Source organism: Aythya ferina, assembly GCF_964211825.1.
Source record: "Aythya ferina genome assembly, chromosome: 10".
NCBI lineage: Eukaryota > Metazoa > Chordata > Aves > Anseriformes > Anatidae > Aythya > Aythya ferina.
The window spans coordinates 18,752,015-18,824,103 of NC_140306.1; the positions used below are offsets into that span (position 1 = coordinate 18,752,015).

Sequence of the window (72,089 nt, forward strand, 5' to 3'; positions counted from 1 at the left end):
TTTTATTTTTTCCTCTGGACTTTTCTATTCTCAGTTTGCCCAGCAGGGCAACAAATTTAGTTTTGCAAGCCACAATAAAGAGCTGCTTCCAGCATCCTGGAGTCTGCCCAAGGAACACCCATTCCTTGCTTTCTCTGCCTCTCCCCCCCTCCCCCCCCCCCTTTTTTTTTTTTTTCTTTTTTTTTTTTTCTTTTAAGAATTCAGAGGGTTCAGCAATGGTGGCAAACAAGATGAAAACCGGTAACTCAAGTGGGTCGGTCCCACCCCATTTCAGGTTGGACTAATCAAGATCATTACATTACAATGCAGACAAAAAAAAAAAAAAAAATGTTCTGGTTCATGTTTGCTCTCTGTTGCATCATCTGGGTTTGTCAAAAAGCATTATTGAAAACCAAGGATACTAGAATACTTTAGATACCATATAATGTAGAATATAGTACCATAATTTAGTTTGTGGTTGCAGTAAGAAGGCAGCTCTTGGAGGCTTGAAAACAGAATGAATGATGTTCAGTCATGTATGATAAATGGAAGGCAAGGAATATACACTATCAAGATCAATCTGTTTTTGTCAGGCTTTCCAAGAGGAAATTTAGAGAATTTAAGCTACTTATTATGGGTAGAAAATACCTTTCCACAGAGACTGTGCTCTCCTTCAGGAAAGTTCTCAAAATTTACAAAACTTACAAACAAGTTTACAAAATTCAGCACACATTAAGAGGAGCAAAGAAAACTCTTCATACAGGTAAAAGAATAAGCATACAAGGAGTAAAATGATAATGGGTTATAAGAACTTGCATTGCAATGTATTTCTGTGACCTTTACAGATGGAAACAGTTAGTTATAATTACTGTTAATGACTTGGTCATTCACAGCAGGAATAACAGTGAAAGTTAGGTGCAACTATGGCAGCATTAAAGTATGTACACAGCCATGATGATTATGTGCATGCTTTACATTCAGATCCTGTTAATGAGGAGCTGTTGGAGGATGCTCCTAGGTAAGTGCTGTTGTGTTTAGAGCAGGTGGAGCTTTGCATGTATACAGCATTCAGCCAGTTATTCTGCTGAACTCATGGAGGCCAATACTATTTTTTTTATATACTTGAAAATGCTATTCAGCGCCTATAGACTCTCCTATTTTATTAACATACTCAAGGCCACCATTCTGTACTGCTGCGGTCGTATTGTAGGATCTCTGCTTATCAAGAAACCAAAAGAACACTCATCTCTGAAAGCAAATTCTCAGTACCCACATAAAAAACAGTTAATAGAAAGCCCACCATATGAAGTCATTTACTATTTGTGACATATGTTGGGTATACTGGGCAAATGTAAACATGTCTAATTTACAAATAGATCATATGTCCAAAGAATTTCTCTCATGCTGTTCAGATCTACTGATAAATGTGACCTCTGATCATAATTCATTTTGCAGGAGGACTTGTAACTGTTATTTAACTTACCTAAGTAATTTCTCGTTCTTCCTGAGGCACGTCGTCAGAAGACTTCCTCCTTAATTATAAATATAGGAAAGGGTGTGAAAAAGACTTGGATGTTGATATGTATGGGAATGTATGTTTCATTCAAGATCATTGTCTTTTGGACCATTAAAAATAAATTATAACTAGTTGTAAACAATTAATTCAATTTCCTTTATTACAGTGTAATTTAATTTCTAATTGCCATGCGTTTCCATTATATTTTTTTACTCTCTCTTCATAATATATTGTTTTTACTCCACCACCTCCTAAGATTCCCTTCTGTTTTCTCTCAATAGAAATAACAGTCTGCAGACCATCGCCTTGTAAACACTATTATCTGTTTATCACCAAAGCCTGCTTTACAGGTGGGGCTTGCCCATTGTAATGTTGTCCCAGTGGAAAAATAATGTTTCGTTTGCTCTAGTCTGTGCTATTTTCAGGTGTTCTTTCATGAAGCTTTTCTGTTCTACGACTCATTCAGCACATGATGTGTTTAATGTAAGCTGATAGGCAGTTAGGTAGTATAATCAAATCAGCATGCATTTCCATATTTATAACCCTGCTGAGGTAAACTCCAAATCTGGGGCACTACGGCGCTATGAGGGACAGGAAAAGGCAGGTTGTATTTGATTTCCCTGGCTAGCTGTCTTTCGCTAACCATGGAGATAAACAAGGACAAGTGCAAGGTCCTGCACCTGGTCTGGGGCAATCCCAAGCACAAATACAGTCTGGGTGGAGTATGGATTGAGAGCAGCCCTGAGGAGAAGGGCCTGGGGGTGCTGACTGATGGGAAAACTCAATGTGAGCTGGCAATGTCTGTTTGCAGCCCAGAAAGCCAACTGTATCCTGGGCTGCATCAAAAGAAGCATGGCCAGTAGGGCAAGTGAGGTGATTCTCCCCATCCACCCTGTCCTCATCAGACCCCACAAAGAGCACTGCATCCAGGTCTGGGGCCCCCAACATATGAAGGATGTGAGGCTATTGGAGTGGGCCAAGAGGAGGGCCACAAGAACCATCAGAGGGCTGGAGCACCTCTCTTATGAAGAGAGTCTTAGAGAGTTAGGGTTGTTCATTTTAGAGAGGAGAAGGCGCTGGGGAGACCTTATAGCAGCCCTCCAGTACCTAAGGGGGCCTAGAGGAAAGCTGGAGAGGGATGCTTCATCAGAGAATATAGTGATAAAACAAGGGGTAATGGCTTCAAACTAAAAGAAGGCAGATTTAGATTAGATATGAGGAAGAAATTCTTTACTCGGAGGGTGGTGAGGCACTGGAATAAGTTGCCCAGAGAAGCTGTGGATGCCCTATTGCTTGAGGTGTTTAAGGCCACGTTGGATGGGACTTTTAGTAAACTGTTCTAGTGGAAAGTGTCCCTGCCCATGGCAGGGGATTTGGAACTAAATGGGCTTTAGGGTCCATTCCCAACCAAAATCATTCTGCAATTCTTTGGTTTGCTAAATCCTTAGGGACCTGCTATGTTGTGAGTGCTTCCTTCCTTCCTCTGCCCAGGCTGGCCATCACCCTTGGACACAAGTTCACTTGGCAGTGGAAGCTGCTGTCAAACACTCCTGCTGTGAATTCTCCTCATCAGTTTTTCAGGGGCAGCCTGAAAAAGTACTAAATTACTTTTGTACTTGCAGAAGTACAAAAGGCAGATGGAAGGCTGGACCAAGTGGTGCCATTTGTGCTTTTCAGAAGCTCTTCTTAAAATGTCTTAGTAATAGTCTTCATCCTGCCTTTCTTGACCATGAACTCAGACCTCAGAGAGTTTCCCAAATGTTACCACTCAGGGTAAGTGTGGGCAAGAAGCCATACATCAAGTGCATTTATGTGAGAAATGCCATAAATTATCTACCTGTTTAAGCTATAGACTTTTCTGAGAAAAGTTAGTGTTCTGAGAAATGTCTTGGTTGCTGTGTGAGGAGGGAAAAGATTAAACCACTGGGTTCAGCTCTATCTTGAGGTGTAAATTTCTACCAGGTGAGGAAGCATCTATGTCTGTGTTAATCCAGCATAACTGAATGTGAGGTAAAGGAGACCTTTTCCAGCTGATCATCTGTGCTGTGCATGTTCCTCTGCAGTACTTTTGTCCAGAAGCTGTTTTTAAGGTTTCCTCTCTTGTTGATGCTTCTTGGGCAGTTATGACTTAAGCTCTCCATAGTGGACATGCTTAGTATCTTAATTGCAGACAAATTATAAGCTTCAATAGCTGCATATTTTAGCCTAGTTGCATCTCAAAACCATTGTAGTCTTTAATTCTCCATGCTCTGAGACTTCCTGTATTCTGTATTGTAGGGTATCCTGAAGAGTCTACTGAGTACAAGAAAAGATGTAAACACTTAGAAAGCAAATGGAAAATAGCAGTAGGAAACAATGGGAACCAAATGCTTCTAGGGAAGCTGGGTATATTGTTACTGGGATGTTGCCCAATCCTTTTACTTAACTCTTAGCCATTTTTAGGGCTTCAGAGACCTACCCATGGGCATGAATAATTGGTTCCTTAGCAGTGCTCTGCGTTACAGCATTAAACATGAGGGCAAAGATAGCACTCACGTGTGTCATAAGATCCAAGATATCAGGTAAGAGCACTTTTGCCCTTTTTGCTAAAGACTAATGTACACACTTTTTGTTGTTTAAAAAAAAATAAAAACAAACAGACAAAACAACAACAACAACAACTTTGCTTTTGAACAGGACTAAGACCACTGTGTGCTCCTGTGCATGGCTGTCCCTAGCTGAAAGAGCAACAAACCAACCCTGTCAGCTGATTGCAAAAGGACAGGAAGGGAGTTTTCTTGCACATGTGGAACTTTACTGCTGTAACACAGCTTTGCAGAAGCAAGGATAATTTTCTTTATTTTTAGCAACAATTATATTTCTCTAATTCATTGTTTCTGTATATATCCAGTCACAAACATATGTGAAATGCTGCTCAAATGAGTGATTACTTTTCATTTAAATATTTGCCTGCTTTGCCACCTTAGCAGGTATTCTTTAAGGTTGTGCTGCAGGAGGTCATGAGCCAGAATTTTGTCATCAGTCTGTGCACATGATATGCAGCAGCAGCTAGTCATCTGGCCTGTTGTGTGCGTCATGTAGTCCTCTCTTGAATACATAAGCTGGAGATGAAAAACATCACCTGTTACTCCTCAGTATCTTTGGAACTGTGATTTGTCTTTGCGATACATCGATTAAGACAAAGGGCTGCATTACAGTGCTCCAGGAAAAGAAATATTGACTAGAGTTGTGGATACATTATCTCACTTTATCAGGAATGCAGTTGGATGTGAGTATAAACTCAGCCAGAAATGATCTAATATCTGAAAGCATGACAGAGAGAGACCTTTAAATTCCCTATTTAAACAAACAAAACAAACCACCACCAACAAAAAATAAACCTGAACTATATTTTCTCCCCCAGGAATAGTTTCCCTTTAATTGTAACTGCATAGGAAAATATTGTATCTTTCAATTAGATAATTAGGAGAGTTGAATCCATTGACATTTGTTTACATCTAACATATAATCTCTCCTACACTCCCTTTTTCTGCTCAATATATTCCGCCCCAGGTGGATGTGTGTAGTGCAGGGAATGTTAACGATCACACTGAGGACTGTGTCCTAGCTTGCACTGCCAGAGCAAAGCTGTAGGAGCTGTTTTCTGCATACCCTTCACATGCTGCACATGGATGTATCAAGTGTGCTAGTACTTTCCAAATACAAAGTTTGCGAGAAGAGGCTGAAAATGCAGGAAGGAGTTGATTTATAGTTCTGAAGAGAGATTATGAGCCACCCATTACTCTTACCCAATCCTCTTCTGGTGCATATGAATATGATACCTCCTGGCATATATTAATGCCCCTCTACTAACCTATTTGATGTCATTTATTCTGCCTCTGTTGCAATCAGCAAGGCGATGGACCTTCCTCCTGCCAGAAGGAAAAAGCTAATCTCACTGCCTTCTCCTCCCAAGGCCACAGTCAATGTCTCTCAGTGAATCAGCTGCCAAAGGATGTTCCTGTGAAAGACTGTTCACGCCCTATAACTTTTTGTCTGTTAACTAAATATAACGTGGGACTAATTTTACTGGCACAAGGTAAAGGGGCATCATTTTTCTTTACAGAGTCTGTTTGGAGTGCTGTATTATATATGGCTTTAGAAAGAACACATTTTCCTAAGGTATATCTTGAGGTCATATTGCACTATGCTGTTATACATTGGTCAAATCAATACTGCAATGCAATACCTTTTTTTTTTTTCTTTTTTTTTCTTTTTTATTTTTATCAGTTCATCTATTTTGTTTTAAAAAAGATTTCTGTGTACCTACATCTGGTGCCATCTAGATCCACGTCACTCATTCCTATTTCATTGTAAACCTTACTGTATTCATGTCTTGAGAGGACTTAAACTTAGGGGGAAAGAATTACCTATATGGTAAAATGATTGTATATGTTTAATATAGAATTGATTGGATGATAGAAAAACATTTAATGAAGGGCTTTCAAGTATGGCTCTTCAGCAGCTTCATCTACACTGTGCATGCTAAATCACCTTTCTTTCTCTGAGCTTATAATGTAAGTTTCAATGTTCCTTGTCTTCATGCAACTCCAAACAGACATTAGATTTCTTAGTTCAACCAGTCAGAAAAATGTTCCTCCTTTCACCAGTGTACTATGCTGCAACAAGAAAGTTATTTTGGCTCAGGGTTGAAGGCAAGTCACATTCAGTCTTGAAGGTTAGTCTTGTGTAGCTGAAACTGAGTGATTTTGTGTTCTAAAAAAGCATCTTCAGATATGGTTTCAATGATTTTTGTGATCCATTTCTGTCCTAGAAAATGGCATTTATACTAAGTGATGTGATTATGATGATCAAGAAAATATCATCTCAAATGGACAATTTGTCTTACGTGGCACAGAAAGGATCAGGCTTCCAGCAGAAAACAAGAGTCACAGAAAAAAAATATTGCTTTGCAATCTGATATTCAAAGCTCTAAGGGATTAATTAGGAAGTAAGAGATACAGAATTCCCTTCTCTGGTTGCATTAACATCCTCAGTTCCCTCCTTGAAATAGAAAGCTTAAACTGGTAGACTAGCCTAGGCACAGGCAGGACCCCTCAGCTTCTGCTGAACTCTGTAGAAAATATTTCTTATTGGGCCAGATAGAGAGGAAGGAGTGAGCATGACTCTTAGGGAAGTCATTTAGGAGAAGAGATTTCAATTTCCTGCTCCCAGGACTAGTTGCGTACCTCATAGCACTAAGTTATCTATCAAATAAAGCATCAGTCTTAGAAGCAGTTCAGATCACAGGACTTTTCCCTTGCAGGTTAAGTGCTTTAATCTCAGCGCTGTGGACTCATCTTCCCTTGCTGTCTCAATAAAACCTTTTCTGAATTACACCATGGCTCCAGCAGATGGGAAGTGAATGTGACCACTCAAAATAAGCTGCCATGTGATGCTTACGACATGATGCTGTGAGGGAGAACAGCAGCAACATAACTGCTGCTGGGGTGAACGGTCTAACTACCTGCATTTCCACCTCCACTTTCAATGAAGTGTCCAGTTCAGGTTTTTGAGAATAAAGGTGTATGACAATTATTATTTTATTATTATTATTATTATTTAGAAAGTTCTGGATTGCACACCTAAGTAGACATCATTACTTTGGTGCAAAACTGATTTATGCATCGTGGGAGAACTGGGAACTATAAACCAAGCACAACTTTGGGTATCTTCCTGTTCAATTACTAGCTAATTTTGGGCACTGAATTTTTAAGCTCTTGCACCACATACAGAATCTATGTACCCAGCTCAGTGTTTTTGATTTCATTCTGTAGATCTATCTTCGTAGACAGGTGTGTCCTTTTTGCATCTAGTTGAATCCAGTGCTGCTGTTGGGCTGTGTGTTTACCCTGAAATAAACATGGGTACTGTTCTACACCCAGTTAAGTTGTTCCTAGCCTCAGAGAGACTCAGCTGTAATCTCTTGTTCTCAGTTATGGTTAGTAATAAACAATGGAAAACCTGAGTAGGCATTTAATTTTCGTAGTATACCTAGGACCCTGCAGACAGCTGCTTCCAGGTATTTTTCAGACAGACTGAAGGTCAGTTATCTTGGGTGTAAAGCTGTGTAGATACAGGACTTAACCAGCTCAGTCACCATGCCATGTTAGAATACTTACACATCTTTGAGGCTGAAGGACATTCAGTCAGCGCAGAGCATCAGAGTCTTTAAAGAATCTCTGTAATTCACATTCCTAACAGTCACTTTTAGAACAAAACCATATGTCTCTGAATCTTCTCATAATTATTCTATGCCCTCTCTCTTAAAGAAGAAGGTGTTCAGGGTTTTTTTCCCTGTCAGAGTACAAATGTAAACATCACAGAAAGGGAAAATTTCCTTAAGAAGGTGTTACTTAGTGTGTTATTAACTCTGGAGTGCTTGCCCTGGTGGAGGAATGAGGATTAATTGGCTGGTTGTGAACTGAGAATGCTGGCACTAGGAGATTCTTTGTCGTGTCAAAGGCGATAAGCTCTGATATATTACACACTGCTACAACAAAGGATTTTGGGTGAAGGAATGGTGGTTTGTCTGATAGTTTTAACATTTGATCTAGTGAAATGTTTTTTACACATGCATGCTGTTTTTTGGCTTGTTTGAATGTTTTCAGCACATACAAGAAAATACAAAGGTAAGGCTGTTCCTGCTGAAGCTTTAGGGTAACAGAAGAGTCCACATCCATACATGTCAAAGGGCTTATGTTAATTTGGCTTCTTACTGTTGAAAGATTGCATAGATCCTGCGCTTTCTGGATAAGCACTGTCTTGTTCAGGCAGGCTGCCCATCTCTGCTTACATAACCACGTCCGCAGAACCAGCTGTTGGTGGTGAACTAATGCAAAAGGAACACGAGGCCGCCTGATCCTGCTTCTATCTTCCAAAGTGTATCTGGTGATAGAAGTCCCTGTCCTGTACTGGGGTCATCATGGGGATGGAGCATGCTGTCCTCAGCTAAGGCAGGCCAGCAGAAAGAGTCTTCTGGCTGCTTTCCTATGATGTAGGAGCCTGCCCAAGATGAAAAGAAGCACTAGGGTAGCACTGAGTAGCCTAAGGGGAGGGAGGCAAACTATCCAGAGCAGTTGAGAAATGAGCCTGTAGTAGAACGGTTAACTGATCACAGAGAGGAGGCATGAGCACATTAAATCTTTATCCAGGCAGAGGCCCTGTGTGTGTACAGTCCCAGCAGGACCAGGGAGGTGATTGTCTTCTTGTATTCTGCTCTGGTGAGGTCACACTTTGCTGTGTTTGGGCCTCTCACTACAAGGACATTGAGGTCCTGGAGCATGCCCAGAGAAGAGCTACAAAGCTGGTGAGGGGCCTGGAACACAAGTCCTATGAGGGGCGGCTGAGGGAACTGGGATTGTTTAGTCTGGAGAAGAGGAGGCTCAGGGAGAGTTTATTGCTCTCTACAATTACCTGAAAGGAAGGTCTGGGGAGCTGGGGGTCGGCCTCTTCTTGCAGATAATTAACTAGGGATAGGAACAAAGGGAATGGCCTCAAGTTGTGCCAGGGAAGGCTTAGATTGGAAATGAGGAGACGTTTCTTCTTAGAAAGAGCAGTCAGGCACTGGGACGGGTTGCCCAGGGAGGTGGTGGAGTCACCGTCCCTGGGGGTGTTTAAGGAGAGGTTGGACCTGGTGCTTAGGGACATGGTTTAGTGGGTGACATTGGTAGCAGGGCAATGGTTGGATCAGAAGATCTTGGAGGTACTTTCCAACCTTAATGATTCTATGATTCTATGATTTGTGCATGCCTGAAAAATGTGAAACCATAACAGATGGAAATTGGTTTAGCTTTTTTTTTCAGTGGGCCATCATTACAAGAAGGAGAATTAATGTACTTGTGTTCCTTTTTGATAGTAAGTAACAGCCTTGAGACATCAAGAGGAAGCAAAAGTGCAGGAAAGTGCGATTCCTTCACTGCATAGTTTTAGATGATATAGATATAACTGTCAACACTGCAATCATGTTCTCAGAGTCAGTATTCATGGGAGACACAAAATTGACCTCTTTGGGATAACAACAAACTTGCCAACAAACCTAAACAAGTTATGACAATCCACTTCTGATTGACTGACATAAAATTTACCTCCTTCACTGTCCTTTCAGAAATGGGAGGGCTCTCAGCATGGTCTTTGGGCATGTTTTAATAGATTACCTCTAAGTGGAGAGGTTGGTTAACATCCCACGTTGTAGTGTTAGTACACGAGTTGGTAAAACATTCAGATATGCTAGACACTGTAATTACAGATAAAAATATTAATTTACAAACATGAAACAAACTTTTTGGTGAATGACATCAGCAAAAATTTGGAGATTTGAATGTTCTTTCAGGAAATGCACTGTATGTATGCTTTCAGTTTTTGTTTCTTACAAAATGATATAATAATAGCTTTGTCTCATGATACCATGGAAAACAGGCAAATGCATCTAAGGATATCACAATGGATCTGTATTTTAGTAGCATATTTATAAATAATTTTTGAAGTTTAAGTTAACCAAGGGTTGTTGATGAGAAATTCCCAAATTCTTAATCCATCAGATGGCATGCAGTCAGCTATATCTGCACAGAGGAGGGATGGGGGTGTTCACCTAAGGAAGGTGCAGTTCAAGAAAATTTTTCTAAATTCTCCTTTCTGCCCCTTGAGTTTTACACAGTATCTTGCACATTTCCTTTCTGGTAAGAAGTAGATATGATGGAGAATGCACTCTCACTCAATTAGTGTGGAGACGGTGAACATGGTGCTGCCCTTTCCTCTCTGCAGTCAGAAGCAAACTGAGAACACTTCCGTGTATTGATTTGCAGTGCTCTTTATGTTTAGGAGTAGCAAGATTTGACAAATTATTTGCTTCCCCAGCTGGCTTTATCAGTAAAACTGTCCTAGTTTGACTAAATGCCAGGCTGTTTTTTGTAATACCAAGTGATGGGAAATGAACCAGAGACATTCTGATTGAATGGTTGAGAAGATTCCCTAACGAACTAGAAAAGAATAATCAGTGGATTAGCTGGCATTTGCAGAATACTTATGGTTTGTGAAAATTTCATAGACTACAGTATTTTACCATTATATTTAAAAAATCAGTGCTGATTTCTGTAGGAACCAATATTGACATCAGCACAGACTGGTTTTTGGGAGTTTGTTGTAATAATTATTATAAAATTTATTACTTAAAAATTATGTAAAACTAGTAAAAAATATTCCCATCTTTTTCTCCTTGTCTACTTTCAGTATAACAAATGAAGGGAAAAATATTGCAGGAGTTTATAACTAATTTTAGTAACGTAATCATAAATTCTCTTTTTTCCTTCCCCTTTTCTGCACATCTGTGATTAAGCATTAAATAAAGAATGTTTAAACATTCTCTTTGGAAAAATGTGTGTCATGTGGTGGGACAGGAATGGGAACTGGTTCTCTGTTCTCCGTTTCTTATTGTATTTTGTATAATCTTGGTTCCGGACACAACAGAAGTTTACCCAAAACAACAATTGTGTCGGTACACAGGTACTGATGGCATTTCCTAACAGTTCACAAGGATCAATCAAAATGTTTTAACATTTTCAGCTAGAGCCAAATGCTACCCTCCCTTTATAGTTAGTTGTGTGAGATCAGAGAAACTCCCTTTACTATTTCAGTTGCTTTGGTGACACGAAGAGGAAAACTTAGCTCATGGATTTCACATCTTTGTGCTGTAGGCCTAACCAAGATTTCAGCTGGACTGGTTTGGTGTGCTCTCGTGGAGGAAATGTTGAATAATTTAATGCAGTTGGTTGAAAGTGAAGTATTCTGATAGAGCAGAAAGTGAAACAAGAATAAGTTTTGAGCCCTTATAAGATTTTTTGTACTGTCCATCACCGTAGCATTGGCAAGGCCTCCACATAATATCGAAAGTTATGCTCCGGAATGTATAAGTATATAGGGATCTAACTTAAGATACATGTCACCAGGCCGCTGTAGGGCTTTGAGGAAGTTTTTTTTTGTGCTTCCTTTTCATACCAGATCGATTATAATTGTCATTGTGGTCATGTCAGTCTTGCCCCAGGTATCTGCCTGTTCTCTGTGCAAAAATCCTCCTTTCACCTGTGCAGCTATGAACATGTATCATGAAGTCATGGCATCATGAGGGTAAGCAGGGGTGGCTAATGCTTGGCCATTCCATTTTGAATAGGATAGCTGTGTTACAAACTAGACGTATGTTTGAGATGATCTGGATTGTCTGTTGAAAGAATAGTTTAGATACAATTGTTTTCCATACATGAAGCAGAAGTGATTGCCTGTTTCATTAGAATAACCTCTGAGCACAATTTTTTTATGTGTTTTCTCAGAGTCTTACTCATAATTTCATCCCCAGTCTCCTCTAGCAGCATCTGAGCATCAAGTCTCTGTCTCAGCCTTGTTTTTTTGTAATCATTTCAGTCTTTATCAACTCACTTTTAAAATTTGAAATGTATAACAAACCTGGGAGCTGGGAGCAGAACTTAGGTTAACCACACTTCATCAGTGGCCCTAACCCCTCCAAAGTGAACATGCTAAAAAGAGTTTATCTTCTACTGAATAATGAATTATGTACTGCTTAGTGAATTTTCCACAGACAGGACAACAGCCAAACAGCCAGTTCTGTGGGACGGTGAGGGATAGCACCTTGTACCCCTCTGGGAGAAGACTGAGTTTACATCTCGCACTTCTCAAGTTCGTGTTAATATAAAAATAATATCCACTGCTGCTTATCAGAACTTAACAGAAATTGGTACTTATTTTGTAAGTTCAGCCTCATTTCTGTGTTATGCATTCCTTAATAATACCTGCTATCATAGGTCTCTTGCAGGACATGGGCTGAGCTTTAGAACCTGTTTAAGTGCAGGTCTTGATGCAGGGCTGACTCTGGTTTTATGCTAAAGCAGAAATATCAACATCTAAGGTTTTGTTCGTTCGTTCGTTTGTTTGTTTAAAAAAACAAACAAACAAACAAACAAAAAAACAGTAGCAATGGAATTGAGGCAGCTGATATGCAGGGAAGAGAATGATTCACTTTTTTAGTCTTAGAAACTAGAAATCCACAAAGATCTTTGCTTAGTCTATGAATGGCAATTGAGTCGCTGAAGATGGAAGGCCAGCATCCAAAAACAGGACGTGGAGTCTCCACACAAAGACAGTTTGTTTTGTGCATTAAGTTAAAATGTATGAATGTTGGGAGTGGCTAACACCCCCTGATCAGAAGAATAACAGTTTTTGTCCCCACCCTACATAAGTAGTTATATGGGCTGAACACTACAGTAGCATTTTTTTGTTCACTGTGCTAGATGGTATGAGTAGTATAGAACTTTGCCCATAAACTTCAAGTGAAAGGGAGTCTTCCACACCCATTATTCTGCAGAACCAAATTAGTATTCTCCGAGGACTTGTCAAAGTGGAACAAAGGTCCACTGGTATAGAAATGATTACCATTTGATTGGTACCATTTGATTGGAAATGATTACCAATGATTTGCTTGCTGGGGCTGAGGGAAAGATGTGTTTTTTTCTTTTTTAAGCTCCTTCTCAGCAGGTGAAGTAGCCATAATGACAAGGAACAAACATGGACTGCTGTCTTTGCATGTGTATTTTTAAAAAATCCTAAGTAACTGTGTATTTAAGAATTTGAGTTCTCATAGTATTATAAAGGCTTGAAAAAGTGACTTAGAAGTTGATAAAAAAAAAAAATAGTATTTCAACTCACCTTTCCTTATTATTTGTAAGCCAGTTCATATAATTATGAGCCAGGTTAATATGGGGGACAGGAAAAGTAGGTTTGGCTCATTAATTTTTAAGGTGGTGCTGTGGGGAAGAGCAGAGTCTCCATATCCTGGTAGGTTTCTGGACTCAAGGGGACCAAGAGTCCAAGAATTGTCATTTTAAAATCTCTCTGATTATTGACTATTGTTTGAACAAGAGGAGGAAGGGTCTGCAGCGCTGTTCCTCACCCTGGGCTTGTAAAAAGGATTTTCTACCACTCTGTAATTTGCTGTTGAGTTGTGATATTATAATGCCTCAGAAGCGGCTGCACTGTTGATTTTCCTCATTTTAGCTGTGACTGTAAATCCAGTTCAGTACACCAGTCTATGAAGGATCCAATTGGTGCTATGTTCCCAATACTTTCACATAGAAACAATTCTTCATCCAATAACCAAGAGTAAGAGGAGATGCCTAGTATGAGATCTAGCCTTCCACATGGTTAGGAAGGGAGAGGAAGGGCAGAGTGATGGAGAGAGAACAGGGAAAGTTATAACAAGGTGAACTTAGAAAGCACATTGTCAGAGGGGAAAAGTACATCAGAAGGTCAAACTACAGCTTGAAAAGCAGTATCTGGGAGGGACTGAAGAAATCCTGAATGAAACCCACCTCATGCATACATAGAATACACTACCATCATCACAGTTCTGTTGTCTATGGATAGTGATGCAATAGCAAAGAACACTGAGCCCATTCCCAAATACAGAGTACAAAATAAAGCCACTTTGGGAAAATGCACTATTACAATCACTTTGGAAGTGTTTAGATTAGAACAGAAGTTTCTTCCAAGAAGAGAGGTTGTTTTTCATAGGAATAAACCAAGAGCAAAGACTGTGGAGCCTTTGGCATCAGTAGTTAACTTAGTATATTGGTAGGTATGTACATCTCTGACATAATTCAGAAAGATTTGATTAAAATCTGTCTTCTCCTTGAGACTTTGAAAATTATATTTGCAAACTGATTTTTCTTCTGAATGAACATAAGCAGGGTTGAGAGGTAAAACAAAACAAAAAGAAAAGATTAAAAAAAAAAAACACTTTTCCCATTCTCTTAAAGCAGTTATTTTAGGAATTTTGTTTTATTAACTTTATTACCGTATGCCAGAGAGGAATTGATTTTTCTTCTTTTAAAAATATTACACTTTCAGTGTTTGACCACTTGTGTTTCTTGCATCTGCAATTACATTAGCCAGACAGAAATAGGCTTGTTTTGATCTGTCTTGGCCTGTCCCAATTTTAAACCACTGGAGGGCAGAATAGAGACAAAGGAAACCTGTTTTCAAAACAGGACTTTCTGTGTGTTGCAGAGATATATGCATGCATATAAATTATTTTCAGTATTCTGCAACTCTGTTTCTACTCGTGATTAAGGCTGTATACAGTGAAATCTTGGCACAAATAATTAGGGGAAAACTTCAGTTGTTTTGACAGTTCAAAATTTTGCCAATATTTAGTAAATTCTTTTGATTAATCTAATAGCATAAAACTCATTGAGCTCTCCAGTTATATTACAAAAACATGCTGCAGAAGAAACAATCTTGACAGTGGTATATGTGTAGACTTCATCTGAATGGTATCATCAGGCACAAATTTTGGTTGTCAAAAATAGGCATCTCTTTTTTGAAATTCAGTTTATTTTGGGAAAACACATACTGAACAAATTCCATGATTTTCTTTACTTGCATAAATAAATGTTTTTGTATATTACCTTTCTGTAACTTTAATACCATTGTTGCAGTGCAGCTTTAGAAACTCTGTTGTCTCAATGTATTTGGTAGCTTTTCTCTCTCATTGCTCCAGTTGTTTAAAAGTATCAAGACTTAGGTACTGTGGTGAAGTAGTCTTTGTGGCTTGTTTAGTTTTTGTTTGGTTGTATTTTTTTAAGGGAACTATATTCTGCTCAGTAGCAGTGACATGATTAACATTAGCAAAACCCCACTATCACTCTTGCAGTAGTCTAGGAACATAACTTGACACAAATTAGTGAATGTTTGTATCACTGCAATGAGGTAGTTCCTAGTATAAATGAATATGCCTAATGTATGCTATTGATTCCCCTACCACCACCCATGACTAATAGAAGCAATAACATTTGAAGTATATGTACTAAACGTAAAAGTTCTTGTGGTGGAACAGGCAGGAGCAGCAGAGGTGGAGTGGGACAGCATTCAGAGAGCATGATTTAGACTGGTGTAAGGCCACTAATTCAGTATGGGTTCTGCGTGTGTCACCCCTCAGGCAGGAAAGGCCAGTCCCCTGCATGTTGATTTGCACTCATCACAGGGACTTCCACTTTCCTTGTGGTGTGTTATAGCTGCTTTTTCTTGTTTGGTTTTAATGCCGCAAATGTAGTGTGTCCCATCATGATGCATAAAACAGTAGATGCCAGTGGACATGCGTCATAAACAGTGAGCAGAGATCTGTTGATATTAATACACAGTGCCTCCTCACTCAGCAGCAATAAAACACCTGGTGTCAGTGAGCACAGTGCTGTTTTACTCAAAAGTCAGCTCCTGTTCTTGCTCCCATATAATTTTGATTGAAAGAGAAACAAGCTCAGGCTCAGCTAGGAAGTAAAGCATTTGGATAAAAATAAGTGGAATATTTACCTACTTTAAAAAAAAAAAAAAAAAAAAAAAAAAAAAAAAAAGGTGGGGAAGACTTGTATAGACTGGGAAAATAAGTGGATTTAAACCAATATATTTAAACAGTGCATATACAAGAGACAAAGTTGTTCCTATTGTGTTCCTATTGGTGATTACTTCTATTGGTCCCAGTAAGTAGTATTTAAGTCTCACTGTTTCTTCTGACAGTTTTTTAAGACCTTGCCTAATTTATGTACTAAATGGTATTTAAAATATGTGAGTTAAGTTTTTGAACTGACCTATTTTAAAATCCCACCCACTGTTCAGCCAATTCTCCATCCTGAATAGTAACCCAGCAGCTTCCATGAAGTTGTTTCACTATTTTACTTTCCCACTCCTACTTTGATCAAGGGCTTAGTGCAGTTCAGGTGTCAAGTGGCTGGAAGACAGGTCATTCTCAGTGAAAATATATATCCTACACATATCCTATATTTTAGTTGTCTGGTTTTGTTTCCATACAAATAGAAGCATCCCTTTGTAGCAGAACAGCTTTTCTAAAGAGTCTTAAGCGATCTGATTCCATGCTGTAAAGCGAATTTGGAGAACATATGCCAGTCAAAAAGATAAGTTGATAACATGCTTGCTTGATAACCCAAATCAGCTGCAGAAGCAGCAATCCTGTTTGCACCTGGCTCCATGTTCCTATGTCTACCAGGTGGAGGCCTCAGGCCTGGACTAGCTCAGGGATCTCCCCAGGCACAGTGCAGCAATGGAGAAAAACATTCAGAAGAAGAAAGGTCACGTATTTTAGAAAGTGAGTCCTCATTTTACTGTTAGCTAGGCCAAAATTTTCATAGCTAGCCTTCTGCTAACAGTTAATATTTTTGTCTAATATTTCACATAAAAAAAATATTTTTATATAAAATATATATTTGAATATATAATTGAAAGCATATTTTTGTTAGCTAGCTAATTCTATGCTTCTGGATATCCTGCTTCCCTTATTAGAAAACTGACTGCTTTTTGTGACCTATGAATACCAATTGAGTATAACAATATATTTTTCTTGCAGTGAAGACAGCATTTAAAGTACAGAACAGCCATTAAAGACAGTAAAAAATGCAATTTTGATGCTTTTCAAATTTTTTTGATGGTAGACAGGTAGTTTCATGTTAGAGATAAGCCTATCTGTAAGTGAAATAATTACTCTTTAATTAAGATAATTATAAAAACAGGAATGTAAATACTCAAGGTATAGTACGCCTGAACGTTTTTTCTTTCACATTATCCACAAACTTATCTTGCATACCTAAACCCTGTTTTTACTTGATGATTACAACAGCGTATGCTCAGTTTTGAAAACAGAGTAAGCTAATAAATTCTATATAGACTGTTAAGTTAAATAGCTGAAAAAAGACTTGTCATTTTTCTAATTTCCTCGACATTTAACTTTTTAGCTCATTTTCTGAGGGTCTAGTGAGATTCCCCCTCTAGTCTCCAATACTAAACTTATTTCTAGCTACATTTGGCAATTGGCAATATTTTTCAAGGTCCTTCAGGAATGATGGAGCAATTTCTGTTCCATGAAAACAGATGGCTAAATGTTACAGAGACTTTACCAGTACAGGAAAAGGCAGCAGCAGAAGCTGAACACTTTTTGGAGAAACAGGTGAAAAATGTTGTGAATGCCCTAGCTACAGGAAAACAATTTTGTATTCTGAGACCAGGGAAAGTCCAATTGTAAACAAGAAATCAGGGGCTATTCAAACTTCATTAGGTCTGCTGCTCATGCATTTACTTCCATATTTCACCTATTCTGATAAATCAAAATCTATCAAAATACCATAAATCACATCTTGGCTGCACCCAGGCAATTGAATGAATTTCGTAGAATGACAATTTCAGTTTGACTTTTCCTTCTTCATATATGGGTCAGTATTTGGAAAGCTAGCTTGCACTGCTGAGTTATGAATCTATTTTCTACTTTTAGGGGAAATCTCCTGTGTGCCTTCTTCATGTATAAATATAGTGATTTCTATAAGCAAACACAATAATGTAAGCAAATTCATCAGTCCATTGCAATCAAGGCAAAATTAAGAGAATAACTGACTCTCTACAGGGCACAGAGTGCATTATTTTAGGCTATCTTCTGTATCAATAGTGCATCCTGTATCCTATACTGTAGTGAATGAGGGTTATAATAGACTGATGGCAATCTTGTGATGGTTTAATGAAAAAGGGAAATTTGTATGTAGAATTAGTGTACCAGGGGAATACTTCTTATACCCAACTATTATCTAGTAAATCTATGAGCATTTGTTTCACCTATTTCTTGTCTTTTTTAGGGAAAGATCTTCTCTAATTTGTCTGTGCAACACAGGGACACATAGTGTTCCTGTTTGAAATTTTTCTAACTGGGTCAACTGTTTGATTTTCTTTGTTTACCTTTATTTGGATTTATATGACACTGCAGAGTTTGATGTGGACAAACAGTCCCACAAGTCCAAAAAGCAACATCCTGGCTTGGTAGTTGAGTTGCTGTAGGAGAGTAGTTTCCAAATACTTGGAAGCTGTATTGCACATTCATAATGTTCTATTATCACATTTTGTTTTCTCTCTGATCTGCCTGTGCTTGTTTTAGACAAATATAGTAGTAGTGTGGGAGTTGCATGCCCTAGTGCTGGAATCTCTATTATGCACAATAGGTGTAGGAAATCCCTGTGTCTCCTGTGCAAATGTGGAACCGTAAATGAAAGGTCTCTGGCCCTAAGAAAAATGAAACAAGTTAAAGATGCACATGGAAGAAAAAGAGAAGGCAAAACAGTATCTGAATTACTTTTCAAAGAGTGTCAGTATCAATATGTATTGCTAAACAGCACCTATTACGGAACAGTCATAACTGTTTGCTGCCGTGCAGAACTTCATGGATCAGCACGATATCTTCTTGATTTTGAAAGACACCAAATGAATTAGGAAAGGTGTTGTGTACCCTCAGCTCCCATTGAAAAGGAAGGCTATATCAAATTAGGGAAACATAAGAGCACTCAGCACCTTAAAACTGCGGGTATCTGTGGCTAGCTCAAAATGGGAAACAAAGTTAAGCCATGCTCAAAGTTTAAACTCCATGAGCAGTATTAGCACCTATACAGAATTAACACCATTTACTCCTGAAACAGAGAATTGATAAGGCATTTATTGCACCTGACCAAGTGTAAAAAGTATATTCAATACTGATAGTTAAGTAATACAACCTCCCCATGTTTTTTCTAAGAGTTCAGTTTCACTGGGAAGAGCACTAAAGCCTTAGAAAATGGAGGTGTCAACTTCTAGTTCTACCTTTGCCTTTTGTAGAGCTTAGAGGATGACTAAAGTCTCCTGGACAATCACTTGACTTCTCTGTCTCCCTTTCAGCACAAATAGAACAGTACTTTGCTTGACACAGTTAGACTGGAGATTGTAGCCACTATTACCTGCAAACATTTCTAGTATCTCTAATATTTCAAGTATCTCTAATTGATGATGCAATAACCCACTGAATAATGGTAATGTACTTTTTTTGGAAAAAAAAAAAAAAAAAAAGAGAGAGAGAAAAAAAAGAAAAAAGAAAGCCAATTCAGATGAAGCACACAATGATAGGCCTATCTGTGCAAACACTTCAGAAACTGGTGCATGGCCATCTCAAATGCTGTCTACCCAAGATCACCTGGGACTTGATTAAAATCAGGAAAGACCTTACCTCAAATTCGGAAGTATTCGGGAAGTATTCATTTTTTATAATTTAGGATTACACGAGCTGTTTTGGTCATTGATATGTTGGTTTCCAGAACACCTTTAAAATCGAAAGTGTTTCTTTAGAAAACAATTCCAGTACTGTATGTTGTCTTAGCTAAAATGAGGAAGTATTCTTTATCTCTGGAGGGTCTTTCTTTGGAAAGTTTCCAGTCTAATTTCTGCTTTTTTGAGGGGATGGTGTTCTTGAGCATGTTATGTAGAAAAATCCAAACTCACTTTCTGAGCTTCCGCAGTCTTTTAATTTACTTACTAACTTAATAATGAAGATAATTGGGTGCCTTGTTATTAGAACAGTATTTAGACTCCCCAGTAAGCAAATTGTTCATCAGAGCAAACTGGTTATCCTAACCTTTGACATCAGTGAAGAAAATTAAAGAAACTTACGTGTTTTACAAAATTCATGATGATCTCCATTGGTCCATAATTTGAACGTAATCTTTCATATCATAATTTCATCTGCTTTTTAAAAATAGGTACCTATGTTCCCTTAGTTTCAAGCAAAAAGTTTGAAAGTTTTAAAATGAATCCTTTATTTGATATTCCGAAGGGGTATCAAATAATCTGTGTTTGTATAGATAGACGTACTTACATACAGAGAGAGAGAGACCCCATTTAAGACTCTCTGAGCTTTTGGGGCTTGACTCATGCCTTTTGAAAGAGTTAGAGGCTGGCAATACTGCAAAAGCAGCAAATTAATCATATCTGTTGAAAAGAGTTTTTAGGTTTATAGCTAGAACAGTGCAAATACTTGTTAGTGCTTTGCTTTGTTGTGAAATGGCAGGTTTATTTTCTCATGAGATCATGAGTGTTAACATTTTCTGTTGCTATTGTCTTCAGTTTAAGTTGAGTTGGTACGGGATGGCATGCATAATCATATGGCACATCAGTCTGGCCCAGAAGATAACACGTGTCACCACTGTATGTCAGTACTCTATCAGCATGCTGCTGAGATTTGTTCTCTGACATTCATTAAATACCGTGACTTGTTAGTACGTGCCCAAGGTATGAATGAAGGAAGGGGGAATCTTTTCCAGATCAAGATAATCCTCACAAATTCCAGTGACAAAATTCTTGAAAACCAAGTGCTGAGGCAAAAATATAATCTAACCCTGTTTCTGGAAAACCTTACCAAAAAAAAAAAAAAAAAAGTGGGGGGGGGGGGGGGGGGAGGCGGGAGGGGAGGGCAGACTGTAAACAGACTGTTAAATTTAAATCAGAGGAGAGAGTCTGAATACAGCATGCAAAACTTTGAACAATATCAATTATGCACTGTCCTAACCTGTTTATTCCATGCTTTTACAGAAGAATGAGTCATATATAAAAATAGACACTCTGTACAAAATTAGTCCAGGTTGGTAATAACAGAGAAAAAAAAAATACATTTTAAAGGAAGTTTAGTGACTTCTGTAAGACAGGCCGTTCCAGATACTGTTTGCAGATTGCAGATGTCCTAGCATAGCCCTTGCTAGGACATCTATAAATGGCCCCTTCAGTAACACTGAACAACGCAGCCAAGTAGAGAATGCTTTCCAAGGTGTGTGTGCCACACAATTCTTGGGGACAGCCAAAATGTAGCTTGGGAAACTTCTCCTCTCCTGTTGCCTTCAGTATCCCTTCTGAGTGTATAAACTGAAGGAGTTTCAGACTTTAGGGCTCTTACTACGCTGTCCAACGAATGGGCACGTTTTTTGCAAGTTGGCGATTGTCTCCCCCTACATGCTAAATAAATAAGCTGGCACATCAGAGAGATGTTGTGCTCATGGCACCATTCTGGATACATTTGGAGCTTGTTAAAGTAGTAATCTCACAGAAGTAAGGCCTCAATCCTTTTTAAAATTATGGTAGTTTTTACACTTCAATATATTATGATCTGTTTCATTAATAAGAAAGAAGCAGTCCATGTTAGAAGTCTTCTAAACTGGGCGTTTGTATGATTATTACTGCTTTATCTTTTCTGGAAGATCTCATCCAGCTTGTTTTCCATGCAGCTGACTCTGTGACAGCGCAGCCACCTTAACCCTTTGCAACAGGTTCACTTCCAGTTCAACAAGATAATTGATCAGCAAGGGTACAGCAGGCAGGTGGGAATAGTCTGGAATTTGCCTGAAAGGAAAAAGGATTAAAGAAACCTGGGTGCATATGTTGGACTGTAGCTCCTTTCCTGTTTATAAATTTGTGGTCTTGATGTGATTGGTATCTAATTGCTGCAGGGTTACCTTTAAACAAAACAAAACAAACAAACAAACAAACAACAACAAAAAAAGAAACAGCCCAGTAACTCGCTTTCTAACAACCTGGTTAGATAATTTATTTTACCTCAGTTGTATGTATCTCCAGGTGTTGGTGTTAAATGTACGTAGCGTCCTCTTTCTTGGTCAGTTTGTGCTTATGTTTCTACTTCTTCCAGCTTTTGTCTGGAACTGATCCTGCAATGTGTGGTGTAGTTTCATGGTTCTTTGCTGTATCTTCATAGTAAATAACAAGAAGGGTTATCAGGATGTTTCCCATTGCATACCCAAAGTAGGTTGTTTACCCTTTGTTATTGACCATGTTATTCACAAAATACATGACATCTAACACTGGTTTGTGGCACGGACTCCTGGATCCTATTCCCCAAGGAGCCCTAGTTCCCTCTGGGAAGTCTTTGTCAAGTCTTTCTCCTCCATATACCTCTCTCTCTCTTTCTCTCTCTCTCTCTTTTTTTTTTTTATTTATTTTATTTTTTAATTTAATTTTATTTTTTTTTAATTGATATTCCTTATGGATAACCTTTTAAAAAGCTTCTGTTCCATGGTTGCTGGCAATAATAATATCCAGCAGAATGAAATAATGACTGCTAATATCTATTAAATTTCTCCATACTGTATTTGTGGGGTAACAGATTTGCCCTTGTACCTTCTGCAGTGGAACAGGAGATGAGGTCCAGGTCATACCCTACATGGGCAAAAACTACATGTGCCAGGAAACTTTGAGTGTTGATAAATCCAAGGAAGTGCTTTGAATTTGCTTATCAGAGGGGTGACGTTGCCTTTCTCATTCTGGGCAGGGTGTGGCCCTCTTAATCTTTGAGCATCTCAGATCCTGGAGGGAAAATGCATCAGTTACAGGTACTGCAGGAGGGATATGAAATTTAGGCAGAATTCAGATCCTCAATCTCTAATTTGTTACTCCACTTTTATGCCATGATTGACCCCAATAATGGCATGTCAGCGCTGTAATGCTGATATAATAGTGTCTTTTCCAGCTGCTTCTCCAGCTCTCAGCTTCAATGGCAATACAGCTGGCAGCCAGTGACAGCTCGCTCCAAGCACCACCACTCAGTGGGGGGGGGGGAGGGGGGAACGAGGAATTAAAGCCAAGAGGCAAAGCATTGATTAATGTACTTGAGAATTAACCCAGTTTCTTATGCCTGCTTGGGAAATGATTCAAATTATATTCCTAGTAGATGGCATATCTAGTAATACGATAGGAAATATGTGATGTAAAACAAAGTTTAGGAGTATATGTAGTAGGTAAATGGACATGTTCTACAACCTCAGTGTAATACCCTAAATACCCCAGCTCACAATTCAGATTCAAACGTTATAGAAATGTGATTTTAGTAGTTTACAGCTTAACAAGATTGTGATACGATGTTTTTGTTAAATTGGAATCCAACTGGCTGAATCAAGCTATCCTTACACACTTAATGTATGTGAGGCAGAGGTGGCCAAATTACAGATAGCAAATTCCAGCTTAGCACTCCCCAGCCCTCTCTCATTTGATCTTATCTGATGTGTCAGGAGGTGACAGGCTACATCAGGCCATATAGAGGTCAGGGGGTCACAAGAAGTCTCATAAGGTGGAGAGAAATATTGGGATACATAGGTCATTTATCAGGGGAGAGGGGAAGCAGGGTGCAGCTGGGGTATTTGCCTTTTGAAGTAGAGGCAATTGTCCACACAGATCTCAGGTAAAGGCTACAAGACTCCTGATATTCAAGCAATTGAGTCTATGCAGGATGAGACTGCGGATATATGTACGTTTTGCAGGATGGTGACAAGTATGACTTGTAAAAAAAAAAAAAAAAAAAAAAGAAAGAAAGAAAGAAAATTAGAAAATATGGGAACCTGGGCTGGGATCTTGACTTTGAGAGAGATCAGAGTATTGGAGCAAGAGTGAGAGAGCATAAGACTCGGGCTCACAAGGGCCTGATTCTATGCCCCATTTAAGTTCTGGAAAAGGACTGGAAATTTGTTCTTTCCCTACAGCTATTAATCCCATATTTGTAGGGGAAAATCATAAATAATCACTCCTTTGCTAAAAGGTGGCAATTGATTCTAAATGTAGTTTCAGACTGATTACATCAGGATCTATAGTTTTGTGCATCTTGCTGATGGAAGGCAGTGACTGGTTGAAAAAGGAGTAGAAACAGAAAATGATTGATCTGCCCATGACTTTTCAAAACTCCAGAGATTGTGTTAGAATGTGACTGCAGAGAAAATGATGAGAATGAAACTTCCAGTGGAATGATAATCACGGAATGCTCCAGCTGCTCTGGGTTCTTATGAAATCTTGTGTGGCTTGGGCAACATTGAGATCACTTGTATATAACTACAATCTTTCAAGTCCTATCTGACCACTCTACCCTGTGGTTGGAGTTAATGCAAGAGTCATTAAAAGTCACCATTGTTCACCTTTCTCTCTCCCACCACACTGCTGAGTATATTTCTGTCTCTCTGGAGGAATTTTCCTTGACTGTTATTGTTTTAAAATGTTCTTTTGTTCATTTTTTTGCAACAATAATTATTAGGAACTCTTTTACTGTTTCAGTGCCTGTCATGTGTTGCTCCAGTAAATAACTTTAAAAAATCAAATATTGATTTATATGTTTGGCTTCTCTTTGTTCTATACAAGAGCAATGATTTCACTTAACTATTATGATGGATAAAACTTCAGAGATAATTAAATACATTAAATCCCTTAGGGAAGACTTACTTCAGGTCTGAAATATTCAAACTTAAAAGCATTTTGAAAGTGTTAAACACACTATGATTTCAATATTGTGACTTTGGGAAGGAGAAAAAAACACACACACACACACACCTAAAACTCAAAAGAATATATATTCAATACAAATAATCGTTAAAAGTATCTTCCTGTATTCTAACAAAAATAAATAAATACATCACTATAACAAGGCTATTTCTTCGACTAACTGTATATTTTATGTCACCCTTTAATATAACCACACTAGTGTATAAGACATCTGACCTGAGAGACTTTTTTAAATTATATACAACTGCGGCCAGGGGCTAAGACTCTTGTTCATTCATACCATTGGTGCTGACAGATCAACACTGCTGTGCTAGGACTAGTAAAGGTTATCAGTGTGTATTTTTTTTGTCTTTGCTTGGAACTAGCCTTTCCCTTTTCTAATACTTAATAGTTAACATGGGCAAGAACAGAAGAAATGTTTAGAACTGTCACTTTATTGGAACATAGCAAGTTAGTACTTCTACATTTGTTATATATTAAGGATTATTCCTGTGGATGCAGTATATTAGTTACTTGAGTGGATATCTTGCTTCTTTTGCATTTTTTTCTGGACAGACTTGGGTCTTGCTTGTCATATTATGTCACCTGGTTGTCACCTGACCTCACCACGAGATATTGAACCAAGCAGTCCCTACTAGGAAACTGCAAGGCAATCATTGACTGTAATGACTTGCACTGTAAATTATATTCAAATCAAAATATGACTTTTCTAAGTTTCTTTTTATGTGAAAATACATTTCTTACAACTTTTGTTGTAAAGCTGAGGTTGACAAGAGACAAAGCATAAAATTGCCCCAAAAGCACAACAAGTTCTACATGCATATAAAATATCAACATTTTACATCAACATCTAAGTCATTCTTGAAAATTGTTATATAGCAGAACTGAAATACTGATGGTAGGAGTGTGTCCAGGTATGAGCAGAGCAGGACTTCCCTGAGTCAGGCATCAATGCCATGCAGTAATTACGTGTCCTGAGGCCCCCTGTAGGATTAGAGTACACCACAGGCGTATCAAGCAATGACTGACTTTTTGCTCAATTTCTCCTGTCTGTATTAATCACACTGCCATAGATGTCTAAGGTGTATATCTAGAAAGCCCAGTTCTGCCTTCAGGCTGGAAGAATAACAACATAACATCTTACTGTCGTGTGTTTGTGAGGACAAACTTTGGACATGAGTTTTTCATGTCAGATACAATTTAAAAATTACTATACAATTTAAAAATTACTATATTTTTGTATCTGCACAGATATAAGGGACATCAAGGCTGAGCGGTGTTACACTGGTCCTTAATTTTTTTGTCTAAGATATAATTGTGAACAGAAAGAACAGACTGTAAAAATAATAATTAAAAAAAAAAAAGTTATCCAAGATTTTTTTTTAATGAAGAAAGAGATGTTCATGCTGACTATATTGATCCAGAAGGACCCCACATATTTTATCTTGCTTTTTGACAACAGATCTTGACAAGTATTGGTCTAGGACAACCATTAACCATTTTAAAGCAACCCTTCAAATCACTGTTTGCTTAGTTGTAGTTATGGTACAGCGTCATACAGTGCCAGCAGCCGAGGTAATCTTTACAGAGAGGATGTCAGCAACCCTAGCCAGCAGGGTAAGACATTATGATTCTGTAAAAAGATTATGTGAACTAGAACATTTATTAGCTAGAGAATGAATCCAGCTGATGACAATGTGGGAGACTTGGCATCTCTGTTTTGTCTGCTTCATGAACAAAATTCTGTATTTGTAAGTTTAATGAAAAAAAATAACATTAAAAAGGGTTAATTCTTAACTCATTTCTCTTTCACAGACAAGAAATATTTTCTGTAAGTCATAAATAACACATTTTAATAAACTGAGACTTTGATTACTTCATGTGGTCCGACTTGCATTGTAATTTTGCAGACACTGTTTGACACAGTTCCAACATTCAGCTTCTGTTGCACGTATTAAAAGATCTACATATTTTAGACATGTACAGGTCTTCATGGTCTACTGGTGAACAATGTTATTACTGAAAATATATTTGACCTTCTAGCAAAATAATTGACTTTTAACGGAAAGTGATTTTATTTAAGAAAAAAAACTTCATTGTTTTCATGATTTACCTTTAATTTATGTTCCCATGCTATACAATCATTTTTCTCAAACTGCACTAATTTTATAGTTCAAACAAGGCTTCCATTTCACCCCTGAGCCAGGATCCCTGATTTTTCTTTCAACTGGGAGTGCACAAGCCAAATTTTTGGAATCGGTTCAAGGTCAAATTCAGTTCCTTTGAGTTTTGTCTTGAATTTGAACTTCAAGAAGGAATGAAAAAATGTGTAACTTTTTCATAGTGACAAATGCTAGCTAATATGTTAATGGTGGTGTGAAAAGAGCAAGAAGACTAATGCTGGTATTTGTTCCTTTCCTGGAAAGGGAAAGATGGTAGCAGTTACTTTTAACTGTTCCTAGAGCCTAACAACTAATTAATATAGCATCTAGTTTGTCCTCCTTTAATTTGCTTTTCCTGATGCTAGTCACTAGAACAAACATTTTGTACAGAACATTTTTAATGTTATCATGTGTGTCTCCCTCTCCCCAGAAAAAGCATTGAGGAATTAATGTATTTACGATGAGTTCAACAGGTATGTGTTGAATTACTTGAAATTTTGATTTAGTTTAGATTGGAAAAATGTGTCTTACGGACTTGAAAAAGTAGTTATCATGATTTAATTAGGAGTACAAGAAATATGGACTATAAGCTGTTACATTTAAGTAAACTATTCTACAGGGTTAAAACTGTGCAGTATGGTTCAGAGTGACTTAAAAGTTTGGCAGGGGTTTGCAGTCTCTTTACACTCAGCCTGATCAGTGAGGGTCAGAAATGTCTGAACTCTGACCCTTGCTCACCTAAATGAATCAGTGCTTTCCATCTACTTCCTTACCAAACGTATTTGCATACCATGAACCAGTATCAGAAGCCATATCAGTGAATCTTTTGCTAGTAATTCAGAACAGAGAGGCATATTGTGATAGATTTTTCACAAATATAGGAGATGTCGTAGGAGAAATATTAATGTATTCACTTACTTTAGGTTGACCTTTTATTATCCAGTGTAAATATACAAAAATTACAGAAGACAACTATTTACTAAACTTCAGTATCTGCAGTAAGGTGGTTGGGCAGCCCTAAGCACTAGATGCGACCTTTTTGCATGCTTCAGCAGTAAGAGCAGAAAGCCTTCTTCCAGAAAGTCTGAATTCTCTGTTCACAACAAAATATTATGAGCTTTACCCCATAACTCTGATATTTCATTATCTTTAAAAACAAAGAAATTTAAAAAAAAAAAAATGGTGATATTAAAAAAGTCTGCTTTTCTGTCATTGTAGGTTCCTTGTGGCATTGGACAGCTTTCACTTGAGTGACCTGCTCTCCCTCCCTTAAAAAAAAAACTTGTATTGCTATATGAAGTGAGGAGCCCTACCCACTTCATTTTCTGCAACACATCTGTTAGAAGCTTCAGCTGAAGAGGTAAGTGGCTGTTCAGAACCCATACGATACACAGCTGTGCCACTGTATGGCATGCTGAAGTTCTGAAGTTCTGCAAGGGTCCTAGCTAAAAAAAAAAAAAAAAAAAAAAAAAAAAAAAAAAAAAAAAAAAAAAAACCTCCAGTGCTGCTGAGACTGTAGCCATGCTTTCCTGTCTGTGGAATTCCTTTGTTCAGATCTGACAGTTCATCTTTAATCCTGATTATTTATGGTTTACCTGATTCTGGCTGAGCTGAGTTCAGGTCTGAGCAATTTTCCAAGGTCTTTGTACATGATAAACACTTCACTAAACTTGCTACCAATGCCTTTGATCAATGTTCTTGTATAAAACTAATTATTCCAATCAAAACAGCCTACTGATGTAGTTTTTAGCTCTCTTTTGAACTGTTGGACTCAAGGATAGTGTATATATTCTAACTGTAAATGATAATAGTATTTATTGTTCCTTATTTATTGCTTTTACTGAATGGTCTGTAGTAATTTGAGGTTTTTCTATTAACTTATCAGATGTATTATTCACTTGTGCAGTGTCAATGAAATAGCTCCTGCACAGCAATATAAAGAGATACCAAGACTGCTGAGGAATTTCCTATGGGAAAGGGACAGGCCACTTGTAAAGCCACATACAGAACAGCAGACAGAGTGCCAGAATCACTTGGATGAGGTTGCAGGAGTTGCAATAAAGTGTTCTCAGATAACTTCAGGAAAGAAGGGTGTTTGAAGGAAATATGTGAATAGTTTGAAACTGGGGAGGTTGTTAGGGTTAAGTAGAAGGATAGAAAAGGTAAAGACAAGGAGGAGGAGACAGGAAAAGAAAAGCTACAGGGAGAAGGTAACATTAGGGGAAATGTTAGATTAGAGGGAAGATGAGCAGAAAGGAAGGCAGAGAGGAGAGCCCTGAATGCGGTGGTGGAGGGGTTAGCATTTGGGCAGATATAAATTGGCAGAGGAACTGATGAGTTATACCATCAAATATTTGAAAAATGCATTTCATACAAAGACCAAAAGAAATCTAGGAGAGCATTCACAGGGAAGAGTCATATGGTCATAGAAACAGAAATGATTTTTAACTTCTTTCACAACATCTTGTGCAAGAACTGGCCTAAGATGTCCTGAAATTCTAAGTTACAGCTGGCAATTCCCTTGAATCCACTATTTCATTGATGCAATATGAGGACTGTAAGAAACTGGAGAGAGAACATATTCTTTTCCAGAAATAGGCCTGACAAGTGCCTTTTGTAGATCAGACTTCCAGGGTAAGGTGAGTCAGGACAGGATGAGTCAGCTCAGTAGTCAGAATGAGCTATGAGCAAAGCTGCTTCTCAAGCATTGATCTGTATTTGAATCTGAGCTTGTAAAACCTTGAGCCACAAATCTTCTGAGGCTGGAAGAATAACCATGTACTTTTTCAGCCTGCTGAGTAGAAGGTGTTTTTATATCATGTTTGTTTATTTCTATGAACAGCTCATTTTTTTTTTATTTTATTTTACTAATTCCATTTTATTTTACTAATTCTGTTTTATTTTACTGATTGCACTGGAGCCAGAAATCCAAATATTGAAGATGTACTCCAATGTTTGAATAGATAGTATTGCTATGTGATATTTTTACTCATTTGCTTCCACATTTTTATTTAGTAAAAAATAATTATAGAAATTATAAATACATTACATTTTGTTGTGTTAAAAATCTGTAAAGTCTGCCTTTATATAACTTGTGTAAACCTAATTACAAGAAACTTCCAATTTTGCAATAGAAAATAAGTAGTTAAGGTATTTGGGCCTATCATGCCACAGTTTGATTTCTTCTGTTGTCCAGACTGTAGCATTGTCTTTTGGTTGTTTATACAGGTTTCAGTGATGCAAAATTTTCACTGCAAAATGTACACGAACCATGGCTGGACTGATGAAATTATTTAGTGTTTGCACATGACTATGTCCATGTCAACAAGAGGAGTCACATATGAGTCTCTCCCTTTTTTTTTTTTTTTTCCAATGCAATCAACAGTTGTTTTAGATTTATACAAAATGTGTAATTAGACTTCTGATATTTGAAGATAACCTTCCACTTAGACCTACCAGTAAACAAAATTCCCTGCTAGAGAGGGTTTTCATTGAATGGTTCTGCTGGCTGTTTTGTTTCTTTTCAGTAAATTCATAAGGCAAATCTGACTGGGAAAGCATGCAAAGGGCATCACTGGAAACTTCCCTATGGGATGGAAGCCAAATGTAGTGGAATGCAGTGGTTCATGGATTTGGCAGTAAAGACTGACAAGTGCACCCAGGCATGCAGTTTGTGTACACTCCTTGGAGAGTGCCAAATTGCCACACTTGGTACAATCCAACTGCAGATTTTATGAGATTGCAGCTGAGCCTTTAATATCTACTTCTTCACAGATTTATTTATTTATTTTAGTTTGTTTGTTTTCAAGAAGTATATAGAACCCTATTACAAAATACTACCAGACTTGTTTCCTCTTGCTATTGCAAAATGTTCATGAAAAAAGGAAAATAAATAAATAAATAAATAAATAAATAGTGCTCTCATCTGTACTTCATCCAGATACAGGCACTTCATTACTGTTCAGATCTATGTTTTCATTGCTTTTCCTGTGTACCCAATGAATTCATCTGATCTATCATCATATATTTCACTGTGATTCTTGAGCTACGAGCTTAGCTGCTTTACTTAGTATTCTGTGTAAATTGCCATCCTTTTCCTTCTCGAATTGCCTCTCCCTTCATGGACCATAGAAGATGGCTTTTAGGTATTTCATTTAAGTCAGGTGGGCTGAATATGGGCCTGACTCCCACCCAGTAAACCTATGGGTGCCATCTATTTCTCTTATTCTGGTAGCCCTCACACCAGAATGAAGTCTCCTTTTGAATTCAATAAAATCACGATTTATTAATCCATGTACAAATGAGAATAGGAACTGGTCTGCAAATGTTGAATTATTCATTGTATGTCTCCAGCAGGGCTTTATAAGATACCCAGTATCTTTGATCTATGACATCATTAGTTGTGAAAGCCAAGTGGAGACATTCTACAATTGAAATGTAAATTCCCAGATATGACCTGAAACATAAATTCCAGTAATATTCCTCCTCCAGGTGATCTCTTATTACATATAAAACCCAGTTTAACAAATGGTTACCACCACCCACTGCTGTCAGCATTGTGAAATTTGAAAGCAACGATGCAAAAGTAATTGCTGGTGCATTGTGCTTAGTTATAGCAGCAGCGAATGATTTCCAGAAGTTGGTTATTCTTGGATGAATGATTTTCGTAGCTCTAGTACATCCAGAATTGCTGAAGTGTAACTTAGTTTTGCTGCTATGATAAACAACTAACCAAATGTTACACCTCAGTGATACATCAGTCTGTGGTGGTGAAACTCATTTCACACAGTGCAGCAGATATGTTCTCTGATGTTTTTTGACATTGATGTTTTATTCCTGCATGGTGTACATATTCATCAGACCACATGGTCTGGAAGAGGGAAGGCCAAAATGGAATTTAATACCTTTAAATCTGATCCAAAGTCTTCAAAGAGGTTTCCAAAAAAAGAAAGTACATGTATTGCCAGGAGAAAATGGTTGCAGAAGTAATGCTCCTTTTTGATAGTAGAACATGCAAAAAGCAAACAACATCAAATTCATTCTTCATGGCAGCCAACTAACTTCTGTGGACTTTTCAGAAGACTGAAATTAGTCCTAAACATTAAAGCTAATGTAGCTACCAACACATCTGTCTGTTAGCTGGTCAGTAGGGTTACTAACTAATGTGAGAAAAATCTCACACTTAGTTTCTCACACTAAGATGACCAGGAAGTAGTGGTTCATCCAGAATACTCAATCAACCTCTTTTAGATTTGACAAATTAGCTGAATCTTTTGTGTTCTAAGCCACCCTCAGAAATGAAGACCAATTCTCAATGTTCATCCCTAAATTCTGAAGTAAACGTGAGAATTATTAAAGAAGATTAACTGAGTAGAAGCCAAAATTTTTATTCCCAGAAGAATTTGGGAATGGATTTTCAAAGAGGTTTGGTAACTAGAGACCGTGAATGGCACATGTGGCCTGCTCACCAGCAGGCAGCATTCCTTAGTGCTTTCTGAAGCTCCCATGGAAATAGGAGCTCTTGAAGGGCATGGATGCAGAAAGGTGCTGCCACTTAAAAGATGATTCAGTAAGAGTGCAACCTTCACAGAAGGTGGATGAGGCAGGTGCACAGTGCCTGTTGAAGTCACCTGAGATACTAGGAAATACCTAGCATAGTCACTGAGGTGTCTTAATGGTTGTGTAAACCCACAGCATTCGGTTTTATGCTTGTTGGAAGTCAACGGGATTTGGCTCTCAGAATCTCAACTTGTGGGTTGGTAGTTTGTTTTGTTGGTTGGTTGGTTTCTGTGGCTTTTATTTTTTTTAAAGCATTTTACTGGATTTTTTAAAACATAGTCCAGGGCGCATTGTTATCCATTAAGTTAGGAACCTGCCAAGACCAGATTCTAATGTGATTACTTAGACAAAAGTATCATTGAAGTTCTGGAGTTTTGCCCAAATCAGGACTTCAGTGTCCAGCCCTTGGTCTTTTCTGTCATCAGCAGTCATAATGAGGTTATTTGTTAGTGTTCTCAGCTAAATAGGATCTAACAACAAATCATCCCACTTGCTTGACAGAACAAAATATGTTTTCATGTTAAATATGTTCTTCAAAATTACAAGCACTGTTTACACCCAGGAAATTGCTTCATTTGTAGCAATTTCCTTTTCTTTAATTCCATTTCCAATTCCCATTATGAAACTCCCAGGCATGTAGTATGGCCCAATAAATAGGTGGAGTAGGACCAGAAAGGAGGAAATACCTGCCCTTTTGTACATTTTACTCCCATTTAGCAGAGGAAAGTAAAAGAAACATATACAGAAATCCCGAATGTAGGCAGTTAATATAATTAGCAGTAAGATTAACATTTGATTAACACCGTTTTTTTGACTTATCCCTATCTCCTCTCACAACCAGATATGAGGGGAATATTGCAGCTGATAAACTCATAGGCCTTCTAATGTGAAAATTCCAGTGCAAATTATGAAATGACGCCCCTCCCCTCAGCTACAAACAGGGAAATATCACTCTACTCAGGTTTCGGATGGAGGAGAAGCTGTGTGGCAGCAAACTTTTCTCTAAGGCGTGTGCCCAGACAGTAACAGAGCTGCGAGTGAATGCAAGCCAGCTGGATCCCACCCCATGTTTTATTGCATTTACATACTTCCTACTTTAGGATAGAAAATGTCCCCAGCAGTGGGAGGCAGTTCTGTGTGTAAGGCCGGCAGGGCCCTGTGGTTACCCAGACCTGTCTGTGGCAAGGCGCTGCCACAGCTGGCTTTGCCCCCTACCCTGGGACGCCAGGGCACCTCCAGGGTGCTTCCCTTCCACTGCCACTGGGATGATGCTTTTGGCAACCTGCATGTTCCCAGACCCAGGGTAGGAGGTTGTCTGTTTAAAAACTAGGCAGGAGCATTGCCTTTGCTTTGTTTAGAGTATGATCACATGAGCACAAGTATTATTAGCACAAGTATCAGCAGCAACTGAAAAGGTGGTAACAAAGAGCATTGCTGGGCAGGGAGGAGCAGCGTGTTTAACACAGAGACAGGCACTGGCATGGAAGTGCAAGAGCCAGAACAAACACAAGAAAAAAGAAGTTGATATATATTTTTCTTCCTTGATAACAGAACTGGTTTAGCAGATTAAGGAATCAGAATGCTAGGAATTACTTTCCTGAAGAGAGAAGTTCAACTGAGTTGCATGATAGCCCACCTCTCCATACTCTCTAGCCCTGTTTCTGCAGCTGTCCTTTAGTACTAAATTCCAGCTTCCCTCCTCTTTAGGAAAGACTCTTGTTTCTACTGAGAAATGTCTTCTGGTAAAATGTCGCTGGGAGTTTCATGTCCATATTTATAACAGGGTGTGTAGCTCTTTAGCTTCCTACAAATAGAGTGAGATATGATTGCAAATCCGAATGTGCTAAAGGAATGGGAACTTTTTTTTCACAGCCATATCATCTTCAATGTGTTTCCTTCTCAGCCTTCTTCATCTGCCCATCAGCTTCCCCACAGCCCCCATTGCAATCAAGAGGGTGTTTTCCCTTTGAGATCTCTTAGCAAATGTTATTACTATTATGTGAGCTCTGAGGTGAGTACTTACTCTTAAGCACTGATGCAAACAGCACAGCTTTGTTCAGCCTCATAAATTTGGCTCAGTGCTTGCAATTAAGAGATAGCTAATGAAATTGGAAAAAAGGAATTAAAAAAACATGGTTATCCTCAATGAGATTCTCACAGCAGAGCACTGAGTTCAGAAATGACATTTCAACTTAGTGTTTTCCATCAATTTTTCTGTAAATAGAGCTGACTAAATCCAGCTCCTGCAAATAGAAAATACAAGTGTTCTTTTATTCTTCCTGCTCTTGTAATTCACATAGTCAAATGTCAAATCCTAGAATTTTTGTAGGAGGTTGACTTTAGACGCCAGTTTCTGTAGCTAATTGTATACAAAGGACTGTGGTGACATTCTGGCTTCACTTGTTCTCCCTGGTGCTCTACAAGCCCTGCTTCTCCTGGCATTGTTGCTGGCAAAGAGATTGATGAGGCCAATTTCAAGCTACTACTTGCTAAGGTTTTCTTGCTCTCTATTCTCCAATCTCTTTATGAGCTAAAGAACTTGGAAAGCATTAGGAAAATACTACCACAAAAGTACTAATCACCATTAATGTAGGGGGAAAATATATATGCTGAAGACTAGTAGTCCATCTCCCATGCTTAAGAAGATATCCATCTGTCCTGTATGTGTTCTGGGTGGCACATTTTTCTTTTTTCTTTTTTTTTTGGTAAAAAAAAAAAATGCCCAAAGTACATATTTTGCATCATATTCAATGCTTTATATACTTATTTTGCTCTGTTTCCAAAAACAAACAAAACAAACACATAAGCATTTTCACTTTGAAGATTCCAAAGACTTCTGTTTGTGCTACAAAATTTACTAGAGTTTTAGTATTTGAAATGTTGACCTTGCATTGTTAAAGTCAGAGAGATGATGCTTATTAGGGTCAAATACCTAGGCTGTCCACCAGAATATTTATCTTTCAATACAAGGAACTAATGCAACCATGGGTATATCTGGCAACCTGGCATACATGACCAAATACTTCTATGCTTATGTACAGTTGTGTTGCCCGAGTATGACTTTCAGCACAAGTTCCCTGCAAAGCTGGATTTGTACCTTTGACTAAATAGCTAGAGACCTTTGCCATTCTTCTGCTGTACCCCAGAGCAGGAGTTGTCAATAAGAAACTTGCTGGGAAATGAGCCATCAGCAAGTGAAAAGAGTAAGGCAGCTCTTCAGTAGAATAAAAAAGATCATTCTGGGGCACTTACAAGGTGTTTATAAGCAAATTTGGAGAGGTTACCTAGTTTGTAAAATGTCCCTTGGCCATTGAAAATAAATTAATAATAAATACAGTTATTAATAGATTTTTCCAAAAACATATTACTGAATCACTAAGTAACATGTAATCAAGAGCCAAAAATATATTTCAAGTGCCATGATTAATTATCAGACATCCTAATCATATTTTGTTAGAATTGAACTTGAAAACTTTCACAGCCAAACTCTATGTCTGCAGCTGTGGTAATCCTATCCAGGACTTCATTGGTGTCAGTCTTGTATTTCAGTAAAAACATTTATAGTCTTGGATACTAAGGCTTTGCATAATTGAGCTTGTCTAATTAATCTCATGATTGAACTGACTTTTAGAAACTGAGGTATGTCATTTATCTATTTTATATAGGTTACATGCTTAAAGTAATGAGACTTTCTTAAAGCATTTCAAACATACTACAGATGGTAATATATGTTACCAGTATATCTTGGGAGCCACAGCAAAGAGCTAAAACATTACGTGGTGTTCTGACTCAGGTGCAGTTCTGCATTGTATTGTGTAAGAATACTACACGACACAATACTGTTCAGGTGCAGTATCGTGTAAGGAAGGAGAGTGTCCAGTTACATTCTGTATTCTGTTATCATCAGCTCACCTTTATCCCTTGTTGTATTTTATTCTGTGGTTTATGCCCTGCTACGGGTTATATGCAAGTGACAGTAAAATTATAGATTTGAAAGCATCTTTTTTTTTGTTTGAAAACACCATACGTATTAATTCCTGCCTTTTCCAAAAATAATAGTCTCACTCAAATGCAAAGCATTCACTGTTAATGTCAGATCTGGTACATTTACAGATGCCACAATTTTATCAGACTAAATTCAGATTAATCTAAATTCAGATTCTAGACTGATCTAGAAAAACACAATAATGAAAAACAATTTTCAATATGCTCATGTAACACGTGGTCTTTTTTTATCACGAAAATATAGTATGCAAGCAATCTTGTAGGGCTTTGAAGCCAATAGTGAGTAGTCTTGAGCTAAGCATCAGTTTTAAAACAAAATACTTTTTAATATTTATCATGAGAAACCTGAAGCTCTCATTTCAAGTGAAGGTTGACTGTAATGAAGCCACTGGAAATTATATAGGCAGAGAAAACTATTTCTCTGTGCATCACATTTTTTGTTCTCCTTTCAATTGTTTTACTTATTTTTTGCAATTATGAGAAAACATTTCTGTCTGCCTCCTTAAATGAAACCCAAGAGGATGTAAATAACACATCTGAAGAGGCCTGAGGCCATGGGGATTTGGTGGATTTTTGGCACAGGTGCTGCTGGGTGCAGGTGGAAATCAGTACTTCTTCACTGCCTCAGCTGTGTTTCAAAATGAGGGTTTCCAGGGTTGGGCAAGTATCTCCAGTGCTTGGGACAGGCTCAGCCCAGCAGCTGATGTCTTCCTGTGGTGAATTACCAAACTTCATTTTGGTGGTGGTGGAACAAACAATGTCCTACAGGTGGTTTTCTGTCTGAGCCCTGCCTTTCAGAGAAAGAGTTTGACTGTCAGATACTCTTTTGAGTTAGAAATAGTTGCCAAATCCTGCAGTCTAGTCCATCCTTATTTACCCATACCTGTGGTTAAAGTCAGCTGTTAACTAAATTTGAACTCTTATTATTATTTGAACTCTTTGAACTCTTAAATTTGAACAGCCTGTTGAGAGTGAAAATAAAGCGGAAGTATTGGATTATTCAGTATTATAGTTTTTGTTGTTGTTTTTCTTCAGTTTTGCTAGGTATCTGTAGTTTTGAAAATCTCTCTGCTCTGGTTACATTGAAAGCTCAGATTATGCAACATACAACTCTCCTCCTTTAAAAGGAAAACCAGTAATTGTGAGAGTCGTGGTCAGCTAATGGTAGTGGTTAAGTCATTTCACTCTGTGTGTGAAGGGAGAGAGGTCTCTGTGATGAGCCTTTTCTTATGCTTGTGGTCTTTTGCCGTGTAATGATGCTTGGAAAAAGCTCACATGAAAACTGAAGTGCTGTTCTTTGCTTCTCTGCTTTATGGTTATGGAGACCTGCATAGTTTCTGAACTGATATAGTCAGAAAAGAGTTAATTTTCAATGAGATCTGTCTTTTTTGAGATTTTATCTGTTGTTTTGAAGGTCTCTTCCTGGATAATGATGCCTCTTTTTCCTGGTTTCTGTATATGTACTGTTCTTAGTGTCTGGGAGTTATAAATCCGTGTATGTCCTGTGTGTATTTGGGGATTTCTATTTAGTTGGCTTTGTTTCTTTGTTTTTCTCTTCTGTAAAGTGTAGTTCTTTGCCCATGCAAAGGTGACTGTTAGGATTAAGCAACTTCATAGCATTAGAGGGTATCTCAGATCTTTTTATCCTGCTCCTGTGCTTTTTCTTCTTAAGGACAGTTTGAGTTTCCTTCCCTGTACTGTGCCCTTTCTTGGCTCCCACCTTTCTTTAAGGTATTATTTACTATTGAGAGCAGGCAAGGCAGCAAATGAAATAGCTGTGCCTTGTTCCTTTTCTTTTTTTTTAAAAAAAAAAAAAAAAAAAAACACTTTTGCCTGCTTGCTGTCTTTTCTGTGATCCAGCAGCCTCTTCTTTGATGTAATAAGCTTTGTCCTCTTCTTTGAATCAACAGGGGTCTGCATGCAACTTTTTTACAATATTGATGTTAAACATCCAAGAAGCAATTAAGTTTGGTAGCCCTACCATGGCATATAATCCGTGCTTTGATGTGTCAGTGCTGCCCATGATAAATGTATGTTCTAGTTTTTTCTAAATAACAAAGCTGATGTGTATTGGCACTCATGCTTACTTTTTGTGCTTTGGTGTTAATAGCAGATTGTGAAGCCAGTGACTGCATCAGGTGTTGTTCTGCATCAGTTACTCCTGAAGAAGTTTATTAGCCTTTGCATACCACTTCAGTAGATGTTTAAGGTTGTACGGACTTCCTATAGTCATTCCTAAAACTTTCCAAGTAGGTATCTGTACTCTTTTTTAATCTGGTTCTTTTATACAATACGTGAACATGTGAAAAACTTATTTTACAGTGACTTTCAGTGGGAAACAATGCCAGATAAAAGTCATTTCTGTGAAGAGAGGTCAATTTTTAAGGATTCCTAACAGGCCTGAAAATAGATTTGAGTGCAATCCAGTGAAACCAGCACAAATCCTCTATTGACTCAGGATAGGCTTTAATTTGACTGCAGATTTCTATATAGTACCACAGAGAAGTATAATTTGCTCCAACTTTTCTCATGTTGTAATTTTTTACTAGTCAGACTAGTTGTTCTACCTGGTTAACTTCTGGCATATATTTCATGAGCAATGTAGAAGGTCCTTATTGCTGTTCTAAAAATACAATGTATTCAACGATCTTAATCCAAAAATGCAAGACACTACAGGTCTTTTTTCATTACTGGATTGTGGTAGGTATTGCTGAATCTAGTTCAAACAATTACTGTTCAATTTCATGGCTGCAGGCTATGTAATAACCTGGAAATATTGTTTTCACTCTGATCGGTCACGTGAGAAATATCTATTTACTGTTGCATACCCTTAAGCATCTTATTCATCCATATATACTTTCTGACAATTGTATGCTTTCACCACTGTATTATGGAAGGAGTTAAGCCATGGCTCATTATTTTGTTAGGCGGCACCTTGTAATGTTCAGTTGAAGATGCACCCAAAGACAAACTCTGAGACTGATCAGCTAGGTCATAACATTTGACCTAGTATGTGGCAACTGGAGGAGTTGTGTTGGTTTATGTCATCTTCAAAATTTGATGGGATTTTCTTGTACTGTTTTCATATAACTTCATAAGGAATAGGAGAAAGTGGTGAAAGGAAAAAATATTAGACCCAAACATAGACTTTTATTTTTGGTCTAAATTTATATTCTGACTTCTTTTGTTTGTTTTTAAAGCCTCCATCTTATGGGCATGGAAAGTGCAGCATAAGCTTATCCACAGGTGAAAATCAGTGCCTTTTTTGGAGATGACAGCTGCATGCTAAAGTCTATAATAGTGGGCTTTAAAAAGAACAGTTAGGCAAAGTGTGGTCAAGGAAGTTGTATTAATATAAGTCAAAAAGCAAGAAAGGGAAGAAGTCTCCTACAAGAATTTTTAAGGCTCACATAGTTCTTTGCAGAACATATGAGAAATTCTTGATGAAATCTCTTTACATTTATCTTAGATTAGCTCTACTATTTCTGATTATGTATAGATAGTATGAAATATGACATAAAGAAAAAAAAAAAGTCTCAGAGAGGATAGGCAGGCTGAAAGAGGAAAGAGTTCAGATTTTGTCTGTTAATCTCAAAGCCTAATCCTGCTGTGAAAATGCACCATTTTGTGCAAAGGAAACAATCTGCTGCTAAGTTAGCTTTCCTGCTTTGAGAAAAGGTCATAACTTGTGGCAATGAGAAGGATCTCTTTATAGATCACAGGAAGTAGAGGATTATCTTCATTAAGGTCAAGAAGTAGATTGTCCTATTATGTTTTTACTTTGGAGGTGTGGATGTAGAATTCAAATAATGTTAATGAATCATGTAAGAAAAAATCATTTTAAGAGCTCAGGAAGATTAAAACTACATTAACACCTATTGAATACCTATGTTCAGTGACTGTATCGAGTGACACAGTGTCATTGTGGTGTTGAATGTTAAACTGTGAGGTTGAAGACCCAGTGCTGTTTCAAAATCTATCATGAACTAGTAGTAAGGTAACTACAGATAAATCTTTCCATGGGTCTGTGCTTTATAGATTTGCTTACCAGTAAATGGGGTAGTGATGCTTAATTCTCTTTTAAAACTGTTTTAAAATCTGTGATCGTGGACGTAGAGCAGTCTCCAAACTGTTACTTTTTTCTTTTTTTATGTCTTTATTAAATGTGCAACTTCTTGGAAGTGCTTTCTCTACGGTGGTATTGTGTGTTGACCTACTGCTGCTTTGATTCAATTCAGGTAATCTGCAATCTTCTGACACTGAGCTAATGAGAGCTGACCTGTTCTTTAACCTTTGCTTGATGCCATTGATGACTGGTCATGACTTAATTGTCTGGTCACTGACTTAACTGCACAGTCACAAACTCAACTCTAAGCTGCCTTCATCAGGAGAAATGGCACTTTTCCAAAAAAGAACTTCCACAAAATACCAGGAAATGTTGAATATTTCTGTGTGTGTATCATTTTATATATATATATATATATGTATGTATGTATACATATTTATTTCTATCTGAGAGCTTGTATGAAAGTTTAACACAAAGGCAACTTTATGTATGTACCAGCTGAACATACATGTATGTACTCAAATGAGCTACTTTTCTTGCAGAGAGCGTGTAATAAAGGAAGAGAGCAGATAGACTCCAGAGTAGATCTTCATAACTAGTGGTTTTCTCTTTAAATATTTTAACTGTGAAAATTGGCTGTAGCACTCCCTATGATTATAGCTTTGACTACTACAAATTTCACTAACATTTGGTTGGGAGAGAAATAGCAATTACGCAACATGCAGGTGCCCTGATAGCACTTAAAGGTGTGTTGATGAAGTAAACAGCCCTGCAGGATCAATTTTCCCATATTTCAAAGCAGAGTATGTATTCTCTAAATCTGCTGATGCTGAAAGATGCATCTCTTCACATGTCCATATCTCAGTGCCAAACAACTACAGAGAATACCAGCAAACGAGTGACCTTGTTATATTTCTTGGAGACTGTGCTGTAATGTGTCATGCAAAGGTAAACAAACAACACAGCTTGCTATAAAAATGCTCCATGCTCATCATTAGTGCAAGGATTTAGGCTGTTGATAAGACGAATATGAAGAATTCTCATTTGTGTTTTATCTGTGGATCTACATAGAAACTGCTATAAAAGAGAGCTTACAGCATGGGAATGGGGGAAGGTAATGATATTCTCTATGCTGCTTCTACATCATTTTTTCAATAAATACAGAATGCAGAACCACTTCAGGTCCAGCTTGTGCAATTTGAATATTACTCTACGATGTGCTCATATGAAATTATTGCATAATGAAGTATCCCCTCCCTACAGAAGATTGATCTCTGAGTTACTGTATGTGACCCCAAAAGAGCAGAGAAGCTACCTTCTGTTGTTCTCCCTCTATTTCCTGAGACATCCTGATTGTTCTCTGTAGTGCAGACTTTATTGTTTCACATCTAGCATCTCAGACAAGTTGCTATCTTATGCCAATCTAGATCTTTATGGATCTCTTTTGCTCTGTGGCTATGTCTGTAAGCATATCCACTTCCTGATTATACTATTATCTTCCTCCTCTTTGGTGTTGAAAACAGTTCAGTTTTGCAGACTGTAATCAGATGTAAGAAGTAACAAAACTGAAGTTCTACTGTGAACAGCACCAACTGAATCCCTAAGGGATGCTTCAACACAAAGACCATGACTAGATTTTGATAGTTTTGAGTTATTGAAAGCAACTTATGATTTTACATCAAAATTATTAAATATTTCAGCAAAGGAGTGTTGTAATTCTTGTTCTGAAGTAACTTTTTTCTTTAATGAAATATTTAAACCACCCAAATAGAGATCTTTTATCTCAAGTGCACTTCACCTCATTTACCACCCATTCTTTCAACCAGAAAAATGAAAATAAAGCTATTGGTAAAATGAGCAGTAAAATGGGGGTGTCCTATGAACAATGTATGCATGAAGATGGTGCTGTGCACTTAGTGAGTCCTTCTGATATACTGTGCTGGTTTCTGAATTTACATTGAATTTAGAATACCTGAACATGGTTTCAAGACAACCAAGTACATCCGTAGACAGAAGAGGGCACTCCTCAGAAGGCCTTCTCTAAGAGACAGTGAACAAAAGGAGTTGTCAAGGCTGGGAGTCTGGCAAAGGGGTAGCTTTTACCAAAAGTGGACAGGAGAACTGGGGAAGTTATGGGGCAAGGCAAGCCTGGGCCTGGGCAAGTAAGACAAGGAGCCCTGTTCCAGTTCAGAAGTGTAGATGAAGGACTTCTCTCAACTGGAATAGCTTTGAGAAGATGATGTGGGTGCATTCAGAAAGAAATGGTTAACTGTATTTACTCAGAAAAGTCACAAGCTTGCTTTTTTTTTCTTCTTTTCTTGTGTGTGTGGAGGTTGGAAGGCATTCCTTTTATTACTGACATTTGTTAATGTGAAAAACTACTGAGCTTGTGGCTGAGCTCCACTTGAGCTTCCACTTATGGTTATTGAAGAACATAAGCAACAACAATGCAAAACTGTTGACAATCCATTAAGGATAATTCATAAGGTGATTGTAATATTATGATTCTAGTTTGTAGCTTGCTTTTTCACTTTTTTTGTTTGCCTCTCAGGAGGAAATACAATAGTGTAGCTGTGTGACGTCTGGGTTAGCCGTAGCTCATGCCCAGCTACCTCCAAGTACAAGTCATTCTTCACAGACCCATGACTTCTGTACCATCAGACCAACATACCTGAAAATGTGCCCTGCAACAATGGCGCTTGAGCTCCCAACTGGTTTCTGGGGAATGTGAGAAGAGAGGGCAATCTCATTTTATAGTGGGACCAGGAAACCCCAACAAGATTGTTATTTTTAGGTCACCTGTATTGCAATCTGGTGCAGAAAGTAATTGTTTGAAGTATTATAAATAAATAAAAGGTACTATTTAGGGAATTGATTGTGGGTTAGTTGTTTTTTTTTGTTTGTTTGTTTTTTGACCTCTTCCTCCCCCTCCAACCTCTGTATACAGTATTAATAGTTATGAAAATTTGGAGTTGCTTTGTGTTTGGTTCTGCTTTTCCTTAAAGGAGGATGCTCAGTCTACTCCCTTCTCAAGCCTGATCAAGCCTTTTATTTGATCCCATGTAGCCCAGGTTTCTAGTTTATAGAATTAAGAATAAAGGATTCATATGCCATTTAAGATGCAGGTTCTGTCTCATTCAGAAGTGTTTGGCATTTACACTTCTTATTTAAACATGTTAAAGCGCTTCCATTATTAAATTCTGCTTGAGGGAACCAATGAGGGAGAAGAAATTTGGCATAAATCCCAGTGCAATTTGGAGGTGAAGGACTGAGGATGCTCACTATCCTATTGAATGACAGTAATTAAAATTAATGAAAAATCACTGCATAACACCCACCACTTGACATATTTCCTCAGGTGTTTTTTGCAAAAATCTGAGAGACCTGTGGCTTGGGTCTTTGAAGTTCTCCCACCCCTCCTCCATTTCACCTTTACTTTCATATTTATAGATAGATAATTGAACAAATATTCTGAGGAAAAAGTTTATTACTTAAGACTCTTTCATCTTAAGTAACTTAAGTTTTATTCTGAGATGACTGTAAAATTGCAGTTTTGCATAGATGGAAGAATCAGAATTTGAGGTGTAGACCTATTCTTCTCTAGCCTTGTAGAGACTCTGTGCTCCTGGGGATCAGCTGTGTGCACCCCACGAGAGTTGGTCAAGGAGTGGATACAGCAGCCCTAATTGGGGCTCGGGTGTGGAGGAGAGGGGAAGAAAAAAAGGTAATAGAAATATCTTCATACTTCTGGGGCAAGGGAGATGATGAAAAGAGAAACATGTCTCAAATGGGACAAGAAACGGGCAGAGAAACAAACATGTTTTTCAGCAGAAACAAAGCCATTTCTGGCTGTCTTAAGTACAGCCATTCTGCAAAAGCCCACCAGAGCTGCAGGTGAAGAAAAGTCTCTGCAGACTCCTGTTCCTCACAAGCTTGACCTGGGGGCAATGGAGGTTTCCTAGGCAGAACGAAAACAGGCTCCTATTATCCTTCAAATAGAAGAATCTGTTGACATGATGATTATCATAAGGTGGCATTATCTGTGGATGAATCCTTATGTAATTATTTCTTTATTTGTTTAACAAAATATTTCTTTAATGAAACAATTTCAGATGCTGACCAAGTTGCTCAGAGACAGCGACCAGAAGTGGAAAGTTCATCCCAGTGCACCCCAATCAAAGAGCTGGTTTTTACTGTTTTTTTGTGTTAGATGCATATATCTGGTTTCTTTTTGTTGTGCATGCTTTTTTCCTTGTTTCGTTGACCAAGAATGACTTACTCTGAGGACCTTTCTCTCATCTGTAGCAAAGATGAGTTTGGTGATACACCTGTGACATTTCTATCACTTCTAATGGTTACAAACCCTTGCATAAGGTATCTGTGCTGGTTTAGGAGTTTGGCATGGAAGGAAATTTCAGCTGGGGTTATCGAAATGTAGATAAGAAGAATCTTCTGATTTCCACCTCACAGTACCATTTGTCTATGGGTATGGATTCCCTTCAGGATGAAGAAAACTTCCTGACTTTTTTTCCAATACAAATACAAGAAAATTCTGATCTATTTGTACTTTTTCTATTGTTGCTGGGTAAAAATAAACATCCATTTATTAGGTGTTTACCTCAAAGTTTTCAGTGACTCAAAGAGACACTAAAACATTTTCCTGAATTAACAAAGCACGTAATATACAAAATCTTGATACTTTGCACTCACAGTGTTCATTGAACAGTCCAAGTCTTTACCCTAAGGAAAGAGAAAGATGTTTCTGTCCTTGATGGTACTTATTGTGAGTTATTCTTTGTTTTTTGTCATTTTGAAAATAGGCAATTGAGAAAACTCACTCAGCAAGCAGTAAAAACAGCAACAAATGTTTACCCTTTGGGATATGTACTCTGGAGAGAACTCCCCACCCAAAATGTGCAGACACTTCAAGGTCTATGTGTACAAGTTTAACTTGACTTGGAGTGCAGGCAGTCAGCCAATTAAGATTTTTTTTTGGATTTTTTTTTCCATCTAGCAGGTTAATAAGTTATCCATGAAACTACAGAAGCATCAGAACTGGAGTTTAGTAAATCTGTTATTAAATCTCTAAAATAAACACTGAGAACTAGAGAAAAATTGCTATACAAAAGATTTGAGTAGTATTATGATTTCCCTCTTCCTTACCCTTTGAACATACACGTATTGCTTAATCTATTGTGAGACTGTAATTTCTGTCCTGAAGAAGGATATGCATGTGGGTGCCTTTGGGTTCTACTATCTATTTTCTTTCTAACAGCAGTGAGTTGCCTTTCTGCCTTTATTAGTCCTCAGTGTTTATTAATAACCAGAATTTTGGGCAAGACTTCTATGTTACTTTCATTACAATGAAACCTGGTTATAGTGAAGTTGATAGGAACTCTGTCACTGGGTTGATGAAGCCAGGCTTTTAGCTTTGCAATGCATGTTTTCTTCTAATATGCAATGGAAAAAGTGATACAAGCATACTCCCTTCAGCTTTTTCCCTAGCAATATTTGAGTTCCAGGCCAGTTCCTTTGTACCTTTTCTATGATGACTTTACGATCTGAATTAGAGCAGATTGAATAAGAACATTGTCCAGCAGTCACTCATGTTTTTGCAAATATACACGTGGACTTCGTGTAACTTATTGGGCCATGTTATCCTCACTTGGGAATTTTTGGACAATGGTTAGTTGTTGATGTGGACATCGACTAATGAAATATTGTTTTTGTGGAAGACGATAGCAGAACGTGTCAAACCTATGACAGCAGTATGAACACGCCCATATTCTGTAAACACTTCTAGATAGGGACTCTTAGATTTCATGGAATTGAATAAACCATAGTCTAAGACACATGAATCTGCTTTTTTTAGGGCATATGTATGACTGCCTGATAAGCGCTTACAGGAAAAAGTGTAAACGACTTGCGTTCCCAGAGCTTTTCAGTAGAAAGTTTGGTTTTTCTTTAGTTAGTTCTGGAATTAAATTTTAAGGCTGCCATTCTCGCTTGTTAGATTTTGTTTCTTCCTGTCTTGTCTTTTAGCTTTTATGACCATTTATTTATAGGTTTGTTTCTTCCAGGCGGTTAAATTGATCTTTAATTTTATTTCATGACCACAGAGGAAAACAGCACAAGCTTGAGCAAGTTTGGAGGCAGTCAGGTATTGTGTGCACTTTCCTGAGGCTAAACAGACCTTTACTTTAGTGTCTTGGCTGTTGAAGTGTGCTTTTCTAAGGGAGAGGATGTTGAAGGAAATCTAGGGGATTTGTTCTTTTATTAGTTTAAATGAGAATAAAGACATGTTGGTCACTCAACTGTGTGTGTCCATTGCAGAGTCCATATGTGCTTGGTTACTGATCTCAGTTGAGTCAGCCTCAGAGTATACAAGTAGGTATGGGAAGACCAGGAAAAAGTAATAATAATAATAATAATAACAAACACCTCTTGGTGGCAGAACAAGCTATCACTGTGAGTCAGGGCTCTGACCTCCAAGATTTGTTTTGGGATTGGAATATAGGTCCTGACATAAAATATATCTGTAACTAAGCCTTGTTGTTACCTAAAATGTGGTTTTACTCTAAAGAGCAGTGGATTATAGTGATGGTGTTAGAGAGCATTGTGCAGTTTCAAGCTGTTGAAGAGGAAAATGAGGCTGACAAGCACCTGAACAATGATTGTTCCTAATGCAATGGGATTTGCCTTTACTTGCCAGGCAGCTGTTTCACAGATGCAGAGATGCAACATTATTTTGGTTTTGCTAGTGATCCCAATACTTTGGTGAATGGGATTTGCCACTTTGTTCCTATGCCTTGAGCAACTGTCAAGTTTTCAAAAGGAAATTGCTGTACTACAGTTTTAATTTCCACCTTTTAAATAGTTTTTCATCTTCATTTTCTTTGCTTTCATGGAATGGAGCAAATCATTACTTTTAAAATACACGACAGTTTCTTCACAGACAAGAAGGGTAAGGCACTCGGCAATGTGACAAGTCCCTCCATCAGGTTGCTTAATGATTTGAAAAGTTCCACACCAGATGGCTACATTATGTAGCTGAGTCCAGAGTCCTAGTACTTGACTTTGTAATTTAGTGTTCATAGAAGGTATGTATATTTTATATGTGAGAGGATACTCCTTTATACTGCATTATGGAGTTCAGTCTCTGTTGAAGGCTGATATTGCAGTGCTAGATTTTTTTCTTCCCCTTCCGCCCCCTCCTTTTTTTTAAATGCTACAATATATAGGCACTTCTTGGGTGCTTCTATTGGAAGTTATTTTTCTGTGTGTTCGGTAAATTCTCCCCAACCCCAGTGACTTTCAGGAATTGTGCTCTTTGTCAAATGTCAGTAGACTATGATTATAGCCTCCACTGCATGATACCAGAGATAGGAAAACTAAAATATGCTTATTTCCCATGCTGGAATGTCTTGTGGATTTAATATTGTGTATGACTTGGGCTAGAATCATAGGGTCTCCTGTCACTTGCCTATTCTGCTGCTCTTTCTGTGGATTCTTCTGGGAAAGGTTTATCACTTCAGGACATCCTGAATCGTGGCACGTGACCCAAGTGTGGAGCTGTTCACCAAAGCTTGCAACACTAATATAGGAAATGCATTAAAAAAAATGCTAGAAGACCAATTTAAAACAACTGAAAATGACAATATTTCCCTACACAGCAGATAGTGATCTTCTGCCCAAAGCAATAGTGTAGAAAAGGAGCACTGACTCTTTTTTTAAAAGGCAAAGAGAAATTCATGGACACTGAGGACAAGACAGGGATGTCTCCATAACATCCTTAATACAAGAGTCTTACACAAAAGTTGCAGGTGTCAGGGATGTGCAAGGGGAATCGTCTGCTGCGTGAAGTGGCTGGGCTTGCACTAGTAACATGTGTGAATAATATCAAATGAAACCTAATATCAGTCAGACCCACCGGGCATTTCGTGCCTTCTACTAGAGGTTCTGTACCTCAAGTCTGAATTTCTGTGGTCTTTGCCTGCCAGAGACTGAAACTGTGAGCAACAAGCACTGCAATATTACTTATGTGGAATCATTAAGGTGGGAAAAGACCTCAAAGATTATCTGTTCCAACCATCCCCCCACCAATATCACCCATTAAACCATGTCCCTAAATATCATGTCCCTACATGTTATAGATCAGTCAAGCAAATGGCTAAGCAGGACTTCTGTATAGGCCTGGACACCAGATGTTAACAAGAGGCAAACAGGGAGTCAACTTTAGATTCTTATAGGCGATAATAGAACATCCCCTAATTCTCCAGCTTTGATAGGAAAAAAAACTCCAAAGCTTTTCTAGCAGAGCACGTTGTTGCTGCTTTGTCATCTTCATGGGTTGTGGTGGTTTTGTGTTTTTTTTTTTGTTTTGTTTTTTTGTTTGGTTGGTTGGTTGGTTGGTTCGTTTTATTTCAAATTTGAAAACAGTTTTTGAGAATGACCATAATGGCATTAAGATCTCCACCATAGTATGTGACAAGCACCCCTTTTCTCTTGTCATGCCAGTAGGAAAAATATAAAGGGAGACTTCTACGTATGAACTGATTCCAATGAAATGATTGAATGCAAAAATTTGGGATTTAATATCAGTTTTATTCAGCATTTTGTTTGTTTGTTTTGTTTTTGCGTGTTTCTTTTTTTCTCTCCAGGTTGAGTGCAATAATAAAGCATGGGATACGTTACATAAAATTTTACAGGATTTATATTGCTCAGGTTAGAGAAATAGACCTTACATAGTATTGACTTTTTCTTTGTTTCTTTCTTATCAAGTTTCAAGCATTTTTGAGGGTTTGGCAAGAGTCCCTAATCCCTGAAGCTCTAAATGATTTATCACCTCCCTGTACACGCATTGAAACAACCGTGTGCCAGCTGCATCGCGTGCTCTGCTGTGGCATTCCTGCTCCTCACTCCAAAAGCATATGTGCACAGGCAGAGGCACACCAAGGGCTGTGCAGCCAGGTCACTTATCTCTGGGAAGTTTACTGTTCTAAAAACTGTGGGTTTAGATGCACATTTCCACATTCAGAAAACCTATTTGTACAGCAGGGATAGATGTCTCGCTTCAAAGTCATTCTAAGATTACTGCAACCGTTTGTTAGCTGTATGCGGTGTCTGTGGGTGCTGTTGGGTACATACCCAGCATAGCACTATTCTGCTGCCTCCGGAGGAGATGGCTGCAGAGCATTTCCTTCCAGCCTCTCTGTCTGGACTTTCTGGTGGTTTATTTAACCAGTAGTAGCTCTTGGTCATTTCTGTATCATCACCAATTTAAAACAATGGGGAAAACACGTAACAAAGCAATGTATTTTTTTTTTTATTATAAATCAAGTTTTCCTGGAGTTTTTTCCTCTCATCTTTTCTGGACTGTCTTTTATCAGGTAGCTCTTCAATACAGGTTCTGCCCCAAGTCAAAGTCCTGGCTCAGTATTTCCTGGCCATGCCTGAGCCTATTACATGTCCAGAGAGTCTTTCTGCAAACAAATTAATTTCTCCTTATGTAGAAATCCTAGAACCTTTATTTTTTTCTTCACTTTTTTCCTTCCTATCTCCAGAGGATGTTAAAACAAGTCTGTCTGAGGGCTTTTCAGGGCACGGTGTGTAGAAGTGGCAGGTGCACCTTTAGATGTAATAGCAGCAAAAGTGGTTTGAAAAAATAGGACAGGAAAAGTGAATTGTTGTGGTGGAAAAGTTATTTGCTTTACTTGTGCAAGGGGATTAAACTAAAAGAGTGCTGTCATCCAAATGAAATCCTTGTCCCTTCCCCTACAGCTCTTTTTTGGAGGATACTTCAGAAAATGTTATGTAAAAGGCGTGTTTCTGTTACCTCTCCATATTGAAATGGTGAGAAGTTTTCTTCCATGCCTCTTCTGTAGGCTTTACCAATGTATGTCAGCATGTTATTGCTTACCATCTTTGGAAAAGTTTCTTGCACTCAGAATCTAGTATATCAAATATTAAAAAGGGCTGCATCTTTGGCTTTTTAGTCTCACCTATTACATAGCTCATCTCCTCTTCTGCCCTCAAAAATACCTGTCTGTACAGTACAACAGCCTTCCCCCCTTCCTTTTTTTTTTATTTTCTTACTGCTGAATTCTGACCATACACCCAGGTCTGCTTAAGACAACTAGTATGGAATTGGTCCAAAAAAGAGACAGATATAACCAGCAAAAAATTTATTGGCACGAGGGGATCTGGTTTAAAAATAAAAATGAAGATTCCTCTAGCACTGGTAGTTAACTCCAGGGTTTTATCAGCTGTATTAATTTTCTACTCTGCTAGAACTGTGAAGAGATCAAAAGTTTAATGACCAGTGGGGCCTGAATTGTAATGCATTATCTTGCTTCTCTTAAAAATATTGCAAAACCAGAAAATGTTTTTAACGTTACATGATGTGCCATTAGTCAAAATGCAGCCCTTAATAAACTTGCACTCTGCAGGATTGAGTGGTGGTGGCAAAGGAAACATTACACTGCTTATGTCAATGCACCCCCAGACTAAAAGCTTGCAAGAAATCCTGGAGCTGATGACATTAGGATCTCTGCCAGATTCATTTTAGTTTCTGCTCCTAGGTCTCTTACATTCATGTACATAGTTTCATCTTTTGGACATTATAAGCCTTTTCAGAATAAGGAAGAGAAAAAAAAAAAAAAAAAAAAAAAGAAAGAATTTTATAGTAAGGGTTCCATGTTGTTGGTACATAGCTGGACTAGCTGGTTGAAAACAGAGTTTAAATAGTTTGAATGGATGCATCTAAGTTGGTTTTGTACTGGGAGCATTTCTTTTGTGATGTCGTACATTCCTGGGTCCATGATCAAGATGTTCTTTTCAAAGATAGTGAAAGAAAGACACCTACCTACACCTAACAGTTCCGACCAAGACTGGCACTTTCTGTGAGGGTGACACTGTCTATATTGCATCCTCTGGGACATCAGAAGGCTAACACTGCAGCATGGTGACCAAAATTGTTGGATCTATTCCTTGTTCTGTCAATCATATGCTCTAAAGAGAACTTTAATGTCTCTGCATGTCAGTTAATTCTCCTCTGCCTTCCCTTAAGATGACTTCCTGTGACAGGGAAATGGAGCACATAAACTCTCATAGCTATCACTTCCAAAAGAGCCTATAAGTTAGCTCTTTGGGACAGAGACTGGGCCTTAGGTTGTCTTGTGCAATGCTGCATGGGTTTATGTACTTGATGAATTTTTAATAAGTAGAAGAGCAGTTTGTGGGAAGGATGTATACTACAGCTAATGCTGCACTTTGCCTATTTTTAGGAAAACACTTGCTCATTTACAGCTGTAGCAATCAGGGACAAATATTCTCCATCAATGCACAAATTTAAAAAATGTTAATGTGTTGGTCTTGATTCTGATGTCATCTGGGCAGGTGCTGTTCTGAAATAGCTCGATTGAAGTTAGAGTAAATCTGATCAAAGATGACATCAAAAGCAGTACAATCTATAAAGCCATTTTGTCTGCATGTAGAACAGATTGGTTTGCAGGAAAAGAAGAGAGCAGTATTGAATTACGTTAAATTGTTGTCAGTATGTTAGCAGTATAACCAAACCTCACTTCTGGGTTTTCTAAAGTGACAAGGGGAGGGAAATGGATTGCATTTCTAACAAGAAGTGTTGGTTTTGAAATTGTTGATGGAGACTTTTTCTACAGCAAGGTCCAATATATTTCTGAGATTCTTGACGGGTAAAAAATCAGAATTTGGTTATGAGTGTGATTGCTGGTGATAGTCTTCACAGCTGACTCACACTGCAGCTGACACGCTAAGGGACGCCGGTGCATTTTGAGTGCGGGGAGACAAAATTACTGATCTTAGGGGTAAGAGCACCGATTTTGCATTCTCAGGATATGCAAAATAACTATCCCTGGAGCAATGCATGATAAGAGTGAATATGACAACCTTTTCCTGTCGTATTTGCTTGCTCTGCACCTACACCCACTCTTGCATAATTACTCACTTTACATATTAGTCCTTCTCACTCTTTTGACCATCTGCATGAACTGAGCAAATCTCCAAGTCGAGGAGATTCCGCAGAACTGCGGATTTAGAGCACGGTGAGATCAGAATGCAGAATACTACAACGCTTCAGGCAATGGTTATCCGTGTGCTTTTCACTACTAAAAATCATTCTTTCCTGTTTTGTGTTAAGGTTTGGTATTGGTTAAACAGTGAGGAGGAGAAAAGTCAGCAATGCAGAGCAGCATTAGAACTGAGGCAAGGGAATGCTCACACTGCATGTTGCCATCTAGTGGAGCTGGTGAAGTTTCAGTGTGCCTGCTAATACGTTGCAGCCCCTTAAGGTTTGATTTAAAGTCTGATTTCAAATATGCGGGTTTTTTTTGTTGTTGTTGCTGTTTTTCCCCATCTGTTCAGTGTAATGCCAACTGACTTCAGTTCTAAAGCAAAAATTGAAATAAAATAGAGACATCTTGGTTGTGCATTTGTTAACTTGTATTTTAATTTTCAGCACGCTCATTACATTATTTCTTTAAATATCACTTGTCTCTGAAGTAAGGATAAGTAGGTTTGGGGGAGGAGGGGGGTTCTGTGGGGAGATATTTTTGTCTCAAGCTTTCCAATATGTAAATGTACTCTCTCAAACATACTAAAATACCATGAGTACATATGCTTTCAGTACAGACTTCAGTAGGAATCAGGAACATGTATAAGTATCTGCATTAGTATCCTTATTGCCTTTGAGTAAGAAAGCTTGAATGCTCTGGCTTTGACTTTTAGTCCTTCACACAGGTAGAGATTAATTTCCCAGGCTGGAAGATGCTGAGGCTGAGAACTGTTTGGAAGCTGGGCTTTAAAAAAAAAAAAAAAAAAAAAAAAAAAAAAAAAAAAAAAGAATCAGAGTGGAATTTCCACATCATTTCTATGTATTATTGCCATCAAAACAAAACAAAACAAAACAAAACAAAACAAAAAAAAAAAAAAAAAAAAAAAGATAAAATTGAGAATGATATATTGCTGTTATTTCATGTTTCTTCTGGTTGGTTTGTTCATATTTTAAGAAAGCCTGTTTTGTAACAAAGGTGTGGTAATTCTTAGGATGAGCCTCTGCTCAAGGCAAGTATAGGAAATTCATTTAAACATTTTCAAATAGAAGACTTAGTATTTCAGATCCAATTTCCCTGGTCCTGTCTACAACACGAGAAAGAGAGGGGCAGGCAGTGACTGTTACTTTTTTCTTCCACTCTTGCAGAAAGAGAGCAACTATGGACAGAATGAAGATGTAGCTTTGGGCTGGGCTTTCATCCTGTAACAGGAATGGATACTCTTTAGGGATTTTTATTTCATATAAATATAATAGGAATTATTATTTCATATATGCTATATGTTTTCTGTGTTCAAAGACTTATGACAACATCAAGATGACCATATACATTTGAGGACAGTCTTTGGACAAGCTTATTTGGCAAGGAACACTTTAAGATAGTGACAGTAATTCATCATAAAATAAGGCCTGTTCAAAAGTATATTTTAAAATAAAATTTTTGAGCACAGCATGCTCAAAAGAGTTTGCTTATTGAAGATGAACTCTTTGTAGAACAAGTCAAATCCAGTAAGTACTGGATGTGCCTGAAGTTAACACAGAGTAAATATTAAAAAGAATTAAATTGTAAAGCCAAGGTGGGTGAAAAGGTGCTGTCATCTATAGCAATCACACATTTAAGGTCTGTTCCTTCTCCCTCTGATGCTTCCTCGTAAGGGGGTGTCGAGAGGCAGGAGACCTTTTCTCCATTAACACTAGTGACAGGACCCGCGGGAATGGGGTTAAGCTGAGGCAGGGGAAATTTAGGCTTGACATCAGGAGGGGGTTCTTCACAGAGAGGGTGGTTGCACACTGGAACAGGCTCCCCAGGGAAGTGGTCACTGCACCGAGCCTGTCTGAATTTAAGAAGAGATTGGACTGTGCACTTAGTCACATGGTCTGAACTTTTGGGTAGACCTGTGCGGTGTCAAGAGTTGGACTTGATGATCCTTAAGGGTCCCTTCCAACTCAGGATATTCTATGATTCTATGCTTGTAACAGAACATTCATTAACATTTCAAGGCTAGTTTTGAACTCTTTAAGTACTTCTGTTCTGATACTGCTCTTGAGACATCATGGGTTTTGCATAAGCATTGCAACTTCCAGTCCACTTGGTGTTTGGAACAACTTGGTTGTACTGTGAGAAGGCCCCGTGCCAGGTCCTTTGTTCCAAATGAATGATCTAAATCATTTAATGTTTCTAAAACATGCCTAGAAATCAATGGAGGAGATTCGAAAATTAAATCTATTCAAGTTCAATGTAGATCCATAAGGGCTGAAAAAGTGTTAAAGTGTGCTGAGTCAAACCTGGTGATGAAGGCTCAGAGCAAACCTTAGGAAAAACAGAGTAGGAGCCAGAGCCCGTGCTGGCATGAACCTGTTTTGTTCTGAGTTAGCTGAAGAATGCAGACTAACACCAGCTAACAGCTGAGGAGAAAGTCTTGGCTTTCCAGTATGAGAGAGCAGTGTTCAATTTATTAAGCTATAAACCCCAAATCAACCAAATTTTCACCTCCGTGTGGGAAAATAAACCAAAAATCTCTCTTGAACTTCTAGCTCTCGGGTAACTCTAGATTTAATCTTTTTACTCTCTATCCATTCCTGCAACATAAATTGCTTGTACAAGAAGAACAGAAAGAATAGTATTTAGAAGAAGAAGAAGGAAAAACAAAAAAAAAAAAAAAACAAAAAAAAAAAAAAACAAAACAAAACAAAACAAAACAAAAAAAAAAAACAAAAAACAAAAACAAAAAAAAAAAAAACATGCTCTCCAAGCAGAAACTGGGAGGTATTACCAAAGAGTGAGAATTTGATGACCATATGAATTAACTTACTTTCCTGAACAACAGCGTCAAAAACAAGCCTTTCCTATAAATGGATAAATGGAGACCATTGTAAATGGACTGCATGAACCAAGGTAAATCTGTTAGTAAAGACAGAGTTGAAGAAGTGAGGAGCTTCTCTCAATAGGTTGGAACTGCATCCTCAAAGGAAAAATCCAACTTGGTTTCCACATCTGAGCTCCAGTTTCTAAGGCTGAGCTGGAGATGACATAGAGGTAGGAACAGGTAGAGGAGAGGAAGGGTAGGTTTTTTTTGTTGTTTTTAAACTTGTAGAGTCTTTCAACTTGGATATGACTTAATCAAAATCCATACTTATTATATTGCAGCTAAAGATCGTCAAACTATCACACTTCCCGTCCCCTAAAAGAATCTCTGAATGGGAGTTTGAACCAAGATGCAGACTTAAAATGAAGACAAGTGGATGCTCAGTTGGGGCTTTTATTGAGGAAGTTCTCAGGACCAATTCTGCAGAGCTCTTCTGCTCTAATGCTTTCAGCTTGAACCCTTGTCTTCTACATTCTAGTCAAACGTGCAGCGGTAGAGATGTCCTCAGAGCAGAAGGTATTTTGCCAAGAACCTCTATGCTCTTTGAGAGGAAAGAATTGGGGGTAGAGTGGGAGCCTATACTGGGTACTTCCTGACTGTTTTGTCTTATTAGTATTCTGAAAGTTTATCTCTTTATCTATTTTAGATCAAAGAGAAGATATGAAAGCACTCTAGATTTTTTTTTCCACTGTTTTGTTATTTTATTCCCCTTTTTTTTCCTCTTTCCCCTTCAGTTACTGTGTGGTCAACCTTGACGGGCTTTTAATGCTCTGCCAGATTCTCTGGGAGATGCAGAGACCATCCTTGTAATGGATGTATGATGTAACTATATTTCAGCATCCTCTAAATTGGTCCCTTCTACCACCACAATGCTCATATGTACATGCAGTTAAAAATTTTGCATTGTGCATACATCCTTAACAAGGATGTGGCCGTAAGCTATCAGAGGGGGCCAAGGGAGACAGTAGCACAAAGCTTTTGATAGTCAGAGCTGACTGGTGAACGATGAATGTTTCTCACTGGTCTTGTTAAATAATTTCTCTAAGGTAGTAATTAAATCTTCTTGCTTTCCTCATTCTACTACAGTACTAAATGACCAGAAATAATAATCGGGGGGGGGGGGGGGGGGGATCGAAAGCCCTTCAGGACTTCAAGAGTTGTCCTTTTTAACCTGCACTTTCAACACCTAGCTTTAGTGAGGCTTTGGTGCAACAAAGGCTGATGATTGATCCTTCTGCTGTTGCACTGTGTGGTGCTGATCCCCGCCTACCCGTCAGCAAGCTAGTGCTTATATAAAAGCAAAAAAGCTTTATGAACTTGTTTGTTTTTGAAACTAGAAACATGTTCTTTCAACTCTCAGTTTACAAACTGCAGCTCAGCATTAGTCACGGAGCTAAAGGGGGGGGGGGGGTACGTGGAGTACTTGACACTACAAATTGCAAGAAAGAACTGAAAGCTTGATTTCTATTGGAAGTGTTACTGCATTTTCCTCATCTGAACTTGCAGAGGTTTTTATGCTGTGATTGGCTGGAAATCAGAAGTCAGGGTCATACACTTACCTTGGATTTCATGCTCTCTAGTAGCATTTTGTGTTGATGTATGTTCTTGAATCATGATGTTTGTATTCACAGAGCTCAGGGAGTCAGTGTTCTGGGCTTAGACTGTCTCCTTTGTGTTTGCATCAATTTACAGTTCATAACTTGCCCTTGTTTAGAAATAGTCTTTAGAATGTACACATGCGCTGTTCACCCAGAAGCAAAAGTCCAAATAGGTTATTTTGAACAAACAAGGCTTTTTTTTTTTTTTTTTTTTTTTTTTTTTGAGAATAAGCTATCTTCCCTGAGAAGTAACATTACTGTAAGGAAGCAAAAACCAGCTTGTATGGGGCTGGATACTGCTTACAGTTACTGAGGAGCTGGATACAAGCTCATTTGAAAGCCGCTCTGGCTCTTATTGAATGTAAATGTTTGCCTGTAACAGAGTTAGTTAAAACTCCTAAAGTCCCCAGTTAACTTAATGGTGTAATCTGTGTGCCTAAATGAACTCATGAAGGCCACTGGTAATTTCCCTTGGATGAAGACCATTGAAGACCCAGCTTTTCATGGTGGCTTTTAGGAAATAATCTAAATGTTTGATAATGATGATTTATTTATTTATTTTTACCTAATACTTCATTCTGCAAGTGAATCTTCCGAGCAAAAACTGAAAAACAAAATGTGTGTTTTGGGATAGAGCAAAAGACAAGACTACTTAAGCTGAAGGAAATGCAGGTTTTTTAATGTCTTTAAAAAAAAAAAAAAAATCCTGCAGTAGCAATTATGGAATGAACCACTGGAACGTGACTCCAGGCAGAGTGACAATAGATAAAGGAAGCCAGATGGCTTTTAGTTTGATCAGGCCCAAGCAGGGTTGTGAGAAGTCTTTCTGCAAGAGCAGCAAGCCAGAGTGTGTGGTGCTGGGTCTCCTTTCAGTCCCGAGGCTGTGACCACACAAGTAAGTTGCAAACACCCACGTTTTGAGCAGGGAAGAGCACTGTCACCTACAGACACCCCAGTTACCTGCACCGTCAGTTACTCAAAATTGTGCTGCATGGATTTGTTTTCTTTTCAAAGCAGCTCCCTGTATTTTGGTCATACAGAATTACAGGTGATTTAAAGCCTAGGTTGGCTTTAAATAAATAAATAGCCTAGCTATTTGGATATGCTACAGCTCAAAGAAATACAGGACTTTAAAAATACTGATACGTCACTGCTGTATATTTCTGTTACCCTTCACTTTTTTGTGATAGCTTAACAGAAAAAGACTCTTCCTGATGCGAATTTTTCAGTGATTAAAACAAAACAAAAAGTCCCAAGAATTGTCTCTTAATTAAAGGGGCTATAAATCAAAGTATGGAAGTAACTTTCTGCATCTCAGCTTTCTGCATTAGTTCTTTGATCTTCACGTGCAGATGTTCAGCCCAGTGCTACAGTCGAGTCCAGCACCGGCCAACCCTTGAGCCGATGTCACCGGCTGCAGGTCGGCCCAGTGCCCCCATGCCCCAAGCAGCATCAACCTCTTTCAGCAGCAAAGGCTGCCCCGTTGTGACCTGACAGTGGGCTTGAGCGTGATCTGAGCTCACAGGATTGGGGTTCTTTGTGATTTCCGTGACTTCTTACTCTGCTTGAGCTGGGTTTATCTCATCGGGTGCAACACACTCTGATCTTAGGCCAGGGAGGCTGCTCTTAAGCTGCAGTGGCATCCCTAGCCTGAAAAGGACTAAGGCATTTTAATCAAATAGCTCCTCCTGCCCCAAGTGCCTATTGTTGCCTATAAAAAAAAAAAAAAAATAGAAGCAGGGTAGTGCTGAACATATGTATTATGTTCTGTACTGCAGCAAAGTAAAATAAATGATGCTTATGGTGTAAGCAGGTAATAACATCTCCCAGGCAGAAATGTTCCTGTGTTAATCATGTTTGACTTCTCTAACTCACTTGTTTCTCCCAACCAAAAAGCAGGTTGATGAAATTGTGACAAATGGTTGCACACTTCATGAAATAAAAATTATATTCCATCTTTTTTCCCTAGTCGCCTGCGCCAAGAACACTTGGAATGAATTGTATGGCCATGTTTGTAGGCTTCCTCAGCCTGAACTTTTTAATGGAATTCCTCTTAAACTCATCTCTAATATGTGTCTTGTTCCTGCTCCTTTCCTTTGCACAGTATAATGGATTCTTTAAGCTTTGAAAGTGAGTTGTTGTGGCCTAAAGTAACAAATCAGTTTTGGAATGCATGCTGTCTGTTGTAAATGATTTGGGGGTAATAAATTTTCTGGTACAAAGCAATAGGCAGCATTTTCATAATGTTGAACAGTTTAGACTTGTCTTGCAGGGAACAATGTCGCTAGAGCAGTGCGCTGGTTCCAACTATTTGTTATTACAAAAGACATTTTTTTTTTCCTTAAGGTAGAATCCTCATCAAATTTCATGCTTTGCTGTAACTTGTTTTATTTCATATGTTACACAAATAAAAATATGTGAGCACAGTTGTGTATCTGTTCCATCTTTTAATGCAGTCTTTTTTTAGGCTGCTTAGGAAAGCTTGTACATGTTATCTTTTATACTAAAGGCCCATTGAAGTGAATTTGATTGCTTTCAGAACTTTTGATTTACTACATTTGAACCTTAAAATCTGAAAATTAAGACAACTGTGCAGAGCTCTGTTACCTTAAATTTAACTTGATTTTTTTGGGGGGAGTCTCTAGGTTCTCTCCTTGACACACATGCAGATAGCAGTTTCTAGAGCTTTCCCTCCTAAGGACAAATGGGACAAATTTTGGGTGCTCCAGAAAACTCCCAAGTTAGAATTGGATTTTAGTAAAACCAGATGTGAAATAACTATCAGCAGAAACAAACTCTTCCACTTTTTCTTTCCAGTATCTGACTCGTGGGTACTGGGTGTTACGCAAGCTATGTGAAGCCTGGTGTCTTTATCGGTCTATTGTTCTAATGATTGCAGTGCAAGGAAAAAAAAAAAGACTTCCTCCATATCCAGCAGTGAGTAATTTTCCTTTACTGACTCTCCCTTCACACCTCCTTGCTTGCTGCAATGCTGTAGGGTACCAGACTAGAGAGATACTGTCAAAATACCTTCTGATTGCAAACAAGACAAGGAGTTTCAAGGTCTTCTGTGTTAGGTGCTTGCATTGTGAGTCCCAGTGTTATTCTCACTTACTTGGACTTTACTCACTTTACTCACTTACTTTGGACTTACTTTTGGACTTTATTTTACCTCCTGTATCAAAAACCTTAACGGGGTGATTCCAAAAGTGAAAACTGATAACTAAACCAAATCATTGGTTTAGTTAGCAAGCAATGGTCTGTATTTGTTTAACAATTGTTTAGCAGGTGTTTACAAAGCCACTACATTATTTTGGGAGAAAATACTGTTATCAGCCGCTTTTTGCTCTAGGTTGAAACAAACTTCTAAGCTGAAAGGGAAACAAAAGGTGGCTGTGAAGAGGCTGGTATCAGTGAATACTCTCTGGATGATAGCTGCAGGAAGCAAAAGGAGGCAAGGAGCAATATCTGGCTGAGTGCAATGAGTCAACTTTTTCTTCCTGAGAGCACTGGGGAAAAAAAATTGTGACTGTACCTTAGTCTAATATTACAGTATTGCTATCAAGACATTGAACATCCTGACTGATTGCTCTTACTTCTGAGCAGGAAAAACTGATGATGTGTTGATATATTGGGATGGCGGAGTACTTGCTCCTCTAACAAGAAATACCAGCAGTGCTAAAAAGACAGTATAGCAGCGTCTCTAGATGCTAGAAATCCAGGTGCTTTCAAAGAGTCAAGCAACAAACTCTGTGGGCTATTCCTACTGAGGAAAGTGATGTAGTATTTTGTTTCTTACCCCCTCCCCAGCTTTGGGACAGGCGGGAAGTTCTGGAGTTGCACCAAGACTTTGTCATTCAGTTTGCATGTACTTAGTATAAAAGAAACCATAGACCTGCTAGATGGAGCACATCACATAAAGAAATATGTGATTTATGCATTTGAATAAATGAATGTTTATGTCAGCCAACAAATGTGGCTTCAAGGAAAATAACACCGAGGTATAAGTTCTGTATGACATAACAAGCTTTGTTAATCAGCTATAGAGTAGGAAATACCTGTTTGTTGTGGGTAGGGTGTTCCATGATTATAAGGGAACTGGGAGGAATTTGTGCATTTGAGATGCATCTGCTTAAATGTGACCTCTGGCTTTAAGCTAGGAAATAATCATTGAGTAAATGTGTTTCTAAGGAGATCTTACTAGGCTTGACCTATGCTACTTCATTTTTTTTGTTACTCTAGAAAGAAAAGAAACACTGAGAAACGTTTGACATGCAGGACAGCGTGTTGCTGAGAGCCAGCTGAACTGAGACAGTCTCTAACTGTGAAAGTAGCTTACAGTTTGTTGGCAGTTGCATTAAATTCCCCATAATAAAAAAAAAAAAATAAAGAAAATATGGCTATGGTGACATATTTTACTGTACATGAAGTTGAAATTTGTATGGGAAACTTACTGGCAAATGGAATAGCGAGAGTTCTGTCTGTTGTGGTTGCAGTTACGCAACTGATGTCTTCTATCTGGTGATAGCTGTGTGTACAAGTATTGTGTTTGGTTAGCCAGACAACAGTGATAGTGCAGACATGTTGAAGACTGACAGTAACAGCACTTCAGCTGTGAAAGCTTTCTGAATGGTCACTGCAATCTGTAGCACATGCAGTATCTGGGGCGGCCTTCCCATGAGTCAAGAGGGTCACTGAACAGGTAGGCAGTAGGTCTTGGTTAGTCACAGGAGTGGTGGTACTTGTTTCTGTTTGAGAACAGGGCTGAGCTCACCAGCACGATGTGTTGGCTGCTCTCTGCAGTTGGTCTGAGTCCAGCTCTCAGGAGAGAGAGACCCAGCCAGAGTTTGCCATTTAAGGGTTGCCTAACCAGGCTCTTAGTTGAGGATGAAGAAGAAGAGCTGTCTTTGTAGGGCTGGGAAAGCCCAGGAATATCTTCATAAAAAGGGTGTAACAGTCCTCTCATTGTCTAGAGTACTTCCCTGTGTGTACTTTTCTGTGGTCTGGCATGAGGATATCAGAGTGACCGCTTACCTGAGTGATCTTTACCTTTCTCTGTGATTACTTCTGTTTTTAGCATGTTATTCTTAGGCGTGAAAATAAGTGTCCATGAGGGCAGAAGCAGTCAATCTGAACAGGAGGGGTCTGGCTGCTGTATGGTGCAGGTGAGATTGTATTGCACTAGACCAAGCTATGGGAGGTGGGAGGCAAAACCACCCAGCTGTCTCTTCCTCACCTGCTGTCCTTTCTTCTTCCCCTTCTCTCCCCACGTTTGGTCTCAAAAGGTGTTATTCCAGGCATGGGACCCTCGCTTCGTATTTCTAAGATGCAAGTATGCTGTGGTATGAAGGGAGAAGGGATGCTACCTAGCATTAACATTACAGGTGACTACATTTGCAAGGGATCAGATTAGCTGTTGGAACTGTCTCTCCCTAGGCCCATATTTCTGTGTCCTTTAATCATTTTCCTTTCTTAGAAACCAGGAGCTCTATGGCCACTCAGGAAATTAACTTACTTATTGATCTTTCTGAGAGCTTAGGGATGTAATTCTGTCTTTATTACATCAGATTTTAGAAGATATTTTTGAACAGTGGCAAAAGCATAAAAGTTGCAGGGGGAAAAAAAAAAAAAAAAGCTCTCTTTTGGGAAAACAAACAAACAACAAAAAACAGCAGCAATTTCTTGCATCTCTGACCCAGGTCTGTGCAGATAATCAAATCAGTATGCATACATAAAAAGAGAGAAATAAATTTAGGAACTTGTATATTATAACAAAGCTGATAGTAGAATCAATTTACAAGTCTGAATTTTTCCATGTCTTACCTCACAAGAAGATGTATAGGGTTTATTGTGCTGGTTTTATTTCTGCAGAATATTTTCAAAGCTACTAACGTTTATCATTCACCTTTGTAGCCTAAAACTTGAGTTGGAAGTTCATGAGGTATTCCATGAAATTGCTTGAAGTGTTCACTTAACCACCTGCACTAATTTTCATACAGCAACAGTCTTATCCTCCTTTCCCAAGAACAACAATGGGATGTGTGACTTCCACAAACAGCACCAGCAAAAATGGGCACTGAATCTGCAATGATCAAATATAAAACAATTAAGCTATATCAATTGGGTTACAACATGAGAAAAAATGAGTAGTGGTGATATGTTCTTTGCAATTTATGCTCTTAACTCTTTTTTTCCAAATTTCCAGTATCCTGTAGTGAGAATTTCTAATGCTTAAAGCATTAGAAATGCTTAAACATTCAATAAATATATATATATAGTGTGTGTGTGTACATGTAGTGTGTGTGTGTGTATATATATATATACATTTATACTATATATATATATATATATAGTATAAATGCTTAAAACATTCCTACATACTTCAGAAACATGATTTTGTTGAGACAAATTTCTTAGGATGCTATTAAAAGTAGTTATTTCTAAATTAAGCTGGATTTGATGGGTTAATAAATGAAAGAAGCAGTGACTGAGTGCTTGACTTGGATTTCCAACTGACTTCTAGGTAAACCTGGGTAATCAGTTAATCAGATTAAAAGATCAAGACAATCAAAACTGTATTTTCTTGAGGATTTTTTTTTTTTTCCAGAACTTACCCTTGGTTTCTTACAATACCTTCTCAATACAGGAAGTGAAATGAGGCCTGGCTCAAGAAGAGGTAATACCACAAAAATTTTCATCACACACAGTTAAAACTCACTTTGGCACAACAGAAAACATTGATGAGGCTCACAAGAAATGAAAGTCCAAGATGCAGTGATGGTGATGAGTTTTTTTCCTTGTTAAAGCATCGGCAGATATGTGTGTTGCATTCCCAAAAGGCAAAGGATTTCAACCTTATTATAATGTAGCTTTAATTTGAAGCTGTCAGATCTCAAAAGTGAGAAAAAGCAGAAGACAGTCTGTCACTCTGACATTTCTGTTTCCACGTTTTCCTTATCACTGAGTAAAGAATGTATTTTTTTCATTTACACCTACCTGTAACTTCATGTAGCAAAACCAACCTTTCATGCATTAAAAAGGAGTAGAGGTGTCATGCTAATGATATGTTCCTTTTTCTGTCTTTTGAAGGGCAATTTAAATTGTCTTCCTGAAGCATGGCTTGCATTAGTGATGCTCAAATGTATGCATATAAGTACTGTAAATGGACACAGTGTAGGAGTGAAGGTATTTCTTTCCTCAAGGTTTAGCAGTGATTTTTTTTGTCTTATTGAAATACAAATTGCCATGTCTGTTTAAATTTGAAGTGTGGGGTGTTCTTATTAGCACCTCTAGCCTGAAGTCTTTTCATATTCAAATGACTTAAGTGTTACAAGGATTACACATTAGTTGCATTTTAAAAGAATGGGCTGAAGGGCTTGTTTCAGCTGTTCATTGTTCATTTGAGAATATAGTAAGTGTGTTTATTTTTTAAACCATATTTCATATTCTGATGTCTTGGTAGAGAAACAGAAAAATGCAGGTAAAATTTAGGCCTTGTGTTAACTTAGATTATCCTATATTTTGATCTTTCCTTTATTTTCATATTGGCTAAATATTTAAAGAATAATTGAGCAAGAATGGCTGACTACTTCATTTAAGGATTTTTTTTTCCCCTTTTTATTGATATATCTGCTTGGCTTTAGAAAAAAGGCCATCTGTAAATAGATATTTGATGCCTGAGTGGCATCTTTATAGATTTTTGTAAGTGTATGTTCACATACTAAATAAGTTTTTGTCTTCTCAAAATACACACAGTGCAGCTTTAGAAGAGTGTTAAGAACTGCCCTCCGCATGTGATTCTGGAGTCCATCAGCAGTGCTTGGACTAACTATATGATTAAATGCTTTCAAGAAAGCTTTCAAATGTGCAATAGCTCCATGCATTATTTTGATATGTAGTCTACAGTTCAGAAAATGTTGTGGCTACAGAAGCCACTAAAAATGTCAAATTACTTAAAATTTTTGGATGAAGCAAATATCATGACCCTATGATTTAAGGATCTTTGAATACCAGAGCCTTTTCAGTGGTTTTAGGATTTAGAGCATACAGAGAACAACAGTGCAACTTGTTAGCTGCAGAAAACTTTTCATACTGACATGAAGATCAGCGTGCCTGTAACATGGGACCAGCTTTCATATTCCCATATAATTACCAAGCTATTTTGTGAATCGGCAAAGTAACTAAACTTCTTGTGAAGTTTAGGTGGCCAAACAAAGTCCTGTCAACACCATGTTCCACTCCCATTCCATTGCTTAATCTTTCTGACATCACTGAAAAGGTTTCCCAGAGGCATGCTTTACAATGCAGAGAGCTTCCATTTGTATCTTTTTCCCACCTAAACTTATTTATCATTCACTCATCTTTAATCTTCATACTTTAAAAATATTTAGAGATGTTTTTGAGGAATCACTCTTCTTGCATTAGTTCTGAACTAGTTGTCCTCCCAGAACTTTTGAAAAAGCAGCTATCTTGCTAGTAGCATTCATTATAAAAGAGCCAAAGAGAATTAGGTAGATTAGAAATTTCTTCAAATGTAGTTATTTCCTTTTTGCATGCAAGGTGCTGGGCTTTATTTCCCCCCACAAACAGAGCAATTTTAGGGTGACTGAGGTAGGAGGTGGTGGTCTGTTGTTTTTCTGCAAATATTACTCAAAGTACTCTTGGGAATGAATTTGGCTTAGTGGATTGTTTCTTTGCCAATGCTTTAAGTAATTCACCAAATACCTTTCAAGAAACCATAAAACATAATTTTACCATAATGACTCTGAGCCAAGATGGAAAATAGAGATATAAACCTTTGAAAATAAGCATGTTCTATTGCCATTTTCACATTGAATAGGCTCTTATTCGTTCTTTTCCTTTGGAAGAATGTTTATCATTCATGGTGACATCCCCACCGATGACTTTTTGCTGCTCCTGTCAGCCTTATCGGCTTATGCAGGTAGCTCCAATAGCTGATGTGTTTCTCAGCCCACAGCCCTGCGTGGTAGTGCTGCTTGGGTCCTCTTGCACCAGGCCAGTGGGATAAGGAGCAGGAGAAGGCTGGGGAGGAAGGCCCTTTAGTGAAAGAAACCCAGATAAAAGGCAATTCCTACTGTCAGCCTTATGCTGCAGTCTCACTCTCGTTCCAAGGCTGTATTTGTGTCCATTGTAAGATGTGATGTACCCTACCACATGGCAACAGGCACTGTCTGCACTGCTCATCAGACCCAGTATCCCGCTTGTTGAACATGTGGGAGGGCTGCATCATTTGTCACCTGTATAGTAAAACATAGTTTTGTACAGTGGAGTTGCTTGTAACACAGAAAATCTGAGATAATAAAGATATAATAGTATTTTTCTAACAGCCAGGTGCTGTCTTGGGAAGACTGGGAGAAGAGATCAAAGAGCTGGTAGATAAACTCATGGATGGTGAGTCTGCTTTGGGTGGTTTAAACAGGACAATGTAGATAAGCCTTTTGACATGGGTCATCTCCAAAATGTGAGTTGCCGTAAATGAGGATCTACTAGATAACAATCCTAAACTAATTATTTTGTTCCTGGTACATCCCCTCCCTGAACTACTTAACATTTGCTCCTGGCAACTTTTGCAGCTGGAATATTGTGCTAAAGGACACATCTTTGCTTTGTCTACTGATGGCACTGAGTTAACTGAGAAAATAGATTTGTAGCAGAAATATGATGCTTTTCTAAGTCACTGGGGAAAAAAAAATCCAACAATGTTATTTTGGGAACATTTATGGGGTTTAAGCACGGAAAAAAAAAAAAAAAAAAAAAAAAAAAAAAAAAAAAAAAACTGTCTTTATCACTTTGCCAAGTGCATGTGCTTTAACATCACAAAATTTGTGGTAGTTGGAGTTTTCACATGTATAAACATCTTGCTTCTTAAAGATGGGTGTTTGCCAGCTTGTACAGAATACTGGAAGAAAGGGGGAAAAACTCTAACTGGCAATGGAGAGTGTGTGGCAACAGGAAAAACTCGTCCTTAGCTGGCTTGCTGTCACAGTGCGCTGCTTAGAGAGCAAGAGCACTGGCTGCACTTGTCTGTGTCTTTGTATGAAGTAGCTGGTGTCAAAATGACTTCTTATGTGATATCACCTAGATCTCCTATTTAATGTGTTTTGAAAACCTTCCTTTTCTTCCCACCTTTTATGTTATGTGGTAGTCTTATCCAAAGATTCCCTGGTGATAAAGTTATTGTTAGCTGGGTACTGCAGAAGCAGAAAATGAGACACAGGGGGCATTGTGATTTGGGACCAGCGATTTCAAGTAACATGTCTGGGCTCTGTTCTCTGTGAGATCTCTCAAAGAAGCTACAGGATTTACGGGACCGTCATGTCAAATCACAAAAAAAGATTTTCTTGGGATGTGAGATCCTAGCCCATCTTCTGATTTTTTCCAGGAATGGAGAAGAGCAAGTTTTGGAGAGGGAAAGCAAGGGTAAATTAAAAGGAGAAAAAATTACCTCCCAATATTGGTTAAAAAAACAAGCCTTGGGTTCAAACCTTGGGCAGAGGTTCAAGTCAGTTCTTTATCTAAATCAGCTCACCTAACCCTGGTTATCAATGTTCTCCTTGTAGGCACGAGTTAGTACATAGCCAATCTTCCTGGTTAAGACATACCAAGGAACTTGCCTCAGCTAGTTACGGTAGTTGAAAAAAAATTATTTATTTATATTTAGACTTCACTGATGCTTTTTACTGAAGTCTTTTTTTTTTTTTTTTTCCCCTCAAACATACATCTTACAGTTTTTGGGCTTTTTAAGTCTGTTTTGGACTCCTGAGGCCTTCCATTTTCTTAGCTTGCCAGCAGGACTCCCACAGCTTTTGTCTATTGCAATACATATTCTGCAAAAAAAGCATGTGCCTTGAGTGTTTCGGTGACCTTGCGTTTTATTTGCAGACTGTGGTTAACTCTTATTTGTATAATTCATGGGAAGTACTAAAAAGGGTGCTGTAGATTTTTTTTTTTTTTCTTACTACAGCACCCTGCCCTGAAAAAACAATAGAAATAAAATGAAGCGTTTATAGGAAAAAAAAAAAAAAAAAAAAAAAAAAAGCCATCTGTCCAAACACGGCTCGATTTTTTGTCCAAAGGCTATTTTACTGAATTTGGTGTTGAGTGTTTGTCTGTGCACCTGTGGTTGCACACAAGGACACTTTTTCTTCCTTAGATAAATATTTGTACGGGAGATACTTGCACTTAATACTGCTTATTTTCATTTTATTTTAGCGAAAATATTAATATTAAAACAGAGTAGGACAGAAATACAATGCAGCTCATCTACATGTAGCAGGTCCATCTGCTTCTCAAGATTAGCATGTTTCACTGATTAGTCACTTCAGAGCTTCCCTAACCTAGAGGAGCCTGTAGCTGTAGGCTACTGGCAGCCTTACTGTGGAACAGGGCTGGCCTCAGGGGACCTAGGAAATAGCAAGTGTTTTACCTCCTCCCTTTCTGGGGCAGTCATGCATGCAGCAGCCCTTCCTCTAAACCCTTGTTCAGTACATTTGCTGCACGTGAACCACTCATTGGGTTTGAATGAGATGGAGTTCTTAGAGGTGGAATATATTGCAGTGCAACGCTTTGATGTCACAGAACTCTGCAAATGTCACCTGCCAGGTCATCCAAAACTGGGGCTGAAGTGGCAGGCTTGCCACTTTGGCTTGTTGCTTGGGCACCTTGTGCTGCTAGGACAACACTAGGGTTTGCTCCTGGGCCTTGCTGTTTGCTCCAGAAGTATTGCAGTGGGAAGGTATTGTGATTAAACACGTGTAGCCTTACCCAACCCTGAATAGGGGGCTGCCCCTTGCTGGTCATTCCTTCAGACCTGTGGTGCTCTAGAAAAAGTGAAATAAGTTCTTTATCCCTTTCTGTTGTGACTACAGGAATCTTACTGGATGTCTTCTAAGGATAAAGGACATCCTTAACAAATGAGTTGCAGATGGAGTTTGTTCTGCTTTGTTATGAAGGGTGATTTAACAAAGTGAAATCTGGATAAAATTCAGTTCAGTGGTTTAAAATTGAATTGCAGACCTAAAAGAAAAGCTGTGCTGGAATCAACTTTAAATTCTTTGTTTGTTTGTTTTGTTTTGTTGAACCATGCTGTGCTTCATTTGTAACTTATCTATGGCCTATCGGAAGAGAGGTGAATCTTCTTGCGCTGCTTTGCTTTATGAATATGGTGATTATGCAGAATTATTATACGCTTTGCAAATAATTTAAGTCCTTTTTATAGTAGTGCAGTGTTCATTCTTGGAAATGAACAACAAATAGCACACCTAACAATATAATACCTATACTGGGAATAAAGCAACCTCTGTAATACCATAAAGCATCAATGCTTAATGATTATTTATTTTATGTTCCAAGAATTTCTATTTATTGGTGCTGCCCAAGACTATATCCATTTTTTTCCAAATTACCTAATTACCAAATTACCTGTTCCTGTATAGTAGTCTGCTTTTAAGCAATTCTTAATCTTTCCTTTTCTTATGCTGTCATCTCTGAGTGCTCTTTCTGCAATGATTAGAAACCTTCTTTACCCTTTAAGAATGGGATACGGTCACAAACAATATATTCAGATGAAAGGGAAATACTTGACCAGCATGTCTTAGCAGCTCTTTGATCTCCTTGTGGAAGGCTGGTGCATCTTCCAGCCATTCTTTTCAGAAGGTGAACAAGTGAAACATTGTTTTGTTGGGGGCAGAGAGGTCTGCATACTTCACATAGAAAGGAAAACACTGACCACCCTCTATAGGCTGCACTGGAAGGAAAATTTAGAAATTAAGGTGGGGTGGGGAGTGTAAGATAGTCAAGCTGCAGTTAATTAATTGCCCAGCCAGTCCTGGGGGCTGGTGTTGGGGGTGTAAGAGAGGCATTTGTGTGTGTACAATATATTTATTTATTAGTTTCACAAAGAAAAACATTGTTTTTCTTGAACTAAACTGTCAGAGAACAGGACATTCAGGGTGCAATTTGAGAGATCTACCAACAGCAAAATGATGGAAGGGCTTCAGTTTGAGGTGGCAATCATCTCACAGAGATAGCACATTTTTAAAATGAAGCTTCAGTTTTTAGGAAAATAACTGAAAAATATTGTTTGCATTTACAGCAGAAGCTCCTCATGGCCAGCCTGCCCAAAAGGCAAATACCTATTAGTTCAGATTATTCTGAATTCATGCTTTGATAGTTTGTGAATTAAGTGATTCCAAAGTATTTTATGAACACTTGTTGTTGTTTTTTTTGTTGTTGCTGTTTGTTTGTTTGTTTAAGGTGCTTGATAGGACAAGAAGGACATGGGCATTGTTCCACTTGACAGTTGAGTCAGCACTAGGATCTGGGGTCTTGTCAAAGCCTTCAAATTATTGGACTTAGAATTTAAGCCTGAGTAGTGTGGTCAAGGTCATAGAGAAAGCTCATGATAAGTTGACAGTAGCCTATGAATCCTGATTCAAGGATTCTCATCTAAAATGCCAGTTTATGCTGCTTTGAGAGAGCCATGTAATTATCATACTTGAAATTGCAGCTGGTCAAATGCATGAACCAAGCAGACCTGTCAAAAACATTCGGCAGGCAATTTGCCAACACCCATTTCCATAGTCTCTGATAATATGGGAAAAAAATGTTTCCATGCCCTGTACAAACCAAGCTGCAAGCTTCTCAGTCTTGACTTTTGTTTGTTCTTGCCAAAGGATGGAGGCAAGCAGAGTTCTTGGATGTGTTTTGTTTTTCCCTAAATCCGCCATGCCTATATGACAGAGGCTGTCTAACTTCCATACATTTTGAGGTGCTGGTTATGCTGATAGTGAGCAAATAATAATTTTAGCATAATGAATACATGCTGATAGACAGATAAATCTTTTTCTTGGATTTTTGCATACTTAAGAATCTGGCCCCACTCCCATTCCATTGAGAGCAGATGAGATGCCTGTAAGATTAGTCCCATATTAACGACTACAGAACATTATGTCATATAGATGTATAACAAAAGATTGTGTCATAGAGTTTCTTTTAAAAAAAAAAAAATGGTTAACTTCCTAAGGCAGTGTTTAAAAACCTGTTGGTTCAGCAGATCTTGCACTAGCATAAACACTTTTTTTCTGCTCTTTAAAACGTTTGCATTACTGAAATGCTGATTGATTTCTGCTATGCTATTGTCCAACATAAGACCTTCTGAAAATAGTGTGATATTGTTTTCCCTCTACTTCTTTTGAAGTAGTTACAAAATGTAGAGATGAAACAAGATATTGTAAAATGCAATTTAGATAGATTCTCCCTGATCCAGGGATAATGAAAGGGATGCTGTTTATGGTCTCAAGAGAAATAGAAAAGTTTGGGCAGTATGCATAACACAGTTTGTAAGCTATATCCAGAGCATCAAACACCCAAAAGCTAGTCAAGAATGACTCAGCCTACTGATGGTTATTCCAGGTCAAAACACAACAGATATCCTAAAGTGCTTTTGTATAAATGTGTATGTTAGCACTGTACGTGCACATAAGCACACGAAGGAAAAGATTGTTTTCTAGAACAGTTCAATGTATAGTTATATCTAAGATTACAGCTCATGATGGATGACTTCAGAATATTGCTATCGTGTTACTCTCTCCATCAATCATATCATTTTTGCAACTACTTTGAAAATAAAGATCTACCAATTAAAATGACAAATAGGGAGGTAAACAGGTCTTAAGGGAAGTTGTATTGCTGATCAGTGAGAGCAACCACCATTAAGTTTGAGATCCACTGTGCTGCTCTAGAACCAGTTTCTGCTGCATTGGTTCTGACTGCAAACTCATCCAGCATGAAACTACAGCCAACAAGAGACCTGGAAGTATAAGGACCTTTCTCTTTTATTTAAAATATCGCATCCATGACCTAAGCATCAAGCAGTAAACATGAGAGACTTTTGAAAGACTTTTCCTGCTTGCAAAACCTTTAGGCAACTATTAAAGGCACTCTTGAAATATTAAGCCATTTAATTTTTGTAATTTACTCTCTCAAATCAAATTCTGTTTTACCTCATTTATTGT

At 38.1% G+C, this 72,089-nt stretch overlaps 2 long non-coding RNA genes across 2 annotated transcripts; both read left to right on the forward strand.

The window, feature by feature from the left end:
- The first annotated feature begins 945 nt into the window (after positions 1–945).
- On the forward strand, positions 946–30,787 carry LOC311442411. Its single transcript, XR_014696635.1, has 4 exons — positions 946–997; positions 27,305–27,347; positions 28,093–28,234; positions 30,402–30,787. It is a non-coding gene; the product is annotated as an uncharacterized lncRNA (long non-coding RNA).
- A 7,580-nt stretch (positions 30,788–38,367) lies between these two features.
- LOC311442066 lies at positions 38,368–55,829 on the forward strand. Its single transcript, XR_014696440.1, has 3 exons — positions 38,368–38,468; positions 38,549–38,687; positions 55,738–55,829. It is a non-coding gene; the product is annotated as an uncharacterized lncRNA (long non-coding RNA).
- Positions 55,830–72,089: the final 16,260 nt, after the last annotated feature.